This window comes from Castanea sativa, chromosome 3 (assembly GCF_040712315.1).
Source record: "Castanea sativa cultivar Marrone di Chiusa Pesio chromosome 3, ASM4071231v1".
Taxonomy (NCBI): Eukaryota; Viridiplantae; Streptophyta; class Magnoliopsida; order Fagales; family Fagaceae; genus Castanea; species Castanea sativa.
Genome location: NC_134015.1, coordinates 3,910,583 through 3,982,671, shown reverse-complemented (window position 1 = coordinate 3,982,671; position 72,089 = coordinate 3,910,583). Strand labels below are relative to the sequence as shown.

At 32.8% G+C, this 72,089-nt stretch overlaps 6 protein-coding genes and 3 long non-coding RNA genes across 16 annotated transcripts; all 9 read right to left on the bottom strand.

Moving 5' to 3' along the window:
- Nucleotides 1-380: 380 nt before the first annotated feature.
- Nucleotides 381-1,001, bottom strand: LOC142628354 (uncharacterized). The gene has a single exon (XM_075802468.1). It carries the CDS (start codon nt 999-1,001, stop codon nt 381-383), a length of 621 nt encoding a protein of 206 aa, XP_075658583.1.
- A 4,897-nt stretch (nt 1,002-5,898) lies between these two features.
- LOC142628141 (uncharacterized) lies at nt 5,899-7,573 on the bottom strand. Its single transcript, XM_075802146.1, has 2 exons — nt 7,406-7,573; nt 5,899-6,717 (listed from the first exon to the last, which is right to left on the bottom strand). Exon 2 carries the CDS (start codon nt 6,689-6,691, stop codon nt 6,050-6,052), a length of 642 nt encoding a protein of 213 aa, XP_075658261.1. The 5' UTR covers nt 6,692-6,717; nt 7,406-7,573; the 3' UTR covers nt 5,899-6,049.
- Nucleotides 7,574-11,114: 3,541 nt separating this feature from the next.
- LOC142628139 (uncharacterized) lies at nt 11,115-13,699 on the bottom strand. The gene is made up of 2 exons (XM_075802145.1): nt 13,517-13,699; nt 11,115-11,977 (listed from the first exon to the last, which is right to left on the bottom strand). The coding sequence occupies exon 2, from the start codon at nt 11,949-11,951 to the stop codon at nt 11,238-11,240; it is 714 nt and encodes a 237-aa protein (XP_075658260.1). The 5' UTR covers nt 11,952-11,977; nt 13,517-13,699; the 3' UTR covers nt 11,115-11,237.
- A 3,090-nt stretch (nt 13,700-16,789) lies between these two features.
- On the bottom strand, nt 16,790-18,846 carry LOC142626691 (uncharacterized). Its single transcript, XR_012842595.1, has 2 exons — nt 18,663-18,846; nt 16,790-17,725 (listed from the first exon to the last, which is right to left on the bottom strand). It is a non-coding gene; the product is annotated as an uncharacterized LOC142626691 (long non-coding RNA).
- A 9,292-nt stretch (nt 18,847-28,138) lies between these two features.
- LOC142629423 (uncharacterized) lies at nt 28,139-43,593 on the bottom strand. 8 transcript variants are annotated; one of them, XM_075803413.1, is made up of 6 exons: nt 41,548-43,593; nt 40,182-40,340; nt 40,021-40,087; nt 39,710-39,864; nt 39,476-39,574; nt 28,139-28,542 (listed from the first exon to the last, which is right to left on the bottom strand). In XM_075803413.1, exon 1 carries the CDS (start codon nt 43,411-43,413, stop codon nt 41,611-41,613), a length of 1,803 nt encoding a protein of 600 aa, XP_075659528.1. In that variant the 5' UTR covers nt 43,414-43,593; the 3' UTR covers nt 28,139-28,542; nt 39,476-39,574; nt 39,710-39,864; nt 40,021-40,087; nt 40,182-40,340; nt 41,548-41,610. The 8 variants fall into 8 exon arrangements, 6 of the variants coding, with proteins under 6 accessions (XP_075659528.1, XP_075659527.1, XP_075659526.1 ...); XM_075803412.1 differs by having other exon boundaries at nt 39,476-39,864; XR_012843055.1 differs by lacking the exon at nt 28,139-28,542 and having other exon boundaries at nt 39,271-39,574; nt 43,410-43,572.
- A 9,272-nt stretch (nt 43,594-52,865) lies between these two features.
- LOC142629422 (uncharacterized) lies at nt 52,866-54,416 on the bottom strand. The gene is made up of 3 exons (XR_012843053.1): nt 53,774-54,416; nt 53,616-53,682; nt 52,866-53,451 (listed from the first exon to the last, which is right to left on the bottom strand). It is a non-coding gene; the product is annotated as an uncharacterized LOC142629422 (long non-coding RNA).
- A 287-nt stretch (nt 54,417-54,703) lies between these two features.
- LOC142629421 (uncharacterized) lies at nt 54,704-58,328 on the bottom strand. Its single transcript, XR_012843052.1, has 2 exons — nt 57,492-58,328; nt 54,704-55,364 (listed from the first exon to the last, which is right to left on the bottom strand). It is a non-coding gene; the product is annotated as an uncharacterized LOC142629421 (long non-coding RNA).
- Nucleotides 58,329-59,129: 801 nt separating this feature from the next.
- On the bottom strand, nt 59,130-59,898 carry LOC142629420 (uncharacterized). Its single transcript, XM_075803409.1, has one exon. It carries the CDS (start codon nt 59,896-59,898, stop codon nt 59,242-59,244), a length of 657 nt encoding a protein of 218 aa, XP_075659524.1. The 3' UTR covers nt 59,130-59,241.
- On the bottom strand, nt 59,130-61,047 carry LOC142629419 (uncharacterized). Its single transcript, XM_075803408.1, has one exon. It carries the CDS (start codon nt 61,045-61,047, stop codon nt 59,965-59,967), a length of 1,083 nt encoding a protein of 360 aa, XP_075659523.1. The 3' UTR covers nt 59,130-59,964.
- Between the last annotated feature and the right edge of the window lie 11,042 nt (nt 61,048-72,089).

Sequence of the window (72,089 nt, the reverse complement as noted above, 5' to 3'; positions counted from 1 at the left end):
TTATTAAAAGAATAAGGAGTTTAACTCTCTCATCCTAATTGTAGTAACTAATATTATTTTCTCGTGTGTTCTAATAAGTATTATTGTTCACAAAAAAAAAAGAAAAAAAGAATTGTAGTAATTAGGAAGAGGGAGAAAAAAAAGGAAAAGAAAGAGGAAAAGAAGAAATCTATGTCCAGAGTTTAATTTATTGAATCAATTGTGCTAAAATTAGACATTTATTATAGTGAAAGTGTGAAACCACACCTAATACAAGGCTCTCGTATATAGAGTCCCACCAAACACAATCACTAATTTATTCAAAATATCTTGAAACCAAGAACCCAAGTACCATAAAAAAGCTGTAAAACCATTTATCAAGATGGCTTTAGATGCTTAGACTAGAGGCACATTTCGACCAACTTGTTCCCAATAACATAAGTACTATAGGCATTGTGGATTGTATACTTGATCTGTTCTTGTGAGAACGATCTAGCAGTCCAGTCAGGGCATTCACCAATTGGTTCCTTTATATCCATTCCAACTTCACCGGCCAACTCTGCTAATCCATACTCCTCAATGTTGGCTTTCTTTAGAATCCTTGAAGCAAAATAAGTGACTTCAACGCCTGAGCTACATTTTAAACCATATCGACCAAATAGAACATTATTAAGCTTTTCTTCAAAGTTTGTACTCAGAAAACAAATAGTCTCATCAGCCAGAAATTTCTTAAGAGTTGACGGAGTTGAGTATAAGTGGCATAATTGGATGATCAAGCAACGAGTCCCAACAAAAAGTAGCAGCATTTGGACTACATATGATTTAGTGGTTTTGATACTCTTAACGTCTAGTCCAACAACACGGTTTGGTAAAGTTTGTAATGTAGACTCTAACTCATCTATCTTAGCACTAACCACATCAAAATCATCGACTACAGTTACCTTAACCTTTGCACCATTAATTTCGATTTCATAGTCACCGATTTTTGAGAGGAGAGATGCTGGTATGCTGTTGTTTATCATGTTGAAATAATTCAAACTGCTATAAAGAAGGCTCATAAGAAATGCCCTTGCACATGGGGATGTTTATATACATATAGTCCGAGTCAAGATGAATTGGCTTGGAATTAATTGCTTCATGTCTAGGTGAATTTGATGGGAGTTATTTTTACATAGAGTTGAGTGACAAAATGAATCCAGACCATGTTAACATAATTTCCCATTGGGAAATGGAGAGCTAGCCTTGATTAACTAAGGCAATGGAAGATCAAAAGTTGCGTTTCTGTTTGTTGCTATAGGATCAAACGTTGCAGTTTTAGAATATACTCAAAGGGATAAAAAGTTTCTCTGGACAACAGCAATTCTTTAAGAAAAGAACTCTGAGCAATCCACGTAAACTGAGATAGCCAAAACGCACGGAGTAATGTAGCAAAAAAAAAAAGTGGAGTTGATTCCCAAATGACTCGGCCCATTTCAATTTGTGCTTAATATAGTTGTTAAACATACCTATCGAGTAACAACTTTCGATTTGATACAGATTTATTGGCTTGAACTGTTTATTCACTGCTGGTTTGGGAATATGATGATATTCACGTTTGTTCAAACGCTGAAACTAATGAGGTAGTATTGGCTTGCAAGATATTGTATGGAAAAGTACAATATATGTTTGGGCCAAGTGTATTGCATAACGAGTCAATGCAACAACTATATGGTAGATTGCAATTTATTTATTTATTTTTTTTTTTTTGTTAAAGTGATAGATAGCACTTGAAACATATTGTTTATATAATATTTAAAAGTTGAAGTGTAACACTTGTTGTTATTATATTTCTGTTGAACCACATCAGCAACGACCATGTCATCATTTAATCTATATATATATAATAATAATAATAATAATAATAATATGTAATAATAGGTGAAGCTAAGAGAAACTTAAATTAAAATTCCAAATTAGAGTTTTAATTTTGCGTCGTGTATCTTAAATTATTTATTCTTAAAAAGTTTTCACTACCATAATTTTACACATTCTTGAACCTAAATGTAATTTATAATAGAAAATACATATAATACAAATAGTTTGGGCGGAGACACTATTTATTCGTTTTTAGTTTATACTCACCCTAAAATAAATCATATTCCATAACTGTATTCATATCCGTATGCTAAAGTAATATTTAAGTCCAGGTTGAATGGTCCCATTCTAGTTCTACTTAGAGAATCGTATGTCATTTTCATAAACTTCAAGAAATAGAGATAATAAACACTCATTTCAGTCCATTTAGGTCCATTTGGTATAATTCGGTCTATTTTGATCCACTTCAGTCCAATTTGGTCCATTTCGGTCCAGTTTAGTTTAATTCAATACAAGTCAGTTCATCAGTTTATTCGGTCTACTTCAATCTAATGCGGTTCAATTCAGAAATCTTTATCCAATTTGGTCCATTCAATCCATTTCAAGTTAGTATGATTTGCTGGTTATGTTATATACACACTTAACGTCAAGACCTACAACACAGCTTCATGAATTTTGTAACAAATACCTTAATTCATAAATCTTCCAACTAACCACATGATAATCATTGTTTACACTTGCTTTATCCTTTGCACCATCTATTTCTATTTTATAGGTACTCATTTTTTATTGTAGAACTGTAAGTACCCAGTTTTTATAATGTTAAATAATTGAAACTACTGTGCATTTTGTTTACCAGAAATTATATAGTCTTCTAATGGACCATGTCACTTATCAACCAATCCACTAAAAAACTCTCATTTGTTTAAAATTGCTGAGTCAGTAATCAATTTCTATTTAAAAAAAAAATTATATCTCAGCAATTTAAACAAGTGGAAGCTTTTTAGTGAAATGGTGGACCACGTTGCTTATCCACCATGAAGACCTTATAATTTATCCTTGTTTACATGGGGAGGCTAAGTCTAGGTGGATTTTCTAGGAATTAAAAGCATCAAGTCTAGGTGAATTCGATGGAGTTTAATTTACATAGAGTTGAGTGATCATATGAATCAAGACCAAATTAACATTCCCAACATTGGAAAATGGAGAGACTTTATTAACTTAGGCAATGTATTTAAATTATTTCTTTACTATTATAATTTATATAATCTTGATACTGTTACAAAAATATGGTTCTAAAGTTTACACTTGATTATTCTAAAAAAAAGTTTTCTTTTGGCTCGTGTAACACCAAAAATGGGGTGCTAGCTGACTTAAGTTCCCAAAATGGAGACGTAATCTTCCTAGATTGTCTTTTTTATTGTGCGTGGTTGGTTCATTTGCCTTTTTTGTTTAGTTTTAATTATTGTTTTTGGACTTTAATTTTGTTGCCATGTCAATATATGTATGTGTATCTCATATGCGTAAGACTTACACATAAGGAATATAGTTCAGCTCGATATAATTTGAGATCTAATATGATAAATTTAAATAAAATATTTTATATTTAAATATCAATTAAATAAATTTATCTAATACTACTAAAATTAATATTATTTTGATGAATTAGAAACAGAAATTAATGAATTAAAACTAACCAAGGTTAATTTTATATAGAGCATCAAAATCATTGTTCAAGTATAAAATTTAACCCAAAAAATGTGTATTATATATATATATATAAAGAGGTCTACTTTATCTTGGATAAAACGAAATATGGTTAAGTAAAATTATAATCTTATTTTCAATTTTTATTTTAGAGTTAAGAGAGAGAGGGAGATTATTTGGTGTGTGGTCATATAAGAGATTATATAGGTAATTAATGTTGACAACTTACAAAGTATGATATTGGTGTACAAAAATTGAAGTCTCAAGCTATTAGGGAAAATATTTGTTATTGATGATTAGATATATGTACATGCTTTGTGTGTCTGCATGCGCTCGCTAAACTATTAGTTCTTATTGATCTTATATTTTGAAAAACTTTTTAGAGACCGAAAAAATGGTGTACAAACCCTTTTTCATTATATAAACCAATTGTCATCATAAAATTTTGTACTTTTTTATAACGAGGATGAAGTTTTTTTATGTAGGGAGTGCAGCCTTTTTGATGGGAGTCTTATGCCTAATCCTAGAGCTGACACTAATAGGATCCACACATGTTATAAGAGGATGGCTGATATGATTGTCTAATTTGATACCCTTTTGATCTAATGACTTTTGAATCTATGTATGGTATGCAGAGAAGCAAAATATAAACCATCCATGGATTCCATGCGCAGAGACAAGCATGACTTGGAGGCTGAGTGATTGTAATGAACAGATGCTATTACAAGTGATGGAAGTTCTGTACGAATATGGTATAGATTTTATCGGCAAAATATACAGCGAAATATCAGCAATTTTTACGAAAATCATGGTATAGATTGTATTTAATTGCTAAATATGGTAGGTAAAAGTATGAATTGGAGGGTGAGTGATTGTAATGAATTGATGCTATTACAAGTGATGGAAGTTCTGTAAGAATATGGTATACTGATTCTATCCCAACCCATGTAAAACTCATGTTCAATTGAGAATTCATAGAAGTTTTTTTTTTTTTTTTTTTTAGAGAGTTTCAACCTAAGGCGACCGCTTCTGATGATTGCTTTTTATTATCAGACCAAAACACCAATCAGTTTTTGGTGTAAGCGGGGATTGAACCCCAGGTCTCTTATACAACCATCAGAAATTTTACCAGTTAAGCTAACTGGAACCCACAAAATTCATAGAAGTTTAAGTTATCAGTGATTGCTTAAACTTGGTTTAAACTTAGTTTTTATTAAGAAAATATTTTATTAGCTTGAGCTCCTTAAAACTTCCGCCAATTTTTATTTTTGTTCATACCACAAATTGAAATATTATTTAATGAAACACTAAGCAGAATTTATCATGTCAATAGTTTATTGTTACTTTCTTCACTCACATTAAAGATAATAAATCTTGTAATTTAGCAACATTTTCCATTCGCAATTTAGTGAAATTTTGTAAGTGACATGCATTTAGAAAAAAAAATTAGAATGATTATATCAAAAGCCTAGATATCATTATGATTATTTTCATGGTGATCTTTTCATATTTCATTATTTTCTAAACATTTTATTTTTAATGAATTTTTGGAGCTTTCATATAAATTTAGGCTTATATTTTAATGTTCCAAGTAACAAGTTTATCATATATATTCAAATAGTTCTCTATTCTCTCTCTTCCTGCCCCACCCCCCCCCCCCCCAATTTATCATATTCAAATTGATATTTTCTAATGCACTTCTAATTAAAAAATATTTGCAAATAAAAAGAAACATTATCTACAAAATAAAAGTATAAATGGGGAAAAAATAATATAAAGTTTAATGCGTTTAACAATATACTCTAGTTTATCTTAAGTACTATTAATCCATTACAACTTTATTATAATCACCTATTAGTCTCAACTTGCTCAAATGAAGACAGATTCAAAGCATAACTCAATAAATCAATACTAACAAAATTAAAATTAATTTTGTACACAAAATCAAATATCATGGTTCATGTATTAAATATAACAAAAAGAGAAAAAAAATGAATTTAATTAACTTTGAGTAAATTGATACATGGTGAAGGCAAGTTGAAATATAATTTCCAAAATTGATTTTGGTATAGAGAGAGAAAGAGAGAGAGAAATAGTTTGGCGCATGTCCATATGAGAGATTAGAAGACAAACATTGAAAATCCATCATGTGCTAAACTAGCTTACAAAAGTTGAAAGTTCAAGTTGTCAAAATGATAATCAATGATGATTCGATAAACTCATTGAAGATTTCAATTGAGTTGGAATTTCTATTGTTCCACAATTTTGGAGATATCCCAAGATAAATAATTATTAACTCAGAAATTTTGAGACCTTTGTCTATGAGAAGATTGAAGCAGAATAAATTATTATATATGATTTAGGACAAACCAAACACAACCAGAAATTTCATTAAAGTAGTTTGAATTACACAAATCACATGTAACATTAGCATACATAGCTCTAATGTGGACACTAACAAGACAGAATTAAAGCAGTTAAACCCATAGACAAGATGGCCTTAAGAGGCTTAGAGCATATCCAAGGCCTTATTCCCAATAACATAAGAAGAATAGGCATTGTGCAGTGCATACTTGACATCTTCATGTGAGAACACCTTAGCATTCCAGTCAGGACATTCACTAACTGGTTCCTTTATATCCATTCCAACTTCACCAGCCAGCTCCGGTAATCCATACTGCTCAACATTGGGTTTCTTCAGAATTTTAGCAACCAAATAGCCTACTTCAACACCTGTGTTACAATTTACACGTTGCGTTCCTTCTTCATAATCGTAAAAATAAAGGCAGCCTAGTTCCGTAACTTTCTCGCTCATTCCGGTACCCAGAAAACAAATACTCTCATCAGACAGAAACTGCCTGAGGGTATCAGTTACGACCTTCGAGTCAGGTAATTGTATCATCAAGCAATGACTCCCAACACAAAGAAGCAAAAACTTGCCTTTATTTAAATTCCCATCAGTTTTAACAAACTTAATGTCGAGTCCAACAACTTGCCTTTCGGAAGTTTGTAATGAAGATCTGAACTCATCTATCTTAGCATCAACCAAAGCAAGATTTTCGACTAAGCTTACCTTAACGTTTGCACCGTGTATTTCAATGTCATACAAACCCATTTTTGACAGAAATGATAGTGGTATGATGTTGATCATGTTGAACTAATTCAAACCAGTGTTGCCTGTACATAAAAATAAAAGCCAGAATAAAGGGACAAGTTAACACAGCATTGTTTTAGAAACTACATTTTTTTTTAAAATTTATGGAAAAAAAAAACTAATTTTTTAAATATTTATTTATATTTATATATAATTAATTTTAAATGATTAATTAACAAATATTCTGATAAGACCTATTAACCAAGCCCAATAAGAATATCAGTTCAATGGGGGAAATTAAATTGACATAAAGTGTAAATCATTTTGGTGGCAACTATAATATCTATTTCAAGTCAACAGTAGCAAATTTGATAAGCCAATCAATCATAGAACTAAAACCAAATTTGATCTTTCTTCATTTCTAGCACTAAAAACTACTTCAATTATTTGGCAAGCTAGCGGTAGAGAGTGAAAGATTGAAATTTAGTGTTTACATTAGCTATTTTAAACCAATTACGTACACATCAAATAAAAGTATGAGCCCATATAGTATTAGTATAAACTAAATTTTGTAGCAGATATCAAACATGTTACTGGAAAGAGTAACGAATTCTTCCATGAGAGAGGTTTAATTGACTACATTAATGCATGCTTCAAATGAAACCTGATATGCAAAGTGAGCAACATACAGCTCTATTTTCAAACAATTCACAAGCTAAAATACTACACGAGAGAGAGAGAGAGAGAGAGAGAGATCACAGAGACACTCACTTCTTGGGATAAGAATGGAGAGAGATCTCTCTATCTTTCTCGATCGCTCCTGCAAGAACGTTTGGCTAGCTATAGAGTATAGTTATAGGGAGAGAGAGAGAGAGAGAGATGTACAGAGTACACACTAAAGAGAGAGAGAGGGCGTTGAAAGAAAAATATATTGAAAGAAGCATAAAGTTGCCTTTATCTTTGGAACCATTTAAAAAGAAGAGAAAAAAAAAAAAAAAGGAACAATCCCGTTTTAACTTTTAATTTTTTATAGTTTTTTTTAACCTCTTTTTTTCTCCTCCACATGTGCCCATGTCTTAACTTTAAGTCTTTCTCTGTTGCTTTATCAGATTGAAGACTATTCAATATTTACTTCAAGTCCGTAGTTACTCCAAGTGAGGGTCATCTATCCGTCATTCAGATCGTGTGCAGTTGAGAACAGCTCATATAACCTTTTGCTAAAAATATACTAAAATATTTTTATATCTTGAAAATTTTTGAAAAAAGTAAGTATACGTGGGAAAATTTGTTTTAAAATGTTGTACATAAAAACTAAAAGCTGAACTTATAAACTGATATTAAATGTAAATTTGCTAAAAAATCTAACTTTTAACAACTTAAAAAGTAAGTTTATCTAATTTAACAGCCTATTATTATTATTATTATTATTATTATTATTATTATATAAGAACACCCTACTTTATAATACACCAAAAATTAAATACTCTATTATTTTTCAACTTCACTTAAATATTCTTTTTTTATTCTTCCTTTTACCGCTCAAGTCTCTCAAAGGATAATGAGTAAAATATTAATTGTAATATTGTATAACAAATACTTTTTCTTTTCATTTATAAATTGATATCAAGTCAATGTATTTATTTATTTATTAGTTAAGAGCTCGCACTCATCGGAGAAAAATCATGCTCCACGAATATTTTCTAGGATGGTCATTAAAAAATTTAAATTATATAAAATTTGATAAAAATAGAACGTCATATATTGACAAAACACACACACACACACAAATACATAAATTCTTACAATTTTCTTGCTTTGAAATATTTGCATGATAGTCTCATTATCAATGTTTTAAGTTACATTTTTTTCAAAATTTTATTATGATAAAAATTTTCTTGGGCTTTTTCTTTTGTTTGTAAGGACATTTTATTTTTTTTTAAAAACTATTTGTTTGTAAAGACATAATACATTGGTAAGGGGATCAAAATTTAAGGAAAATTTTGGCTATATACGAAGTTGTAGCCTAAGGCTGCAACTCTTACTAAACAAATTAACAGTGCTAGATATTTTGAAAATCTAAATGTTGAATTGCATGTTCTTCTTATTCTTAGAACACATGTCAAATTTCATGTCAATCAAATGTTATTTACTATTTGATCCATAAACTTATTTTTTATGTAAAATTTTAGACGGTAAAAACTCGAAATTTTAAGATTTGACTAATGACATAACTATTGATACTTGATCTTCTTGAAATTTTGCAAGTATGAAAGGCATAAGAAGAAAATTTAATCCAATGATAGATTTGTCAAAATTCACATTTAGTAAATAAATAAATAAAATATTGAGTGGAGTTATAGCCTTAGTCAACAATCAAGTTTGTTGCCAAATTTTGTCCAAGGTATAATTATGTTGAGCCCAAAAAAATTTAGGGTAATCCCAAATATTTTTTAAGGCTGAAAATTCATAAAATTCATATACAATAATTATTTTGTTTTCCATGTCCGGTGGTCATGTCACCACCTAGACTCAACATGTAGCCGCTAGTGCAATGGATTTACCACTCCTGTCCTAAAGTAGGAATTAACCATCCCATGTCCAAATAGATTCTACACTTTACCCATGTCCAAATAGATTCTACACTTTACCCATGTCTAGCATAACAATTCGACTTAAAGTGAAAATTTTCAATTATTAATCATGGTAATTAATCACTAAGAAAGTGACACATGGGGAGCACTGATTGGAGCCTCAAGATCACACACACACACACACATAGTGCTGAATAAAAAAGGAGATCTCTAGTATGGGCTCATCGATCTCACGCCATGTGATGGCAATACGTAATACCACATGTACCATACGGGCCTTGTTGGTACTATCGCTTAAACCACTCCTCTCTGAGTGCTGATATAAAGACTCCTACCGTAAGCCACATCTTGTGTGGTAAGATCATGGATATGAAATTCTAACCTATCAATTCATACATATTAATTAAGTGGTCTATGTAACATACAAACTATATGCCACAATACCACTAACAATAATTCCCCAAGCTTTCTCGATTCATGTGACATAAATTATATTAAATCTCCCTCTCTCTCTCTTTCTCTCTCTCTCTCTCTCCTTTAAATAAAACAATTTGGTGTGTTTACCATCAAGCAACAATAAAGTGCCAAAGAAAAAGAATTTGATTTTTGGCACCTTTCATTTATAGTAGTGAGTTTTTTTTAGTGTTTTGTGTTTTAATTAGCTATTTTATCATCTTTGACACGATTCCTCTAAGAATATAATAAAAGAAAGGAATAGAAAACATTAAAGAGACAGTAAGAGAGAGATGGAGAACATGCAACGGTGCAATGCCGAAGACATATGCAAAGTTGGAAATTTGAAAAAGTAAAGCACAAACAAAGAAAAAGAAGCGGAGGAGAGAAAGGGGTCAGATACTAATGGGGGACATATTTGATATCAAGGTAAGAAAAAATACAAAGGAAAGTGTTTGTCTAATTTTGGCTGATATGCATTTACCGGCTGAAATTTGATATAATAATCTTCAGTACAGCCAAAACAAGTTTTGATACAGCTAGTATCTGAACTGGTATGAAACATTATTGTTATGTACTGATCTATCATCTCAATGGTCTATTGTTACTTCTTAACTCACATAAAAGATAATGAGTTTTGTAATTTAGCAATATTTTCCATTCGTAGTTTAGTGAAATTTTGTAAGTGACATGCATTTAGAAAAAAGAATTTAGAATGGTTATATCAAAAGCCTGGATATCATTATGATTATTTTCATTGTGATCTTTTCATATTTCATTATTTTAATGAATTCTTGAAGCTTTCATATAAATTTTATCTTATATTTTAATGTTCAAAGTAACAAATTTATCATATTAAAATGAGAACGGTTCTCTATTCTCTCTCTTCCTGCCCTCTAACAATATAATCTAATTTATCTTATGCACTATTAGTCCATTATAACTTTATTATTATTATCACCTATTAGTCTCAACTTGCTCAAATGACGACAGATTCAACGCATAATTCAATGAATTAGTACTAACAAAATTAAAATTAATTTTGTACCGAGAATCAAATATATGGTTCATGTATAAAATATAACAAAAAGAGATAATAATAGAAAGTGAATTTAATTAACCTTGAGTAAAGTGATACATGGTGAAGGCAAGTTGAAACATAATTTCCAAAATTGATTTTGGTATAGAGAAAGAGAGAAATTGTTTGGCGCATGTCCATATGAGAGATTAGGAGCCAAACATTGACAATCTACTGTGTGCTATAACTTACAAAAGTTGAAATTTCAAGTTGTCAAAATGATAATCAATGATGATTCGATACAATCATTGATGATTTCAATTGAGTTGGATTTCTATTGTTCCACAATTTTGGAGAAAACCCAAGACAAATAATTATTAACTTAGAAATTCTGAGACCTTCCACTACGAGAAGATTGGAGCAGAATAAATTATTATATATGATTTAGGACAAACCAACCACAACCAGTAATTTCATTAAAGTAGTTCGAATTACACAGAGTTAAAGCAGTCAAACCCATAGACAAGATGGCCTCAGAGGCTTAGAGCATATCAAAGAGCTTATTCCCAATAACATAAGAAGTATAGGCATTGTGCACTGCATACTTGACCTCTTCATTTGAGAACACCTTAGCATTCCAGTCAGGACATTCACCAATTGGTTCCTTTATATCCATTCCAACTTCACCTGCCAACTCCGCTAATCCATGATTCTCAACATTCGGTTTCTTCAAAATTTTAGCAGCCAAAAAGCCTACTTCAACCCCTGTTTTAAAATTTACAGATTGCCTTGCTTGTGCAAATGTACCGCTTGATATTATTCCTGCTGTAGAGCCTGTAAGGTTTTGTCCGTGCTGTGGATAATAATATACTAGCTCCGAAACTATTTTGCTCATTCCGATACCCAGAAAACAAATAGTCTCATCAGACAGAAACTGCCCAAGGGTGTTAGATATGATGGTCTCCGGGTTGGGTAGTTGGATCATCAAGCAATGACTCCCAACACAAAGAAGCAAAAACTTGCCTTTATCATGCAGTGGTGGGATCATCAAATTCCCAACATCAGTTTTGACAAACTTAACATCGAGTCCAACAACTTGCCTTTCTGAAGTTTGTAATGAAGATCTTAATTCATCCATCTTAGCACCAAGCAAAGCAGGATTATCGACTACGCTTACCTTAACGTTTGCACCTCCTATTTCAATGTCATAGATACCCATTTTTGACAGGAATGATAGTGGTATGAGGTTCATCATGTTGAATTAATTCAAACCAGTGTTGCCTGTGCATAAAAAGAAACTCATATAATAAAGGAAAAATCTAACAAATGCGCTAAGCATTATAGCATTGGTGGGGGGTTGTTTACACCCCCAGTTACTCAGTTGCTATTTTGCCCACCAACCAGCCAAAAACACAGCTCCATCCGGGTATGTATTTCTAAAAAAATTTACAACCCAAAACAGTCAGTTCTTAAATATAGAACTTACTGTAGCAATGAATGTAAAACCAAAAAAAATATTTTATTCTCTCTCTCCATATAAATTAAAAAAATACATTCTCTCTCCTCATTCTCTATCTCATCTCTCTCTCTTGCCAACCGTTCCCTCTCTCCCTTTCTATGACCTTGCTCTCTCTTCTCTCTCTTAGACCTTGCTCTCTCCCTCAGATAGGTGTAGATCAGCGGTGGCTGAGCGTGAGGTGGGTCCGTGGGCTGAGCAAGGTTTGGGTCTGTTGGTTGAGCGTGGTTGGGTCGGTGTAGATTGGTTTTGTGGGTTTTTGTAGATTGGTGTAGATTTTCTGAGCATGGTTTGGTCAGTTTTGTGGGTTTTTGTGTATTGTAGGTGGTGGTGGGGACCGTGGGGTTGATGGGTTTTTTTTTTTTTGGTGGTTGCGGTGGGGTGGTGGTTGTTTGAGTGGGTTTCGGTGATGGTTGGTTTGGTGGGGGGTTTCGGTGTTGGCTAGGTTTAGCAGCAGTGGTTGTTGACGTCTCTCTCTGTCTCGTTTGGGTCTCCCTCTCTGTGATTTTGGTTGTCGTTGATGGTGGTGGTGGTTGTGGCCTGTTGGGATAGTGGCTGCCGTGGTTGTTTGGTTGATGGGTTTTTTTTTTTTTTTTTTTTGCTGTTGGGTTTGATTTTGGGATGGGTATTAATTGTGGTGGTGGTGGAATTTTTTTTTTTTTTTTTGGGGATAATTTGGTGGTGAAGAATTGGTGTTTGTGGCTGAGTTTTGGTGGAAGGTGGTTGTGTGGCTTTATCGGAGAGAGACAGGAAAAGGAAGAGGAAAGAGATGAAAGTGAATTGTTTATATTGTTTAATGTTGAATTTTATATTATTTTAATGAATTATATGTAAAAATAAAAATTAAGGTGTTAGGAGATTTGTAAAATAAGGCAGGAAAATAGATAAAATAAATTTTAAAATTGTAAAATAGAATTTGTTTTTAATCTTGGATGGGAATATTCTGAGGCAATGTTTTAGAAACGGTGGGCCATTTGGTACAGTAATTTAAGCAATAATTTTCAGTTTTTAAACTAATTCAATTCTTTGGCAAGTTAGCTGTAGAGAGTGAAAGATTGAAATTTAGTGTATGTACAAGCTATTCTAAAAGCATTAAGTACACATCAAATAAAAGTACGTGCCCATTATATAAACAAAATTTTGTAGCAGATATCAAACATGTTACTAGAAAGAGTAATGACCCCTTTCATGAGAGAGGTTTAACTGACTACATATGCATGCTTCAAGTGAAACCTGATATTCAAACAATTCACAAGCTAAAATACTACACAAAATAGAGAGAGAGAGATCACAGAGACACTCACTTCTTGCGATAAGAATGGAGGGAGATCTCTCTATTTTTCTCGATCGCTCCTGCAAAAGCGTTTGGCTATGGAGTAAAGTTATAAGGAAAGCAAGAGAGCTAGAGATGTACAGAGAATAGAGTACAGACTAAAGAAGCATGAAATGGCCTTCTCTTTGGGCCGATTTAAAAAGAAGAGAAACATGGAACAGTTTCCTTTAAATTTTTTAATTAAAAAAAGGCGAGAGTTTTGGGGTGTTTGGTAAATGCATTTAAGAACCGAAAATATATATTTAAAAATATGTGCGAATAAAAATGTAAAAATATGTGTAATATTTTTTTAAAACTCAAAACATTTATTTGAGTGAATATACCAAATGGACCTTAATCTTTTAACTTTTTTTTTTTACCTCTTTTTTTCTCCCCCACATGTTCACGCCTTAGCTCTCAAGTCTTTCCCATGCCTTAACTCTTAAGTTTTTCTCTCCTGCTTTATCAGATTGAAGAGAATTCAATACTAACTTGAAGTCCGTAGTCACACCAAGTGAGAGTCATCTGTCAATCATTCACAATAATGTGTGTTTGGAAAAGCTCATTGAATTTAATTTAATTTTTTTTTTGAAAATATGTTAAAATATATTTATATCTTAAAAATTATTGTAAAAAAATATGAGAAAAAAATAAGATTTTAAAAGGTTATACATAAAAACTAAAAGTTAAGTTTATAAACAGATATCAAACGTAAATGTGCTAAAAAGTTTAATTTTTAACAACTTAAAATGTTACTTTATTTATTTTTACATCTTATATTATTTTTATTTTTGTTGTGAGAATACCTTGCGTATTTTATAATACACCTAATATTAAATACTTTATTATTTTACAACTTTATTTAAATAATTTTTTTTATTCTTTCTTTTACTGTTTAGGTCTCTCACAAGATAATGAGTAAAATATTAATTATAATATTGTATAACAAATACTTTTTTTTTCATTTATAAGTCGATATCAATTCGATGTATTTATTAATTTATTAGTTAAGAGCTCGCACTCATTGGAGAAAAATCATGCTCCAAGAATATTTTCTAGGATGGTCATTAAAAACTTAAATTATAAAAAATTTAATAAAAATAGAAAACTTCATATATTAACCAAAAAAAAACACATGCACACACATGCATACAAATACATAAAGTCTAATAATTTCCTTTTCAAATTTTCTTATTTTGAAATATTTGCATGATGGTTCCATTATCAATGTTTCAAGTTACATCTTTTTCAAAATTTTAGTGTGATAAAAATTTTCTTGGGCTTTTTCTTCTATTTGTAAGGACCTTTTTTTTTTGGAGAAACTTTTTGTCTATAATGGCCTAATGTTTTTTTAGAGGGTTTCGAATCTATGGCGTCTGCTTTTGATGATAGCTCTTTATCATCAGACTAATATACCAATTTTTTATGATAGCTCTTTATCATCAGACCAAGACATCAATCAGTTTTTGATGTATAAAAATTGAAATTTCAAGCTGTATTAGGAAAAATATTCGTTATTGATGATTAAACACATTTACATGTCCTGTGTGTGCGCGTGCTCTCTACACTATTTAGGATTTTTATTGATCTTATATTTTGAAAAACTTTTTAGAAACGGAAAAATAGTAAAGAAACCCTTTTTATTTTATAAACCAATTGTTATCATAAAATTTTTGGCTTTTTTATAAGGAGGATGAAGCTTTTTTATAAAGAGAGTGTAGCCTTTTTTTTTTATGGGAATCTTAGGCCTAGTCCTAGAGCCGACACTAACAGGATCCACACATATTATGTGATGATGGCTCATAGATCTAATGACTTTTGAATCTATGTATGGTATGCAAAGCAGCAAAATATGCACCATCCATGAGCAGACAAGTATCGGCAAGCTTTTAGAAAATCATGGTATAGATTGTATTTAATTGCTAAATATGGTAGGTAAAAGTATGACTTGGAGGGTGAGTGATGTAATGAATTGATGCTATTACAAGTGATGGAAGTTCTGTAAGAATATGGTAGACTGATTCTATACCAAGTAAAACTCATGTTCAATTGAGAATTCGTAGAAGATTCTGTTATCAGTGATTGCTTAAACTCGAATTTTATCAAAAAAATATTTTATCAGCTTGAGCTCCTTAAAACTTCCGCCAATGTTTATTTTTGTTCATACCACAAATTGAAATTTTGTTTAATGAAACACTAAATTGAAGCATAATTTTGATAAATTAAGGAAAATAATTTTGTTTAATGAAATTTTGATAAATTGAAGCATAATTTATCATGTCAATGGTCTATTGTTACTTTCTTAACTCACATGAAAGATAATGAGTCTTGTAATTTAGTGACATTTTTCATTTGTGGTTTAGTGAAATTTTATGAGTGGCATGCATTTAGAAAAAAAAAAAAAATTAGAATGTTTACATCAAAAGCCTGAATATAATTATGATTATTTTCATTGTGATCTATTCATATTTCATTATTTTTTAAATTTATTATTTTAGTGAATTCTTGGAGCTTTCATATAAATTTATCTTATAATTTAATGTTTCAAGTAACAAATATATCATTAAATCTTTTGTGAGATTAAAATAGTTCTCTATTCTCTCTCTTCCTCCCCCCCCCCTTATTTATCATATTCAAACTGATTTTTTTTTAATACAATTCTAACTAAAACCTATTTACAAATAAAAGAAACATTATCTACAAAATAAAATTAAAATGGGGCCATAATATAAAGTTTAAAGCGTTTAACAATATGCTCTAATTTATCTTAATTACTATTAGTCCATTGCAACTGTATTATAATCAACTATTAGTCTCAACTTGCTCAAATGAAGACATATTCAATGCAATAATTCAATGAATTAGTACTAACAAAATTTAATTTAATTTTGTACAGAGAATCAAATATATGGTTCATGTATAAAATATAACAAAAAGAGATAATAAAAAAATGAATTTAATTAACCTTGAGTGAAGTGATACATGGCGAAAGCATATTGAAATATAATTTCCAATTTTAAAATAGATTTTGGTATAGAAAAAGAGAGAAAATTGTTTTGCGCATGTCCATTTGAGAGATTAGGAGACAAACATTGCTAAACCAGTTTTAAAAAGCTCAAATTTCATGTTGTCAAAATGATAATCAATGATGATTCCATACACTCACTAACGATTTCAATTGAGTTGGATTTCTATTGTTCCATAATTTTGGAGAAATCCCGAGACAAATAATTATTAACTTAGCAAAATAAATTATTTTATATGATTTAGGACAAACCAAACACAACCAGAAATTTCATTAAACTAGTTCGAATTACACAAATTACATGCAACATTAGCATATACAGCATATATAACAACACATAATTAAAGCAGTCAAACCCATAGACAAGATGGCCATAGAGGCTTAGAGCATATCAAAGAGCTTATTCCCAATAACACAAGAAGTATAGGCATTGTGCACTGCATGCTTGACATCTTCATCTGAGAACACCTTAGCATTCCAGTCAGGAGATTCACTACTTGGTTCCTCTATATCCATTCCAACTTCACCTGCCAACTCCGTTAATCCATAATTCTCAACATTGGGTTTCTTCAGAATTTTAGCAGCCAAAAAGCCTACTTCAACACCTGTCTTTAAATTTACAGTTTGCTTATTTTCCCTAAATATTACGCTTCCGTTCGATATAATACCTATTCCAGAGTTCGGTCCTTTTGGATAAAAATAAAAGCTGCCTAGCTCTGAAACTATGTTGCTCATTCCGGTACCCAAAAAACAAATAATCTCAGCAGACAGAAACCGCCCAAGGGTATCAGATATGAACTCCGAGTTGGGTAATTGGATCATCAAGCAATCACTCCCAACACAAAGAATCAAAAACTTGCCTTTATTTAAATTCCCATCAGTTTTGACAAACTTAATGTCGACTCCAACAACTAGCCTTTCTGAAGGTTTTTTTTTCTTTTTTTTGAGAAACGCCATTCTGAAGTTTGTAATGAAGGTCTTTTTCTTTTTCTTTTTTGGATATAGTAATGAAGATCTTAACTCATCCATCTTGGTATCAACGAAAGCAGGATTATCGACTATGCTTACCTTAACGTTTGCACCTTCTATTTCAATGTCATACACACCCATTTTTGACTGGACTGATTGTGGTATGAGGTTCGTCATGTTGAACTAATTCAAACCAGTACGTGTTCCCTATACATAAAAAGAAACTCATATAATAAAGGAAAATTTTAACAGATGCAATAAGACAATGTTTTGGAAATACATGTTGACAAAAAATTGTATGAAAATATATGTAACGTTGTTTAAAAATTGAAAATATATATTTAAACATATATACCAAACCAATCCTATATTTTTAAAAATTTTATAAATAAAATAAAATTAATTTTTTAACAATTTTTTATATCAATATTTTTTAAATGGCCAATTAACAAATTCTCTAAACTAAGCTCAATAAGAATAGCAATTCAATGGGGGAAATTAAGTTATAGTCTTTCTAGTGTCACATCAAGTAACACAATAAATGCAACAACTTGCCTATATGGTTGGTAGAGAGGTGTCTCCCCATGAACCCACCACCATCACCTCTACTAACTACAATTTATCACATGAGCAAGTTATGGTATTTATTGTACCACTTTATATAGCACAAGACTTACCCGTAAAGTTAACATGAAGTAGCTTCTCAAAAAAATAAAAAAGTTAACATGAAGTATAAATCATTTTGGTGGCAGCTATAATATCTTTTACAAGTCAACAGTAGCAAATTTGATAAGCCAATCAATCATAGAACTAAAACCAAATTTGATCTCTCTTCATTTCAAGCACTAAAAACTAATTCAATTCTTTAGCAATCTAGCTGTAGAGAGTGAAAGATTGAAATTTAGTGTTTACACTAACTCTTTTAAAACAATTACGTACACATCAAATAAAAGTACGTGCCCATACTGTAAATAAAATTTTGTAGCAGATATCAAACATGTTACTGGAAAGAGTAACGAACCCTTCCATGAGAGAGGTTTAACTGACTACATATGCATGCTTCAAGTGAAACCTGATATTCAAACAAATTCACAAGCTAAAATACTACACAAAATTGAGAGAGAGAGATTACAGAGACACTCACTTCTTGCGATAAGAATGGAGAGAGGTCTCTCTATCTTTCTCGATCGCTCCTGCAAAAGCGTTTGGTTGTGGAGTAAAGTTATAGGGAAAGCAAGAGAGCTAGAGATGTACAGAGCATAGAGTACAGACTAAAGAAGCATGAAGTGGCCTTATCTTTGGGCCTATTTAAAAAAGAAGAGAAACATGGAACAGTCCTATTTAACTTTTTAATTCAAAAAAGAAAGAAAGTTCACACCTTAACTCCTAAGTCTTTCTCTGCCGCTTTATCAGATTGAAGACAATTCAATATTTACTTGAAGTCCGTTTTCACACTAAGTGAGTCATCCGTCAATCACTCACAATGACGTGTGTGTTTGGACAGGCTTGTTTAATTTTAGGTAAATTATAAAGTTAGTTACTATCTTTTACACTATATTTTAATTTAGTCTCTAACCTTTTAATTGTGTCAATTCAGTCATTAACCTTTTAGTGCTGTGACAATTTAGTCCTTACTATTATTTTTTGGATGAAAATTATTGACGTGGCAAATGGCTCAAATAAATTTTTTTTTTCCACATCAATGAATACTTGTACCGCCACATCAGCTTTAAAAGAACCCAAATTAAAAAATCTGGAACATGTATTTTTCTAAAATCCAAAATCTCTAATAACTCATCTTCGTCTCTTCTTCATTCTTCCTCTCTCTCATTCACCACCCAAGAAGCATGATTATATTTATATTATTGTTGGTATGGTTGGAAGACGTAAAAAGATTTATGTAGCCAATCTCAATTCCTCGGGATTAAGGCTTAGTTTCCAAAGAATTGGATTTGAAAATGATACGCTAACATTTGCCAAGATGGGGAAAGTAGAGTTGTTTTATGAATTTTTTCTTCCATAATGCAAATAGTATATTTTTTGAATGTATTATATAAATTAACCACTCCAAGATATAGTGTATCTTACTTGATTTCTTTTTGGAGGCCGCCATAAGATCACCCACACTAGTTTCTTTTTTGTTAATGATGTGAAACTTATTTCCAAGATTTACCGGCATTATATAGAGAAGCAACTATGTACAGATGCAGCAGCAAACGAAAAATGGAAAAAGATAAAGGTCAGTAGCAGTCTGAGATAGAGATGAGTGGAGACTAAGAAGAAAGAGAGAGGGAGAAGAGTGGAGAAAGTCAGGGATTTTGGAATTTAGGGAAATAATTCAGATTTAATTTGGTTTTTTTTTAATTGACGTGGCAATACAGGTGTCATTGTCAAAAAATAATTTTTATTTGAGTGTTTGTCATGTCATCAATTTTCATCTACGAGATAACGGTGAGGACTAAATAGACATGGTACTGAAAGGTTAAGGACCAAATTGACACAATTTAAAAGTTAGAGACTAAATTAAAATATGATATAAAGGATAGGAATCAAATTTATAATTTACCTTTTAATTTTTTACTGAAAAAATGTTAAAATATATTTATATCTTAAAATTTGTTAAAATAAAATAAGAGAAAAAAAAAAGCAAGACTTTAAAAAGTGGTACATAAAACTTAAAAACTAAGTCTATAAATGGATATTAAACGTAAATGTGCTAAAAAGTTTAACTTTTAATAACATAAAATGTTACTTTATATATTTTTACACATTATTATTATTTTTGTTATGAGAATAACCTACCTACTTTATAATACATCTAGTATTAAATACTCTATTATCTTACAACTTCATTTAAAATATTTATATATTACTCTTTCTATTACTGCTTAGGTCTCTCACATGATAATGAGTAAAATATTAATTATAATATAGTATAACAATTTTTTTTTTTACAGAAATACTATTTTTGTCCTTAAATTTTTACCTTATTTTCACTTTGGTCTTTACTTTTTATTTTTATTAGTTTTAGTCCTTATTTTGAAAAACGCGTTTCATTCTGATCCTTACCGTCATCTTAGTAACGGAAATACCTTACGTGGCAAATGGATTGCTATGTTGGCATACTAAATGATGACATGACTAATAAAATAATAATAAAATTTTTTAATTAAAATTAAAAAAATTAATTAAGATTAAAAAATCCATGTCAGCATTTAAAATCAAAACCATTTTCTTTTTAAATTTTAAAAATAAAATAATTTTAAAAATATGAACAGATTTTCTTGCAACTTTCTCTCTAATCTCAGTTCTCAGATGACCTCTAATCTCAAACTTCCTCCTTCTCACTCTTCAACATCTCTTCACCCTAGCTCGGTAGCTCCCATGGTCGCTCATCGCCACCATCAATACCACCGCTAGCGGTGTTTCTTGATCTCACCACCCCACCGTTCCTCTCCTTCGTTCACCGCCACCACCGCAACTTGGTAAGATCCTCCTAGTCAATGGGTTCCACAAGTCGGCCCTGCAGTGTCAAGGAAGAATGTGTTACAGGTGGTGGGTTAGTTTTTTGGTCGGGTGTGGTGGGTCAGTTTTCCTCTCCTCCTCACTTTCTCATCTCACTCTCTCTATCTTGGGATTGACTTAGAAGCTGATCTTGAGTTTGTTCTATTTGTTTTGGATTTTTGACAAATTTGAACAACTCATTTGCCGTATGTGTTGAGAAGGGATAGTTTGGGTTTGTGGGTTTGTGAAAGGACTATTTGCTGTGTGTGTTGGGATTGGGAAGGGATATTCTAGGTTTGTGAAAGGGAGTTTTTTGGGTTTATGAATGAGAATTTGTGGGGTTTGTGAAAAAGGGATTTTCTGGATTACCAATTAGGAGAGAAAAATGTTCAGATCTTGAGATTGACGTTGCCAAGAAATGCTTAGTTAAATGTTATTTTGTTTAACTGTTATTGATCGGAGTTTTGATGTGTTTGGCTTTAGAGAAAGTACAAGAAAGACAGAGAAATGAAAAGAAACTAAGAATTTAATTCGCTAAGAACATGAATATGAATAGTCATGTGTTGGGAATAACACAAAAAACATACATGAATATGTTCTTCTGAAGAAAATAATGGAAGGAAAAGAAAATTTTATTTTAATTACTTATTTGATTTTATTTTAAACATCATTAGTTTAGAATTTTGTTTTAATTGTTTTCTGACGTGGCTTTTTTTTAATATTTAAAATGCTGATGTAGCATTATTTAGATGCTAATTAAATTATTATTATTATTATTTTATTGGTCACGTCATTATTTAGTGTGCCAACACAACAATCCGTTTGCTACGTAGCATATTTTCGTTATTGAGACAACGGTAGGGATCAAAACGGAACACATTTTTCAAAAAATAGACTAAAAGCGGTAAAAATAAAAGGTAGAGACCAAAATGGAAATACGATGAAAATGTAGAGATGAAAATAATATTTTCACCTTTTTTTTCATTTATAAATTGATATCAATTCAATGTATTTATTAATTTATTTGTTAACAGCTCGCACTCATGGTAGAAAAATCATGCTTTATGAATATTTTCTAGGATGGTCATTAAAAAATTTAAATTAAAAAAAATTAATAAAAATAGAAAACTTCATATACTGACCAAAAAAAAAAATAAATAAATAAAAGAACACACATGCATACATACAAATACATAAAGTCTAACAATTTCCTTTTCAAATTTTCTTATTTTGAAATATTTGCATAATAGTTTCATTATCAATGTTTTAAGTTACATCTTTTTCAAAATTTTAGTGTGATAAAAATTTTCTTGGGCTTTATCTTTTGTTTGTAAGGACTTTTTTTTTTTTTTTTTTTTGAGAAACGTTTTTGTCTATAAAAACTTAATATATTGTTAAGGGGAACAAAATTTAAGGAAAAATCTGGCTATATACTAAGTTGTAGCCTAAGGCTACAACTCTCACTTAACAAATTAATATTGCTACATATTTTGAAAATGACAAAATTTAGTTACAAAATTGGTTGTAACCTATGGAGACAACCTTACTTAATATCATTAACATTTTTACATATTTTAAAAATCTAACCGTTAGATTGTATATTTTTTACGCTCTTAATACATATGTCAAATTTTGTGTCAATCAAGTATTATTTACTATATGATTTGTATGATTATATTTTATACATAATTTTGAACTACAAAAACTTACAATTTAAACAATTTATTAATGACATAGCTATTGATCTTTAATTTTTGAGAAATTTTGCAAGTATGAAGGATATGAGAAGAAAATGTAATCTAATAGTAGATTTGTCAAAATTCACCTCCAATAAATAAATATTGAGTAAAGTTATAGCCTTAGGTAACTACCAATTTTGTAACTAAACTTTGTCATTTTCAAAATCTAAATGTTAAATTGCATGTTTTTTTTTTTTTGTTCTTAAACTACATGTTAAATTTCATGTCAATCAGAAGTTATTTAATATTTGATCCATAAACTTATTATTTATTTATAATTTTAGACCTACAAAAACTCGAAATTCAAAAATTTGATTGATGATATAGCTATTGATATTTGATTTTCTTGAAATTCTGCAAGTATGAAAGATATAAAAATAAAAATAAAATGTTCTCTAATGATGGATTTGTCAAAATTCATATAAAAAAAATGAGTGAAGTTGTAACCTTAATTTACAATCAAGTTTATTGTCAAATTTTGTCCAAAGTGTAATTATGTTGAGCCTAAAAAAATTTAGGGTGATCCCAAATATTTTTTAAGGATAAAAAAAAACAAAAAATTTATAAGATTTATATATAATAATTATTTTTTTTCCAAGTTAGGGTGATCATGACCACCCTAGACTCAACGTGGAGCCGCTAGTGATATGGATTGAGCACTCATGTCCTAAAGTAGGAATTAACCATCCCATGTCCAAACAAATTCTATACTTTACCCCTTTCTAGCCTAACAATTCGACTTAAAACGAAAATTTTCAATAATTAATCATGGTAACTTATCACTAGGAAAGTGACACTAAGAGCACTGATTGGTGCCTCAAGATCATGGATATGAAATGCTAGCCTATCCATTCATCCATATTGAGCAGTTCATGTAACATGCACACTATATGCCATAGTGCCACAAACAATAATTCCCCAAGCTTTCTCGATTTATGTGACATAAATATATATGTTTGTTCGTTTAGATCCCTTAAACTAAATTATTTAACCTAATTAATTAACCAAGTTGATTATTAGGTTTATTATTCAAATCTAAGTTAAACAAGCATATATTATATCATGCATAAAAGAGGAAAAGTAAATAACATCACGATATGATTATCTAGGAAAATCGATGAAACGAACCGTTTCAAGGTAAAAACTTGGAGAGGATTTGACATAACTATCCTCAAGGTAAAGTAAATCCACTATAAGAGAATTGAAATTTTTACAATCAGATTTAATCCTAAATCTATTGCTACCTCATGTAGTATCTTACTGACATGATCATGTGCAAGTTCCGAATCCACGGACTCATTCTCTTCTTGGAATTATATTAACACAAGCACCCTTGCTTGTGATTTTGAGATCCCACTCAAAGATTTCAGATCACTATCAGTAATGATCTTGATGTAGTAATTATGTTCTATCGATGCTTGATTGTAGCTCTTACTTTGGTAGATTCTTGTGTAGTTATTGTGTAGTTAGAAGGTACAGAACCTTTCAGATCTCACAAAGAGTAACACACAAGTTTTCCAAAAAGTTTGAAAAACGTAGATAAGGTTTCTTTTTTATATGTGGAGAAGTTTGAATGAAACCCTCAACGTTTTCGTGGGTTTAGGCCTGGTTTAAAAATTCTGCAGAATTTTGTTCCTACGATTTTCGATCAGTCGAGCCTAATTTCTCGATCAGTCGAGCAAGGCAGAAACACACTTCCTTTTTTTGCAGTCAGCTAAACTTAAACCATAAAACAAACACTTTTTAACATTGCCTAACACCTAGACTAGACACGTTTTGTCCTCGGTTTGCCAACACAATAAAAACATGATTCTAAACATTTAAGTCTAAATCTTTAGAACCTAACAAAATATATATATATATATATATATATATATATATATATATATATATATATATATATATTTGTGTTTACCATCCAGGATCCAGCTACAATAAAGTGTGAAAGGGAAATAATTTGATTTTTGGCTCCTTTAATATAGTGGGTTTTTAGTGCTTTGTGTGCTAAAATGCATTTTAGCTATTTTAGCATCTTTGTCGTGAATCCTCTAAAAAAATAATAAAAGAAAGGAAAAGAAAACATTAAAGAGATAGTGAGAGAGAGAGATGGAGAACATGCAATCTTGCAATGCGGAAGAAACATGCAGAGTTGGAAATTTGAAAAACTAAAGAACAAACAAAGAAAAAGAAAATGAGAGAAAGGGATTAGATCCTGATAATGGGGGACAAATTTGATATCAAGGTAAGAAAAATACAAAGGAAAGTGTTTGTCTAATTTTGGCCAGTATGCATTTATCGACCGAAATCTGATATATTTTTCGATATAGCCAAATTGAGTCCGATACAGCCTATATATGAACCGGTACAAAACATTAGTATTATATACTGATCTTTGTATTGGAACTATAAAAACCAACTGCACTGGCTGGTATGGTACGAAATTGTCATCCTTGGCCTCTATATATGGTTTTGCAACGAAGACTTCAACTCATTTAATTACCTTAGCAACAACCACAGCAAAATTATTGAATAAACTTACCTTTAAATTTGCACCATGTATTGCAAATACACATACACCGATATACATATTTTTAAAAGATAGTGCCGTAATTTGTGGAAGTTAAACATCTTCAAACCAATGCTTCTTGTACTTGCAAGAGTTATAGTAAGAAAAGCACTTGCATAGTTGCATGGGGATTTATATATTGAGGCAAAGGCAAGGTATTGATTTGTGATTCTTCTTAACCTCCAAAGATCATAATTTTAATATATACACTAAAACTTTTGATATCTAGTTATACAAGTGTGGTACTAAAGTTTAGTTTTCTCGTGTAACACGTGCATTTCATCAAGTTTTAATGGCATACTTGATGACAATCATATAAACAGCTGCATAGGCAACAGCAGGGGCATACTTCTTTTTTGTTTTGATAAATCAATAATTGGAGCAAGAAGAATTTATAATCTAGATGTCTTAATTAGAAATATTAAGAAGTGCAAACCAATTGAGCTACAAGCTAGTCTCTTGCAGTAGTGATATACTTAAATACTTAATTGCTCAATGGTCAATACCTGGTACCACAAATTTAGCAAGCCAACATCGTGGGCTTCTTGAAAAAAAAGTCTTTCTCAGAGAGAGAATTGAATTTTCCAGTCTGATTTGTTAAACAAGCTCTACAGTGTTGATAATTGGAATGAGATAAAGAGGAAGAATTATGGAATTACAAACCCGATTGAAGGCTTACTGCGTTATATTCAAGCCCTACCCTGTTAGTCTTCATTCTAGAGGTAACATACAAATCTGGTAAATCACTAATCCAATAGTTGATGGACCAATGTCATCTAGATATACTCTATAAGGCAACATCAATATAATGAAAATTTCATAGTTGAAAGAGATGTTAAACTGGCTATTTACACATGTTTATGTACAAAGTGCTTGAGTTAGGAGGAAAGAGTTCGAGACGTAAAGTTAGTAGCATATTACAACTATCACAAAAATAAAAAATAATGAATAATAATAATCCTTAGAAATAGTTCCTCTTGAACCTTGGCATTAATAAATGTATCTATCACAAGTGCATGCCTCTTGTAATTGACGGCATAGCTGGGATTCAAGTCTTCAGGAAGGAGTTTCATACACATACACTTAGATTAGGCTAAAGTAGAAATTCTATCTTGTATAAAAAAAAATTATAAGAGTGAATAATCTGAACTTTTGAATATTTTTTTGCAGATATGTAAGGTGAATTAATATTTTTTTCAAGTAAAATTTAGTGTTTAGCATATATAAAAGGACTGTAATTATGTTACGAAGGCACATTTTTAAAGCATTACCCTATATATATTTTGATTCCTTACCAAAACTAATTAAATTGTATGCCATTAAATTTTTTATTTCAGCAAAAAAAAAAAAAAATCAAGTTCTTGCAACCATATCAATATAATTTCGTTTCTTAAAAAAAATAAATATAATTTCTATTGTTTCCCTGTTACAAATTTATTTATAATTATAATATCAATGGGTCATTCAAATCTCTAAAACAAATGGGGTCAATTTTTATAACAAAGAAAAGGGCCATTTGAAGTTATTCATGCTAGAATACGTTAAATATGCTCCACTTTTTTATTATTTTAGTTAATTTTATATTTTTATGAAATGAAGTGGTGTTTCATCTTTTAGCCAAACTATTTTACTTCTTGTCTAAAAGACATTCAAAAACTCTCGTAGGCCTATAGTGTGGTAGGTGAAACTTGATATCTCATGTGCTCTACTTTAGTGCGTGCATGATATTATTTGATTTAGTGTCCATTTAGCAGGAAACTAAATTATTTTTTTGTCTCATCTTTTACCAAATAAACAACAAAAGTATTATTATTTATTTAATAAATTGACTTTTATCTTATTGTCTCACCTTTAGCAAATAAGTTGCCCAAATTATAGGATGTAGAACGGACACTAATGTGGCGTTTGGTATGGGGAATCCACATTATTCCTGGCATCTAGATTCCCAAGAATGTGATTCCTAGGAATCACATTCCTAGGAATGTAGCTATTCCTATGTTTGGTTTCATTGGGAGATTCCTAGGAATGTGAGATGATAATGTTTGGTGTATTCTCAGGAATCTTAAATGAATTATTTGTTTTTTCCATTTTGTCCTTAGATTTGAATGTGAAGTACCAAGCCCATTAAAAAAAAATCTTCCTTTAAATAAATAATGAAAAAATATATATAAATTATTAATTAGTCCTCTAAAAAATATCTTACTCTAAATAGATAGATAAAAAACATTATATAAACTATCAATTAGCAACACATTCATTAAAACTGTGATCTAACATTTCAAAATGACAAGAATAATACAAAAATAACTATTAGCAGAGTTATTTATCCTGTTTATGTTGTTTTGGCGGGAAAAGATTAAGACAAGAGAGAAGATATTGATAATTTGTTTTATAGTTTATCTTAATTGCTTAAATGATAAGGAAAAAGGGTTAAAATTGTCAATTTATAAAAAATACAATTTCTTTTAAGTTTAGGAATCTGGATTCCCACCTGTTTTAAAGGGAATCCACATTCCTACTGAGAGGGGTTTAAGGATTCCCTTGGCATCTGATTCCCTAGCGTAATTTGCAACCAAACATGAGAATCTTTAAACATTCCTGGGAATCCTAAAATATTACCCCATACCAAACACCACCTAAGTGTCAATGGTGTATTGCAACAATATTTTTAACTCACACAAAAGATCAAGAGTTTTGTAGTTTAGTAAGATTATTCCAATCTTTTCTATATAAAGAATAAGGAGTTCAACCCTCGTACCGAATTGTAGTAACTAGTAAAGGAAAAAAAAGAAAAAAGAAATGTGTCTGGAGTTTAATTTATCAAATCAATCGAGCTAAAATTAGACATTTATTATAGTGAAAGTGTGTATATATATAGAGTCCCACCAAACACAATCACTAATTTATTCAAAATATTTTGAAACCAAGAACCCAAGTACCTTAAAAAGGCTGTAAAACCCTTTATCAAGATGGCTTTAGATGCTTAGACTAGAGGCACATTTCCACCAACTTGTTCTCAATAACATAAGTAGTATAGGCATTGTGGATTGTATACTTGATCTGTTCTTGTGAGAACGATCTAGCAGTCCAGTCAGGGCATTCACCAATTGGTTCCTTTATATCCATTCAAACTTCACCGGCCAACTCTGCTAATCCATACTTCTCAATGTTGGCTTTCTTTAGAATCCTTCAAGCAAAATAAATGACTTCAACGCCTAAGCTACATTTTAAACCATATCGACCAAATAGAATATTATTAACCTTTTCTTCAAATTCTGTACTCAGGAAACAAATAGTCTCGTCAGCAAGAAATTTTTGAGAGTTGATGGAGTTGAGTATAATAAGTGGCATAATTGGATGATCAAGCAACGAGTCCCAACAAAAAGTAGCAGCATTTGGACTACATATGATTTAGTGGTTTTGATACTCTTAACGTCGAGTCCTACAACACGGTTTGGTAAAGTTTGTAGTGTAGACTCTAATAAATCATATGTCGAGTCCATACTTCCAAGAGCGTTTGGCTAGCTATATAGTTATAGGGAGAGAGAGAGAGAGATGTACAGAGTACAGACTAAAGAGAACCTTAAAGAAAAGAGATTGAAAGATGCATAAAGGGGCCTTTATGTTGGGGCCATTAAAAAGAAAAGAAAAAAAAAAAAAGGAGCAATCCCATTTAACTTTTTAATTAAAAAAATTAGAAGGTTTAATCTTTTAATTTTTTATAATTTTTTTTACCACTTTTTTAACTCTTAAGTCTTTCCCATGCCTTTACTCTTAAGTCTTTCTCTGCTGCTTTATCAGATTGAGGAGTATTCAATATTTACTTCAAGTCCGTAGTCACACAAGTGAGAGTCATCTATCAGTCATCCACAACCATGTCATCTGAGGACTGCTCATTTAGCTTTTGCTAAAAACTTTTATTGAAAATGTGCTAAAATATATTTGTATATTAAAAATTTTTGAAAAAAAAAAGTAAGATAATGTGAGAAAAAATAAGGTTTTAAAAAGCTATGCATAAAAGTTTGAATCTGGCATATAAATTGATGTCATACGTAAATGTGCTAAAAATTTTTACTTTTAGCAATTTAAAAAGTCACTTTATCTATTTTAACACCCTATATTATTATTATTATTATTATTTATAAAAACACATACTTTATAATACACGTGTATCAAATACTCTATTATTTTACAACTTCATTTAAATATATTTTTTTTTTCTTTGTTTTACCGCTTAGGTGTTTCACAGGATAATGAGTAAAATATTAATTGTAATACAGTATAACAAATAATTCTTTTTTTCATTTATAAATTGATATCAAGTCCATGTATTTATTAATTTATTAGTTAAGAGCTTGCACTCATCAGAGAAAAATCATTCTCCACAAATATTTTCTAGGGAGGTTATTAAAAAACTTAAATTATATAAAATTTAATAAAAATAGAACTTCATATATTGACAAAACACACACACACACACACACATACATACAAATACATAAAGTCTTAAAATTTCCTTTTCGAATTTTCTTATTTTGAAATATTTGCATGATAGTCTTATTATCAATGCTTCAAGGTACATATTTTTCAAAATTTTAGTTTGAAAAAAGTTTTCCTGGGTTTTTTCTTTTGTTTGTAATGACTTTTTTTTTTTTTTGTTGAGAAACTGTTTGTTTGTAAGGACCTAATATATTGTTAAGAGGATCAAAGCTTAAGGAAAAGTTTGGCTACATACTAACTTGTAGCCAAAGTCTACAACTCTCACTAAACAAATTAACATTGTAACATATTTTGAAAGTCTAAATGTTGAATTGCATGTTCTTTTTGTTCTTAAAATACATGTCAAATTTTATGTCAAATGGATGTTATTTACTATTTGATCTATAAACTTATTTTTTATGTATAATTTTAGACAACAAAAACTCGAAATTTAAAGATTTGATTGATGACATAGCTATTGATATTTGATTTTGAAATTTTACAAGTATGAAGGATATAAGAAAAAAATGTAATCCGATGGTGGATTTGTCAAAATTCACATCCAATAAAAAAAATATTAAGTGGAGTTGTAGTCTTAGTTTACAACTAAGTTTGTTGCCAAATTTAATCCAAAGTGTAATTATGTTAAGCCTAAAAAAATTTAGCGTGATCCCAAATATTTTTTAAGGATAAAAGAACAAAAAAATTTTAAAATTTATATATAATAATTATTTTGTTTTCCAAGACAGGTGGTTATGACCACCCTAGACTCAATGTGAAGCCGCTAGTGCTATGGATTGAGCACTCCTGTCCTAAAGTAGGAATTAACCATCCCACGTCCAAAAAAATTCTATACTTTACCCATGTCTAGCCTAGCAATTCGACATAAAATGAAAATTTTCAATTATTAATCATGGTAACCTATCATTAGGAAAGTGACACTAAGAATACCGATTGGTGTCTCAAGATAATGGATATGAAATGATAACCTATCCATTCATCCATATTGAGGGGCCCATGTAACAAACACGCTATATGCCACAATGCCACTAACAATAATTCCCCAAATTTTCTCGATTTACGTGACATATATTATATTAAATCTCTCACGCACATTTATATATATATATATATATATATATATATATATATATATTCTTTTATCGTTTTTTGTTTACCATCTAGCAACAATAACGTGTGAAAGGAACATAATTTGATTTTTAGCTGTAAGGTTGAAATTTATCAACCATTTTGTTAGCTTTATTCCATACAAATTTGCTTGTAATTCAGCACTTAGAAACCCTGTATTTAGGTGGGATTCATGTAAGGGTAGTGTGTGAGAAAGTGTCAAGAAATGCTCAAGACTGTGTAGTGAAGCAGGAACTCGCGGCTGGATCTCACGGATGACTCGCGACTTGCAAGCTGCCAGATGATACACACGAGTGAAGCATGCAGAGAAGATGAACAGTCACGCCAACTGGAGCACTACAGGACAAAAAGTCCAGACTGGCCAGTCTGTTTGCTCACGACTTGAACTCGCGACTCAGTCAAGTCGCGAGGCCAAGTCGCCAGTCAGCTCTGTTTTGAAAAATTGAGTCTTCGCATTCCTTTCTCTCTCCAGTATAAATATCCCTTATACCCACGAAATGTAGAGAGCTTCCAGAGAGAATTTTTGAGAGAAAAACCCTAGAGAAAAATAAGATTGACTCATCCACAATCTTCACATAGAGACTCTTCAAATTCCTCTACCCTTTTCCTCTCCATTGTTACATCCTTGAGAAGAACATTACCAAAACCTTTTCTCACCATACCCATATCTGTGAGAAGGTTGTTTGGTACTTTGGAAAGCAGTTAAGAAGGGACCAATTTCATATTAGTTAATGTTATGGGCTATAGCGGAATCCGGTAAGCTAAAGAAGAAATAGGTTCGACGCAACCTCGTTAGAGTAGGAGAATGGAGGGCTTACGTACACTGGGTAGATTAGGCTTGGAGGGTCTTCTGCTGTCCATGTATCCCAACTACATTCTTTAGTGGATTATTGACTGCTTGTAGGGCGGCGGAGAGGTTTTACACCGAGAGTTTCGGTTTCCTCTTTGATAACACATCGTTGTGTTGTCCTTGTGTTTGCATCTCTCTTCCCTTAATCTTCGCCATTTAATTTCTGCTGTGGATGTGATTTTATTTGATTTAGATTATGTTATCAATTCTGTTTTAGCTTATTTATATTTTCCGCACGTACATTATTTGTTAATAAGCTTGAATTGGTAATTTGTAATTTGGGGGTCTAAACGTTCAAAGGTGTTTTACACACATATTGAACTTTCATTGGCACCCTTAAAGTAGTGGATTTTTTAGTGTGTCAACTGCTAAAAATGCATTTTAGCTATTTTGGAATCTTTGTCGTGAGTCCCCTAAGAAAATAATAGAAGAAAGGAAAAGAAAACATTAAGGAAATAGTGAGAGAGAGATGAAGAACATGCAACAGTGCAACCCAAAAGACATACGCAGAGTTGGAAATTTGGAAAAGTAAAGAACAAACAAAGAAAATAAGATGATGAGAGAAAGAAATTAGATCCTAATAATGGGGGACAAATTTCATATCAAGGTAAGAAAAATACAAAGAAATTTATTTGTCTAATTTTGGCCGGTATGCATTTACTGGCCGAAATTTGATATATTCTTCGATACAGCCAAAATGAGTCCGATATGGTTGGTATTTGAACCGACACGAAACATCAATGTTATGTACTGATCTATCTATTGGAACAACAAATACCAGTCGTACCTTAGCAATGAATACTTCAACTCATTCTATCTCATTTCTATTTAAAAAAAAAAACAGGCCGTGCAAGCGTCTTTTATGGCTGAGGAATGGGTCGACCACAATTTCTCAAAGTCCCGAGAAGCAGAGAGTAAATTGGCCCACTCAGAGAAGGCTCTGGCTGAGACAAAGAGGAAGTACAAGGACTCACTCTTCCACTTAGCTGAGGTCGAGAGGGGGCGCAAGAACACCGAAGCTGCCTTGGGAGGGGCTAAAAAGAATGCCGAGGAGATGTGGATCTCATTGAAGAAGTCTAAAACGCAACTAGCTTCGGCTAAAGAGCAAATCAAGCTCCAACTAAAGGAGCTAAAGGGCAAAGGTGCTAAGAAGGCGAAGGCTGAACAAGCCGCTTATGATGTTGGTATGACCAAGATCGCCCAAAGCCTAACCGCCTAACTCAAAAATGTTGCTCGGGCCTTCTGCCTTGAGGTATGAGGTGAAGCCCTTAACGCTACTGGAATTCGTGCTGACTCTAACCTCAGGGGGGCTGACAAGGTTTACTACCCCCAGCTCTGCGTATTACTCCTAGCTCTACCCTTCCAACTCTAGATCCAAGCTTTACCTCCTCGGTAGCCCCAACTCCTGAGCCTTCTACAGAGAAAGAAAAACATACTCCAGCCCTAGTGGTGGAACTGGAGTCAAAAGAAGTTGAAGAAGTTGAACAACTGAAGAAGAAAAAGAAAAAAGAGAAAGAGAAGAATGTTGCATCATAGCTCTGTTTAAGTCTAGTACTTAGGCAAATTTTGTAATGAGCTAAGTTTAGCAGACGCTATTTTTCTCTTCTTCTTCTTTTTTTTTTTTTTTTTTTGTTCAATTGCTCTTTTTGTAAACATTTTTCCGAGCTTTGAATGAATATATATCAGAGTTTTATTGCATTCTTATTTTGCTTAACTACTCGTTTTCTCATTATTCCAAAAAATACAATACATACTCTCCTTATTAAAATGTATAGCCTCAAGTATGTTAAGTCACCATACTCTAGATTCAAACCTAACAATATGATTCAAGAATCTGAATAGAATTATGGTCATGTTTTTGGATTTAATCATATTCATCTAAGGGTTAATTTACTCAATGCCTATGACCCGAGGAGTCAAACAAGACCGAGGTTTTGTTTAACATTTAACCAAATTCACACGAGTTAATTTACCCAAGGCTTGTGACCCAAGGAGTCTAACAAGGCCGAGATTCTGTTTAACACTTAACCAAATTCACAGAAGAGTTAATTAACCCAAGGCTTGTGACCCGAGGAGTCTAACAAGGCCGAGGTTCTATTTAACAATTAACCAAATTCACGTAAGAGTTAATCTTAATGGATAACTTTAGAAAACTAAGCACCAAACAACAAGCGCAAGAATTGAGCGGAATCCAAAGTATTATCAATAATAATATTTACAAAATTTTTTTATATTCCAGGGATGTGGAATGACATTCTCGTCCAAATCTTCTAAATAATAAGCCCCAATCCCAATTGTTGATGTGATACGATACAGACTTTCCCAGTTAGGTCCAAATTTTCCCCATGATGGATTTCTCACAGTTCCTACTACTTTCCTTAAGACCAGGTCTCTAGAAGCCAATGGCTTTGCCTTGACTCCTTTGTCATACCCTTGCCTAAGCTTCTACTGATAATGTGTTATTTTGACCATGGCCACTTCTCTTCTTTCATCAACTAAATCCAAGCTTGCTGAAAGAAAACAGTTGTTTTCCTCCATACTGAACTAACTAGTCCTTGATGTCAGTAATCCTGTCTCGAGACGTATAACCGCTTCGAATCCATAGGTCATTGAGAACGAAGTTTCCCCAGTTGATCTTTGGGGTGTGGTGCGATATGTCCACAATACATAAGGTAACTCGTCCGCCTATTTCCCCTTTGTTTCATCCAACCTCTTCTTTAACCTACTAATTATGACTTTATTGACAACTTTTGCTTACCTGTTTCCCTGTGGGTAGGCAGGAGTGGAATATCTATTTCTAATACCTAATTCTCCATAATATCTTCTAAAAGCCTTACTATCGAATTGGAGCCCGTTGTCCAAGATCAATGTATAGGGAATCCCAAATCTGGCAACAAAATTCTTTCAAACAAACTTCTTAGCATCTACATCCCTAATATTAGACAGTAGCTCAGCTTCAACCCACTTTGTGAAATAGTTGGTCCCGATGAGAAGCCATCTTCGGTTCTCTACTACCCTTAGGAAGGTCCCACTATATCCAAGCCTTACTAAGGAAAAGGCCAAGAATTGGAAAGTGGATTCAAGGCTCATCCAGGTTGCTGGATATATGGAGTGTATTTCTGACTTTTGTCACACTTCTTAATATAATCTTGAGCGGCCCTTTGCATACTAGACCACCAATATCCTTGGGTGAGAGTTCTATGTGATAAGGACCCCCCCCCAGTATGACTGTCACAAACTCTTTCATGCAACTCCTCCAATAAGGGTTCTACAACCTCGGGATGAACGCGTAGTAAATATGGTCTCGAGTAGGAGTGTTTATATAACTTCTGTTCCTCGGAAAGCCAATATCGAGCGAGCTTTTCTTTGTATCTTCTCGGCCTCACCTTTGTCTTTGGGTAGCATCCCATCCCTTAAGAACAAAATTAACAAGTCCATACAACTTGGACCAACTTGTATGCTATGTATCTTGTTTGGTGCTTGGTCACTATGGCCGGAACCACCGGATCCTCAACAATTATAACTCGAGGGAGGCCTGATCTCGAAAAGGTGGCTAACATAGCCAATGAATCAACATGAGAGTCCTGGCCTCTCGAGATTTGCCTTAGGGAGAAATTTTCAAAGCTGGACTGGGCATGTCTGACTTTGATGAGATATCCTTGCATTCATTGATCCCTGGCCTCAAATTCTCCATTGACTTGCCCGACTACTAGTCTTGAATCTGAGAAAACCTCTATAGCCTTTCCTCCTAGCTTGCCAACCATGTGTATGTAAAACATTCTAAAATTAAAAATTAAAAGAGAGAGAGAGAGAGAGAGAGAGAGAGAGAGCAAAACTCATCTATGACTTAAAAAATGTCTAACTCTTAAACTAGGTATAATTTGAATCCATATATGTGTGTGTGTATATATCTATATAATAACTAATAATCGAAATATTTGACTTTTTATTGATTGCGTCTAATTGCGTCATGTGGCTGCACAAACTTATGACATGTTTACTTTTAAAAACACCACATAATTGTGCCTTTTTTTCTTGCTTATTAATTAAGTTTTGGTATCTATTCACAGTTTCATGTAAGATAAATATTAAAACAAAATAATTGAAATTAAGAAGAAATCATCTGTAAGGCGTAGCCTGGAGGGAGAGAGAGAGAATGAGAAATCTGAGGGCCCTACCACTGTTAAGCAAGCGAGCACCCACATTCAAGCCGGCATCCCACAACCACAACTGGTAAAGACATTTTAAATAAACCAAAATTTAGATTTGGTTGTTTTGGTTTGATAGATCTGATGGTGTCTGTGATGAAGGTTGGATCGGCTCCACAAGAATCATATGCTGGCATAGGTATATTTCTTTGAATAGAAAAACCAAAGCTTCCCTTCTTTCTTCTCCCTCTCTTTGAATATGTATAATAGTCTTCTCTAGAATAACCCCAATTCCCAAATCCAATTGTATTATTCTAATTCAATTCGGTTCTCTCACTCTACTCCAGTTCTCAATAATTTGCTTTAATATTTTGTTGTTGACGTAACTAACAAAAAATTTTGTTACTTGCATGCAAATTTTTTGATAAAATACCCGACTGTCCATTTTGCAAGTCTAATAAGTAGATATGTATTCTTCTTGCTATAGTATATACATGGTCTGACTAGAGTCAATAAATTAGCAAGAGGTTTTCTTCCTTTTTCACGTTCATATAAATTTGTTTTAGATTTTCTTTTGATTTATGTGTAATGAACTTCATATGGCAGAGTTGTTTTCTTGGTTTTAATGTTATGTGAAATTAGGAGTGAGGGAAACAAAAGTTGAATAGTTTATTTTGTGGTGAGGCTTGGAAGTTTGAGATTTAATTATTGATTGAGTAGAGTGATGGGGATGCTGAGTCTTTTATATTTGTGATTGGCATTTGGGAATGGATTGGTAAATTGGATTTGTTATCATTATCATTGTGGTTCAGGATATTTTAAGTTCAAATATTGTTGTTTATCAGATGCATCTAACACACATATATGTGGCTGCAAATAATCTCCTCAACAGTTTCTAAGAAGCCTGCATAATCAAAATTGGGGGCTAACAGGAGTGTATAAGCAGAGATATCTAGACTATTTGTCTGCTATTTCGAAGTTTTGAATTTTGTGTTTGAGTTGCTTCTTATGAGAGAGAGTGGCATAGTCCCTCATGTGTTTAGGTGGCATATTATTCCGTGGCAGCAAATGCATGGTCTTGCTATTTTGTCCTGAGATTGTCTACACATTTGTATATTCAATTTATCAATAAAGTTTTATCTTTTATCCTTAAAAAAAAAAGTGCATCTTGGGAGTAGAAAATTTAGCAAAGCAGGAAGATCAAATTTATTAGTTTGAATATTTTAAAGTGCTACAAATGTTCTTTTTCTATTTGTAGGGTCTTCAAAATTGTCGACAGGTTGCAATATGGCTGTACATGCATAATTGTTTTGTTAATGACTGCTTCACAGCTTTAAGTTTTACAAGTCATTGAAAACTTGTGTACATGGCCAGATCATCAAATTCCCCAATTCAAAGATATATAAACATTCCAGAATGCTCAAAAGGTTTAGTATCAGATTAAGACTTCGAAGGTATTTCAAGTTTCCAAGACTTCTGGGCATTGGTCCAGAGAATAAGTTTATTGCAAAATCTACTAGGGCGAGATTGGAACAATTTGAAATATCTGATTGGATATGACTACTAAGTTTGTTGCTACCCAAATACATAGTTTCAAGATTAGGACAAGAAAGCCCAGTATCTAATGGAAGATTTCCGTACAAAGAATTTTCCATTAAGGAGATCTCTCGAAGAGAGGAAATGTTTGTTGACTAATTCCTTTCCTGCAAAATTGTTGACCCTTATATTGTAAGTAAAATAGCTAAACCAACCATGGTTGTAATCAGTGACCGCTTCCACCTTTTTCTGGGTCCAGAATAAGCTTGGTTTATAATAAAACTTTTCATGGATGAAGAAGAAGAAGAAGGAGAAGATTGATCTATGAGAACTCTCAAACCCTCAATATGCATGGAATAATAGAGCAAAAGGGTGAAGGTGATGATGAAAATGATATTGAAAGCCCATGTAAGAGAATGTCCCTTCATTATTTTTAGTAATCTTGGAGGCTTAAAGGTTTTTGGTGTGGTACAGACTATAGAGTGAAAGGAGAGTCTAATATATAAGGTGATAGAGAGAAGAGAGGTGAGGTGAATTGTTAAAAGGTGTGTTTTTGTTTTTTTGACTTTGGCTATCGTAGGAGATAGTTAGCTGTGGAGATGGGTTGTGTTTTTTTTATTTGATGTTTTGAGTTTGAAAACGTATAGCCCACGGTTTGACTATTGAAATGCATGCTTGGCTAGCGATGTGGAGGATGAAAGATATGAAATCAATTTGTGGGACAAAAGATGCATAAAATTTGGTGGGCTAAAAATTTTTAAGGAAACGGCATTTCCTTTACTTTTTGATGTATAATCTCTCTCTCTCTCTCTCTCTCTCTCAAAAACAAATATATTTTAGTACCCCTTTTCTCTGATTGATTGCTTTTATGACCGAATAAATGTTTCCAACTTCCTTCTCACATTAAGAGATTTGTCAAACAAGTGTAACCCTTAAATGAGCATTTTAATGTTTTGACAACCGTCTAGTCACTAAAATGGGACAAATAATTCAGTGTACATAGACATACTTTGCGTTTTATATAGGATTTATGTCCACCTAGATAAAAAATTGACTTTGTTTTACCATTCACCATAAAACATTAGTAATGATATAAAATATAAAAATTTTATTTAAAAAAAAAAAAAGAAAAAAGAAAAATCTGAGTTGATGGTATTGATTTCTTGTCTCCGTCTTTCCTTTCAATTTTAAAACATATTTTTCAATATAATGTTGCTAGAATTAATTTGACCCTCCTCAGTCCTCACCATGATCTAAGTTGCTAAATCTTTGCCTGAAATCATGTAACTTAAGAAGCCAGAGAATGTCACCACCACCTTTAAGCCAAGAATTTGGTGAGGCAGAATCATAGGTGTCTATCAGCAAAATGACCACAAACACGTGGACACTCTTATTTGTGTAAAGTAACGAACACATGGGCGAAAACAAAGAAATGTTTGCACAAAGTCAAAGGCCAAAGCCACACTAACCAGTATTCACACAAGTAAAGATCGAAAAGGTCAAGACACATATTGTAAGTCGTAACTTGCATGCAATGTTTTGGCATTGAAACTGAATCCATAATGGAACAAAAGAGTCTACATTTCAACAATATGACGCCTGCTATTTCATTCCATAATGGAACAAATGTCAAAGTATGTTAAAATTTGAGACAATGGTGTTTGGTACATGATTTCAAACAACAATTTTCAGTTTTTAAACAACATTACACATATTTCTACACACTTCTTCACTCACATATTTTCAAAAAAACCTTTTAAATTTGAAAGTTATTGTTTAAACACACGTACCAAACGGGTTCTAAAACTGAATCCTTCAGTCAAATTATGTCGATACATCTAATTTTTACATGCATCATAACACTTGAGTCAAACTAATACAAGTAATATACATTATGGGATTTCAAAATCTAACAAAATAATCATATCATGCCCGAGTCAAATACAAGATATATATTTACAAGTAATTGAGCAAGGGAAAACCTACCTTTATCCTTTTTACTACAGAGCCTTCTGGCCCTATTGGCAATCCTACAATCCGAAGTGCCTGCTCTTTTCTTTTCTTTTTTTTGATAATTTGAAGTGCCTGCAATCACCCAATTAAGGAGAGCAAGTGGATATGAGGAAACTAATGAGTAGCTAACTTCACCTCTAGTTTACGACCTGTGCAATACTATACAAAATATTAAACCCAACAAAACCAAATAGAACAAGAGCTCACAATTTCAGACAGGACTTTCATGCATTAAACACACAGATTTCCAAACTTCAACACAAGGTGCAGATTCGGAGCAGGAGAGGCAGGGGCAATTCACAAGTTACTACAATCAAGTATTTCCAATAACTAAACTGCAATGCACTACAACACCAACAGAACTGTAAGCAAAAAAAATTTCAAGTAATTCAGAACATGTCTTTACTCGAATGCACTTTATGAATGAGATGATCTTGGATATCACATAGTATCCAGCATTTTGAGTAATTTAGAACATGTCTTTACTCAAATACTCACAATTAAGCCTAATGACGAACCTTGTAAATTTTTCCAAGATCTGGGTGTAAGAATCTTATCAGGGAGGTCCCATCTCTGTCACAGGAACTTCAACAGGACAAAAAATATATATATAATTAAGGTCTCTAATTTTACCTACAAATATAATAATCTTAATTTATTCATAAGTTGGAATGTGAACCTGTTATGTTTGGATTGGGGTCGGTTATGAAGTTAACGAAGTTGAAGCTTGGGCCTAATATAGCTTGTTTTGAAAATGAGCTCAATGCTTGAACTGTCTTGTCTGGCTCATAGGTTCGCAAGCATAATACTTTCATACAGACCTCCAATTTATGGTTTTCTGTCATCCAAAATTTTATAAGATTTATAGAAACAAAAAGCCCTGAATAGGGTAAAAGTCTGTGTGTGTGTGTGTGTGTGTGAACAAAAAAGGCCTAAAGGACATGTATTTCAAATTGACAGGTTATGTCATCAAAGATAGAGTACAATCAACTATATTCTAAGATCTTTTGAATTTTAAATACATAGTAATAAAAAATTGACAAAATCTATGAGTGACTGATTTTAACAAACCGAGCAGATCTGGCTATCTTATCAAACTTTAACAAACTGAATTAAGCATTGATTGTGGGCAACAGTTTAGCTCAAGTTCTCTGAATTATAAATAGTCAACTGGTACCATTCAACTTGGCTCATTTGCATCTCTAAAGCTAATGTTTTTTTATTATATTTTATATTGGTAAGTTAGACATACTTAGTGGGTCTAGAACCCACAACCTCACCCTCCAACCAATTATTATGGGAGAAGGAAGTGCCAGTTGAGCAATTGCTAATTGATCATCCCTAAAGCTAAAAGTTAAAAGATTTTGATGGCTAAAATCACATTACCACAGATGAGTTCAGTGGTAATTGATCATCCCTACACACCCTCATATGAATAAAGGTTCAAGAATCTCTAGTAACACTGAAATCATAGTAAGCGCAAACAGGACATCAGAATTATGATGGTTGGACACAAAATAGATCCTACCTTTTGGCAAAAGAGAACTAAAAGGTATGAAAGTGAAAGAGTAACTTAATCTTTTTTTTTATAGGTAATAAGAGTATTATTAAACAAACTGAAAAACAGAAGAAAACAAATACAAGGTGTTCATGATGGTGAAAGAGTAACTTAATCTAACTAATACTTCAGAAGTCTGACAAGCTCAATCTATTGTGGTTTTAAAACAATAGTTTAACTTACAAGCACCCATAACCTGCTTTAAAACTAATTTGATAAGCAAATTACAACCAGACTACTTTTGTAAAACTGAAACTGATTCAAGAACTAACTTGGTGCAGACCTAATCACTAAGGGTTTAATAATTTTGGGGCTGGTTTAGGGAGTGCATACCTATACAAGGGGTATGATATTTCGCATTAACTTTACATTAGAAAAATTTTGAAACACCCACCCATGAGAAAGGGTTTAATGCAACAAAATGAGTGCACAAAAAAATCACAACAAAAGTATTAAATTTTACTGGAAACAAATATACATCACTCACATAATGACTAGTGATAGGTTAAAATATAAAAGTTGTCCTTGATCTTGAGAAACTAAATAACCTTCACTCAAACTTTGGAAGCAACTCTTGAATATTTTCATCTACTTGATTAGACAACAGCAAATCAATAAACAAGGCAGCAATTGTTGCGTTTGCTGAAAATCCCTTGTCAACCATCATTTTGAGATATTTCATTGCCTTTGATGTCTCTCTATGTTGCAAAAACCCTTGGATTATTGCGTTATATGTGTGCTCATTAGGTGAACAACCACTACCATCCATTTTCTCAAGCAGCTCACTCGCTTCATCAACTAGTCCATTCTTGCAAAATCCTTTGATCATTATAGTGTAAGTCCAAACATCAGGTTTCAATCCTTTTACAGGAAGGGCACTAAAGATTTCTCTTGCAGTCGTAAGTTCCCCAACATTGCAGAAACCATCAATCAAGATGCCGTAAATAACAATATCACAGTCCAGCCTTTTATCTTCCATCTCCTGAATCAATGCCATTGCCTCAGCAATTTGTCTATTCTTAAAAAAACCATCTAACAAGATGGCATAGGTTTGGGGATCTGGATGTTGGCCACAAGCTTGCATTGTATTGAATAGCTCTAGTGCAGCCTGGACTCTCTCCACTCGACAAAACCCACCTATAAGAGTGTTGTAAGTCACTACATTAGGAATCATTCCCTTGTTGGACATTTCATGAAACAAACGCATTGCCTCATCAATTCTTTTACTTTTGCAATATCTATTGATCAATATGTTATAGCTAAACACATTGGGTGAACAACCCTTCTCAACCATCATATTAAACGTCTTAACTGCCTCGTCCAGTCTGTTTTGCAAACAATAACCATCAATCAAAGAATTGTAAGTGACTTCGTTAGGATCAATGCCTCTCTGAATCATCACATCAAAAACTTCTTTTGCCTCAGTCAACATCCCTTCCTTGCAAAGTGTGTCCACCAATATGCTAAATGTTTGTACATCTGGCATGATCTTCCTTTGAACCATCTCATTCAACAAGGTAGCAGTCTCCCTCCACCGACCAGAATTGCATAGTCCTTGAATTACGCAACTGTAAGTGACAATGTCTGGGTGAATGCCTTTACTTGTCATTTCAGATAAAAGGTTCAAAGCCTCAGTCACCAATCTGTCCTTACATAAACTGTCAATGACTGTGCTATAGAGCACCACATTTTGTTCAAAATTCCCTTTTTCAAGCTTCCTGAGCAACCTAATAGCCACACCAGTCTGGCCAATCTTACACAGACCGTTTAGTATTGTTCCACAAGTAATTGTATCAGGTTGGTACCCTTTGTTCTCCATTTCCTCTACCAACCTCACAGCTCCAGAAATATTACCTCTAAGACAAAGCCCCTTGACAAGAGTGGTTAGAGTTATACGGTTTGGTTGATATCCAAGTTTCAAAATTGTTGCTAAGACAGAGAACCCAAAATCGACCCGGTTCAAATGGCAGTAGCAATTAATCAAAACATTGAGAGTATAATCATTGGGAGAGATTCCGAATGATTCCATTCGTTGAATTAGAGTAACGACTACAGAGTAATGCTTCATTTTTGAAACCGCACCCAACAATTGAGTAAAATCGACAATGGAAGGCAAAGGGTGCATGTGAAGCATTGTATCAAACAGGCCTAAGGCATGATCAAGATTCTTAAAGGTTCGAGATTTGCAGTGATTTCTCACAGATTTCAAAAACTGATTCGGAATCTGAAATGGGGTTTTCGCATTTTCTCTAATAGTAGAACAATAATGAGAAGTAAAAGCACGAAATGGAAGGCTTACTCTAATAATCAAACGATTGCATATAGAAAGAAGAGAGGATGTTGATTTACCCATTTCACAAAGACGACAGTCAGTCTCAGCTACCAACTCGGCTTTGCTGCGGAACTTCAAAAATCGAAAGGAGGAGAAGTCATGGTGATCGGAGAGTGAAGCAGTGAGTTCGAAGGTAAGAGTGAGAATGATTTGTATTTCTGAGAGAAATACAAAAAACAAAGAGGTATGTTGGCGTTTGAAGTCGGGAATTTTACACATAGTTTTTAGTTTTAGTTGGCATTGTTTAACTTAGCTACCACTTTTGTGGAAACAAACAAACACCGTTGGCATTGTTTTGCTGATCCCTTTGACACCTTTCGATGCTAACTCAATACGCTGTCGTCTCTTCTTTCTTTTTCTTTCTTTCTTTTTTATTTATTATTATTATTATTATTGTTATTAGGCTAAATTTCAATTTAATTCCTTTTATTTTTTAAATTGTCCAATTAATTTCTTAACCATATATGTGTAATTGTAATCTATATATATAATTAAAGTTAAAATTGAGAGAAAATCTAATTTATTTTAAATTAGATTTCAATTGTTGTTTAATTTTGCTTTAGTGTCTTATCTAACTTTTTAAAATTTTTATTATAGGTGAGTTAATGTTGTGCAGAGGACGAATAGTCTAAGTGCCCGTTTGGTTGGGCTTTTAGGACCCAAAACGTAGCTTTTTCATAAAGTTGGCAGCCACTGGGCGTTTGGTGAAGCCTAAACGCAGATTTTAGATAAAAGCTGCGTTTTAAGGCAAAGGCAAAACTCAACTTTTTTGAAATGGTGGTCTGAGGTCCATATCTCAAACACGCATCAACGTTTTCAGCTCAACGGATAGCTGAGACCGAAAATTACCGAATCACCCTCATCTCTTCTCTGCTGATTCCTCTCAGACGCTGATTCCTCTCATCTCTTCTCTGCTCTGCCTTCTCCGTGCTGCTACCGATCTCCCTGTGGTAAGTCATCTGTTCTTCTTCTTCTTCCTCTTCTGCTTTCTTCTTCCTCTTCTTCTTCGTCCTCTTCTTCTTCTTCCTCTTCTTCTTCGTCCTCTTCTTCTTCTTCCTCTTCTGCTTTCTTCGTTTTCTCTGATTTGTAATGTTTTTTGTTTTAATTTTTTTTTTCTGATCTGAGACAGGAATCTTGAAGGTACGCATTTGATCAAAAAGGCACCAAGCAAAATACACAAACAGATACAATCCTTCTGATTAAATTAAGGTACACCCTTTTTCTTCTTATTCTTATTATTTTCTCTGTGTTTATACTTTGTTGAAAACTAGGATGTGTAATCAAGTTGTTTCATTTTCTGTTTCTGGAACCCGAAAAGAAAAGGAGGTTAGTTGGTATGAGTTAGTTATTAGTTCAATTTTATAAGGATTATGGTAAAATGTAATATTGGGGAGTAAATATTAGTGGGTGTTTGGGAAGTAGAGCTATAGCCATGTTTGTGATTCAGTTCAATATGTGTGTGGTTGTGGTGTAAGTTTTAAGTTTTTTTTTTTTTTTTTTAACCAATTCTTCAAATTTTCGATTTGTAGGCAAATTTACTTTATAGATTGGTTCAATATTAGTGGGTATTTGAGAAGTAGAGCTATAGCCGTGTTTGTGTTGCAGTTCAATATGTGTTTGGTTGTGGTGTAAGTTTTAACTTTTAAGTGTTTTTTTTTTTTTTTTTACCCAATTCTTCAAATTCCAATTTAGAGGCAAACATTGAGCTGATGGGTCAAACGTTAAGGGCAAACATTGAGCATTTGAGCTGCTATCACATTGTAAATGCTGCTATTGCTTTATCTACCACTTATTTAGCTTTTTATTGCCTAGTTAAACATAGTATTCTTAAGATGTCATATTGTAGACTAATTCTGTTTTGCATTTGAATGTGAAAGTTGCCTATGGATGAGGAATGGCACTAGAATCTTTCATATTACATTGTAGTTGGTCTTTAGGCTGTTTTTGAAAGAAATCTCAAGTTAAAAGAACTTCAAACAATTATTGTTAATTGAACTTTTCTAATGAGAGTGTGAGGAGAAAGCCATAGTTTCAAGCGACACAAATATATGACGGGGCCCTAAAGCTCAAAACTGAAGGCAACATCAAAGTTGCATAGTGAAGTCTTCTCCCATAAGGTTGATTGGAAACGATGTGTGGGGTGGTATGGTAAAAGGCATGTGTTAGAAAGTTTTTTTTACACTTGTTACGAAAAGGTATGTCCAGGATCCTGAAGATAGTGAAACTACGGTTTAAGACTCCTTATAAGGCATATCTAGGTTCAAAAGATACTCTTAAGTAATCCATTTGTAATTTTATATTTAAGTTGCTTCCAAAGTCGAAGTTAAATGTTCCTCTGATTTTATTGCAAGGTGAAGAGAACCTTTACATCTCGATGCACCACACCTTGCTCTCTAAGCTCTCCAAGTTCGGGCATATGATGGGGCAACATAAGCACGTATGTATATAGATTTGTACGTTTTCATTTGTTGAAGTGACACGTGCAATTGTTTTCGTGACTACCGGCCACAGCTAGGCAGTGATGCTACGCTCCTTCCGATGGGTCATGCCCAACGGTCATTCTTCTTCTGGGGCGTGCCCGGCACACGCATCAGTATGGATTTGAGTATATTAGTTGTTTAAAGAATGAAAGAAATTACACAGTGTATAAGAAATCATCTAATGAAAATCTTATGAAAAAAAGAGGGGGGGGAGAGAGAGCGCTAGCGACGACGGCGGCGGCGATGCCGGCTCGTGTGATGGGTCATGCCCGCGCGGCCGGCCGATGCTTTGCATCCGAGTCTGGGCATGACCCATGACGGCGGTGATGCCCGGCTGCTTCTTGGGCACGCCCACGAGCGGGCGATGCGTGTCGCTGGCTTGATGGGTCATGCCCGGCGATGCGTGCATCAGCTCTGGGCATGACCCATCATCAGCGGCGGCAAGCTCGTCTATCGGGGCGTGCCCGCCAGCATCATCACTGGCTGTGGGCAGAGGCTGGAACCAAGGCTGCAGCTTCTAAAAAAATTTTTCCCACATTTTTTTTCCCACATATTTTTTTTCCCACATATTAATAAGAAGTCATTAATGGTAATAACAAATAATTATGCCACTAAAAAAGAATAATTGCCCAAACATTATTAAAATAATACCAATAATAAAAATTTATTATTATTATTATTATTATTTAGTAAGTATATGAAGTAGTTGAATTATAAGTATGAAATAAACTCCCTTATATATACATTGTCTTTTTTGGTAATTTGTCCCTCAAACTGCAACTTTTATAGTTTTAGCCAAACACTCAGCTTTTTCAAAAAGCACTTTTTAACAGCTTTTACCAAACACTCAGCTTTTTGAAAAATCACTTTTTCATTATGCACTTTTTCAAAACTCAACTTTTTCATTATGCACTTTTTTAAAAAGCCCAACCAAACTCACCCTAATATGAATAAATCATCAAAAACCCAATAAAAATAAAAATAAAAAGAATAAACTCAAGTGCATATACAAGCATAATTATAAAATAAAAAATTAGAGAGAGAGTAAACTCAGCAATGACTATATAAATAACTAGCATTATGTCCGTGCGACGCACGGTTTAATCAAAATTCATAGGTAAATAATTTTTTTTATTAATTTACTTAAAAATAAATAATAAAAATAAATGAACTTTTACTTTTAAGTTATATAATAAATGCATATTGTGTGTGACTAAGGTATCATAAAATAGACGCGCGAGTGCGCGCACACACACACTGTGTGTATATAAATTGAGTGGAAGATGGTAGAAATACCTAAATATATATATAAAATGATTTTCAATAATACATTGAACTTTAAGACTCAATTAATCACATGTATTTAAATGGATAAACCTTGAATTTAATAATTAAAAACTATCAAAAATAACAATTGAAATCATATTAAAGTGGAAACCTCAATTCAATAATTAAGAACAATCTAAATTACTAAACATTTAAATTTTTGAAGTAGAGAGACTTACATGAGAATTTAATTTTTGTCCTTGAAAGTATGAGAGAAGACACTGAAACTTAAAGTTTAAGTCCCGTGAGTATAAACTCATAAAACGTATAAAATTTTTAAAAAAAAAATAGCTAAATGAATTACAATTATATAATCAAAAGTAAAAAATTGAAAGTAAAAATCATGCTTCATGTTTGTGTATATGCATGAAAAAAAAAACTAAATTCAACATTTATTGTAAAAAAGAGGTAGTGTAGTCTTACCCTTGTCTAGCTAATTATTATTAAAATCCATTTGTTTTGCAGGGAGAGAGAAAAAAGAACGCTTCTTTTGACACAAAAAAAGCGTTTTTTACTATGTTTTTTTTACTTTATTCAAAAACAGTTTTGGTAAATTGGCACGAACAAATAACTTGCTATCTTTTCTTTTTTTATGGAATATAAATAAAGATTAGATGGATTAGATGAAGAACTTGAGAATGATTAGATTACACTACGTTGCTTTATATATATAAATATATATATATATATATATATAATTTTTATAATACACACCGCTATTTTTTTTTTCCCCTTATATCAGGATTAGATAGATTAGATGAGGAATTAGAGAATGATTAGATTACACTATGTTACTTTTTTTTTTTTTTATAATACATGTCGCATTTTTTATTTATTTATAATACATGTGCTACCTTCTTTTATATATAAATGTTTTCTTTTAACTAAGGATTAGATGGATCAAATAAAGAATTTGAATTTGAATTAAATTAAGATATTTATCAACTTAGAAATATAGGAGAAGAAAAATTATATATATTTTTAAAAAATATAAAAATCTAAAAACAAAATTTTGCAATATGGTGCAGCCATTTGGCGTAACCATGACTTCTAAGCCTAACTTTTATTATATAGTATACAAAAAATTTGTCAAACAATTTCAGATACTGCAAACAAATTACTCAAAAATTCAGATTTTAAAACTTCTGAAAGACCAAAAAATATTAAAGAAAAATTATCAACATTTGAGTTTGGGTTTAAGTTGGACTTGTTAGAAAGATAGAGTTTCACTCTTTGTTAAATTTGGATTAAACAAAAATAATTTTTTTTAAAAAAAATGATGAGTTTGAGTTTAAGTTGGACTTGTTAGAGAGATGAAGTTTCACTCCTTGTTAAGTTTGGCTTAAACAAAAATAATTTCATTTTAAAAAAATGATATTTAAATATTGTGCTGATGTGAAAAATTGTGAGAGCTTCAAAGATTTCGGTTATATATATATATAGATTAAAAAATCCAATTAGATTCTAAATCGGATTCCGATTGTTATCTAATTTTACGCCACGTGTCCTTTCTAAGTTTTTAAAATTTTTGTTCTGAGTGAGTTATAATGCTGTGCAAAAGACGAAGATTATAATATAAATAAACCATCAAAAACTTAACAAAGAAAGGACAAAAAAAAGAGAGTAAAATCATGTGTATATAAAAAATTCTAAAATTAAGAATTAAAAGAGAGAGAGAGAGAGAGAGAGTAAAACTCATCTATGACTTAAAAAATGTCAAACTTTTAAACTAGGTATAATTTGAATCCATATATATGTGTAATTAATATATATATATATATATATATATATATATATATATATATTAAAAGTCAAAGCTTAGAGAAAATCCAATTAGATTATCAATTTTGTGTCATGTGTCTTATCTAATTTTTAATTATTATGTCAAGTGAATTATTGAGTTTAAATATCAAAGAGGCCAAATTCAATTGAAGTCCAATTTTGTGCCGCATGTCCATCTAAATTTTTAAATTTTGTAGCAAGGGAATTATTGAGTACAAAAACCAAAAAGTCTTAATTTAATTAAATTCTAAATTTTACACACACACACACACACACACACACACACACACACACATATAATGAGAAACTATTACATATTTTAAAAGTGTATGGTTTAAAAAATGTGTAAGCTAATACTATGTATAATTTGAAATGAATCGTGTAATTGCGATTGTTTTTAATTGTAACTAGTTAATACTAGTGTGTAACCCATGCTTACGCACGGAAATTATCAATTGTAGTAGTGTTATTGGTTATTAAACATATATGATATTAGTTAATGTAATTTAATTATGACATTGATATGTTCAAGATTTTATCATTTTAGAACTACTTAAACATATTTTGCTTTTTCCGAATTGAATTAGATTGTTGCAAGAGGGAACATGGAAAATGGTTTAAGTAGCAAAACTTGGATGACCAAGCAACTAGTCCCAACAAAAAGAATCAAAATGCTTTTGATTGATTTTGTACAATGTCCATTTTGCAGTCTAATAAGTAGACATGTATTCTTCTTGCTATAGTATATACATGGTCTCACTAGAGTCAATAAATTAGCAAGAGGTTTTCTTCCTTCTTCACATTCGTATCAATTTATTTTAGATTTTCTTTTGATTTATGTGTAATGAACTTCATATGGCAGAGTTGTTTTCTTGGTTTGAATGTTATGTGAAATTAGGAGTGAGGGCAAGAAAACAAAAGTTGAATAGTTTATTTTGTGGTAAGGCTTGGAAGTTTGAGATTTAATTATTGATTGAGTAGAGTGATGGGGATACTGGGTCTTTTATATTTGTGATTGGCATTTGGGAATGGATTGATAAATTGGATTTGTTATCATTATCATTGTGGTTTAGGATATTTTAAGTTCAAATATTGTTATTTATCAGATGCATCTAACACAGATATATGTGGCTGCAAATAATCTCCTCAATAGTTTCCAAGAAGCCTGCTTAATCAAAATTGGGGCTAACAGGAGTACATAAGCAGAGAAATCTAGACTATTTGTCTGCTATTTCGAAGTTTTGAATTTTGTGTTTGAGTTGCTTCTTATGAGAGAGAGTGGCATAGCGCCTCATGTGTTTAGGTGGCATATTATTCCTTGGCAGCAAATGCATGGTCTTGCTATGCTGTCATGAGATTATCTACACATTTGTATATTCAATTTATCAATAAAGTTTTATCTTTTATCCTTAAAAAAAAAAATAGTGCATCTTAGGAGTAGAACAAATTAGCAAAGCAGGAAGATCAAATTTATTAGTTTGAATATTTTAAAGTGCTACAAATGTTCTTTTCTATTTGTAGGGTCTTCAAAATTTTCGACAGCTTGCAATATGGCTGTACATGCATAATTGTTTTGTTAATGACTGCTTCACAGTTTTAAGTTTTACATGGCCAAATCATCAAATTCCCCAATTCAAAGATATATAAAACATTCCAGAATGCTCAAAAGGTTTAGTATCAGATTAAGACTTCGAAGGTATTTCAAGTTTCCAAGACTTCTGGGTATTGGTCCAGAGAGTAATTGCAAAATCTACTAGGGCGAGATTGGAACAATTTGAAATATCCGATTGGATATGACCACTAAGTTTGTAGCTACCCAAATACAGAGTTTCAAGATTAGGACAAGAAAGCCCAATATCTAATGGAAGATTTCCGTACAAAGAATTTTCCATTAAGGAGATCCCTTGTAGAGAGGAAATGTTTGTTGACTAATTCCTTTCTTGCAAAGTTGTTAAAATAGCTAAACCAACAGCGGTTGTGATCAGTGACCGCTTCCACCTTTGCTGGGGCCAGAATAAGCTTGGTTTATAATAAAACTTTTCCTGGATGAAAAAGAAAATTGATCTTTGAGAATCTCAAACCCTCAATATGCATGGAATAAGAGAGCAAGAGGGTGAAGATGATGATGAAAATGATATTGAAAGCCCAAGAAAGAGAATGTTCCTTCATTATTTTTAGTTATCTTGGAGGCTTAAAGGTTTTTGGTGTGGTATAGACTAGAGTGACAGGAGAGTCTAATATATAAGGTGATAGAGAGAAGAGAGGTGAGGTGAGTTGTTAAAAGGTGTGTTTTTGTTTTTTGACTTTGGCTATGGTAGGATATAGTTAGCGGTGGAGATGGGTTGTGTTTTTTTTCTTTGATGTTTTGAGTTTGACCATTGAAATGCATGCTTGGCCAGCGATGTGGAGGATGAAAGGTATGAAGTCAATTTGTGGGACAAAAGATGCATAAAATTTGGTGGGCGAAAATAGCCCACTACCACTAATTAGCAAAAAAATTAACAATTTACCACTGTTTTAGAAATATGTAAGAATCAATCACGTTTTTGAAACTTGAGTATATGAAACTCGAGTTTGCCGTGAAACTCGAGTTCCAAAAACTCAAATTCTTCGAAAAAATATACTTCAAATTTTCTGGAAAATTTTTCCATGAACTCGAGTACCATGGGAAACTCGATTTCACCAACTCGAGAACCCAAAAAGTAGTAGACCTCTACATAGTTTTGAAATAGTGGTAGATTGCAACACAATTTGCAAGAAGATGCTATTTTCGCCAAATTTGGTGGGCTAAAAAATTGTTAGGATACGGCATTTCCTTTACTTTTTAATGTATAATCTCTCTCTCTCTCTCTCTCAAAAACAAATATATTTTGGTATCCCTTTTCTCCGACTGATTGCTTTTATGACCGAATAAGTGTGTTCTCTTTTCCCCCAATGGACCGCCCAACGCTCAACCTACTCTCAGATATCCAACCTCCTATGAGCATTTTAATGTTTTGACAACCGACTAGTCACTAAAATGGGACAAATAATTCAGTATACATAGACATACTTTGCGTTTCACATAGAATTTATGTCCACCTAGCTAAAAAATTGACATGCTTTACCATTCACCATGAAACATTAGCAATGATATAAAACATAAAAAATTTATTAAAAAAAAAAAAGAAAAAGAAAAATCTGAGTTGATGGTATTGATTTCTTGTCTATGTCTGTCCTTCCAATTTTTTTCTTCTTTTCAATTCATTAATTAAAAAAATATCACATATTTTTCAATATAATTATTTTAAAATATAATGTTGCTAGTATTAATTTGACCCTCCTCAGTCCTTACCATGATCTAAGTTGCTAAATCTTTGCCTGAAAACATGTTACTTAAGAAGCCAGAGAATGTCACCACCACCTTTAAGCCAAGAATTTGGTGAGAGAGAATCATAGGTGTCTATTAATCAGCAGAATGACCACAAACACATGGACACTTTTATTTGTGTAAAGTAACGAACACGTGGGTGAAAACAAAGAAATGTTTGCACAAAGTCAGAGCCCAAAGCCACACTAACCAGTATTCACACAAGTAAAGATCGAAAAGGTCAAGACACGTATTGTAAGTCGTAACTTGCATGCAATGTTTTGGCATTGAAACTGAATCCATAATGGAACAAAAGAGTACATTTCAACAATATGACGCCTGCTATTTCGTTCCATAATGGAACAAATGTCAAAGTACGTTAAAATTTGAGACAATGGTGTTTAGTACATGATTTCAAACAACAATTTTTAGTGTTTAAACAACATTACACGTCTACACTTTTTCATCCACACGTATTTTTTAAAAAAAACCTTTTAAACTTAAAAACTATTATTTAAACACACGTACCAAATAGACTCTAAAATTGAATCCCTTAGTCAAATTATGTCGATACATCTAATTTTTACATGCTTCATAACACTTTGAGTCAAACTAATACAAGTAATATACATTATGGGATTTCAAAATCTAACAACAATATTCTCATCATGCCCGAGTCAAATACAAGATTTATATTTACAAGTAATTGAGCAAGGGAAAACCTACCTTTATCTTTTTTACTGCAGATCCTTCTGGCCCTATTGGCAATCCTACAATCCGAAATGCCTGCTCTTTTCTTCTTCTTTTTTTTTTTTTTTTGATAACTTGAAGCCTGCAATCACCCAATTAAGGAGAGCAAGTGGATATGAGGAAACTAATGAGTAACTAACTTCACTTCTAGTTTACGACCTGTGCAATACTATACAAAATATTAAACCCAACAAAACCAAATAGAACAAGAGGTCACAATTTCAGACAGGGCTTTCATGTATTAAATACACAGATTTCCAAACTTCAACACAAGATGCAGATTCAGAGCAAGAGAGGCAGCGGCAATTCACAAGTTACTACAATCAAGTATTTCCAGTAACTAAACTGCCATGCACTTCAACACCAACAGAACTGTAAGCAAAAAAAAATTTCAAGTAATTCAGAACATGTCTTTAGTCTTTACTTAAACGCACTTTATGAATGAGATGATCTTGGATATCACATAGTATCCAGCATTTTGAGTAATTTAGAACATGCCTTTACTCAAATACTCACAATTAAGCCTCATGACAAACCTTGTAAATGTTTCCAAGATCTGGGTGTAAGAGTCTTATCAGGGAGGTCCCATCTCTTTCTCAGGAACTTCAACAGGACAAAAAAAAATTTAATTAAGGTCTCTAATTTTACCTACAAATATAATAAACTTAATTTATTCATGAGTTGGAATGTGAACCTGTTATGCTTGGATTGGGCCCGGTTATGAAGTTAACAAAGCTGAAGCTTGGGCCTAATATAGCTTGTTTTGAAAACGAGCTCAATGCTTGAATTGTCTTGTCTGGCTCATAGGCTCGCAAGCATAACACTTTCATACAGACCTCCAATTTATGGTTTTCTGTCATCCAAAATTTTATAAGATTTATAGAAACAAAAGGCCCTAAATAGGGTAAAAGTCCCTGTGTGCGTGTGTGTGTGTGTGAACAAAAAAGGCCTAAAGGACATTCAAATTGACAGGTTATGTCATCAAAAAGATAGGGTCACTATTTTAAAAACCGGACCAGACCGGTTCAACCGGGAAAACCGGTGCAGTCCGGTCCGGTTAAATACCTCAAAACCGGTCAAAAACCGGAAATTTTGAAAAAAACGGTTTGATTCTCGGTTCGGTTTTTAAAACCATGGATAGAGTACAATCAACTCTATTCTAAGATCTTTTGAATTTTAAATACATAGTAATAAAAAATTGACACAAGCTATGAGTTATTGATACAAACCGAGCAGATCCGACTATCTTATCAGACTTTAACAAACTGAATTAAGCATTGATTGTTGGCAACAGTTTAGCTCAAGGTCTCTGAATTATAAATAGTCAACTGGTACTATTCAACTTGGCTCATTTGCATCTCTAAAGCTTTTTTTTTTTTTTTTTTAAATATATTGGTAAGTTACACGTACTAAGTGGGTCCAGAATCCACAACCTCACCCTCCAACCAATTGTTATGGGAGAAGGAAGTGCCAGGTGAGCAATTGCTAATTGATCATCCCTAAAGCTAAAAGTTAAAAGATTTTGATGGCTAAAATCACATTATCACAGATGAGTCAGTGATTTATCTAACAAAGAGGGGGGAAATGATAAAAATTTGATGCATAGCAGGGGAAAAAATCACAATTCTTTTTTTTAATATAAAAATACAAATCACAACTCTATAAATTACATAATGATGTAAAGGTTACATGTAACTAAACATCCATGTTTAGTTTCTTTTAATGCTTCTCCACTTGAATCTGAAAATAAAAGTAAATGATTACATTTTAAAACAAAAGAAAACATACATGAGTAAAGAATAAAATATTATGGGGTAGGACATGAAGATTTCAATATAATAAAAATGTTGGTCAGAAATAAAGTGGAGAGACAAAGAGATTCATAAAATTTGCGTAGCCAACCCCAAGTACATAGAATGGACATAATCCTCTGTAAATCTTGGCATGTATTTCCGCCACAAAAGCGCAGTCCTCAATGATTGCAACATAAAATTTCAAGTTTCAACATTGAGAATGATTAGAAAACCGACCAAGGGAATGCATTGGTAACTCATATATCTATATATTTAAATCATTAAGAAAATTGGTAAGTATATTTCTCAAGAAATCTTAACACTCCCCAAATTTTGCATTGTGGTTTAAAGGTAATTATCCCTCATGAATTGCACAGTGCACTGCTTGCACACTAGAACAAGGTTAATCAAGCAGAGAATCACACAATAAGTGCAGCATTAATTTTTCAATGACATATGCAAGTTTCCTCCATAGTTTTCTCCAACCAATGCCTGCAGGGTTGAGTTCCAGAAGGAAAAAAGAAAATCAGAATCTTTAAATATCATCTCTTAATAGAATAGGAAATAAATGTTAGGCACATTAATACTGTGGGTGTGGGTGTATGTGAGAGAGAGATTATGGAGAAACTAAGCTTCAAATCCAACACTAAAAAATGAATGCAGATGATACAAAAGCATACTGAAATCAAAATTTAAGACTCACTCCAGCTATACTACATTTGTAGTCTCGATTAAAATGTATATTTAGCAATAGATGGGTTATCAGGCATTAATATATGCTCCAAAGGGTCCTGAGCATGATTTACAGTAATGGTATAACCCCTCTACCAGTTAATAATTAAGACAATATGAACACCTGAGGACATAGATTTATCATATCAAGAAAGCAGTTCAGTGTTTACTCCCCTTGTTCACTCCCTGTGTACTAGGGTGCTTCCTTTTTGGTATCAATATATCTTATTACTTATCCAAAAAAAAAAGCAGTTCAGTGTTTACCTAATAGCAAGAGAGCAACTTAGGCAGTTACAAATTTATACCTGTTTTTATTCAAACCAAAATGTAGACAGTATTCAACTTGTATGAACCTTTTTACAGAAGTACAATAGATTTCTTCAGAAAAAGATTTCTTTAAAACATACACTAAGTCCAAATATGGATAGTATTTCCGAGGTGACACAATTGTAAGATAAATCTAGGAACTATTAAGCCTGTAACAACCCGGAGAAACCACAAAACACTGATGCCGTTAACAACCTAGTCCACTTCTGTCTTACAACATACTTAGTTTTTACCACAAATTTGTACAAAAATATTACCCGGTTTTTTCTATTTATTATTTATAAATATAAGTCAAGGCCACAAATTAGCAAACAGAAAACTTACGGCATAGGAAATACTTTTGGAAGTGAGTATAAGGCAGTGATCCTAGCAGCTAAAGACACAAAAGTGTTTTACATGTATGCAAGTAGATGCTTGGGGACAGCCTCAACATTGACAAGCATTCACTAAAAATCAGAATTGTTCCTGAAATGCCACAATTTTTACAACTTCCCCTGCAAAAATGAATGAAAAATCAAGATATTCCTTACGATTATCATTACCCCCAGTAATCAGTTTTATCCTCCACTGCTGTAGGGATGGAGGTGACATACAATATTTACGATATTAATCTCCAAGCCAAACCACAAGACTCTACAAGGGTCAAGAGTTTCATTTTTCACTACCACAAAAAGGACAATAGGTATTAATTTAATTTTTCCTTCTTGAGAGTTCAGATCTAATAAGTAGTACCTTCTCTACAAATATTCCAAACAAAATAATAGATTTCACTTGGAATGCTAGATGCTTTGAGGATTGTGAACGATCTATTTTTGACATTAAATCTTTCTTTTTCCGTACTCTCCTTGATTTGAGTGTAGTTTTGCCTTTTTATTCTTGTTTTTCTTTCTCCGATCTTATTGATCATTGTAATCTGGGCTTTTCATTTGTGCCACTCTAGTACACTTCCTGTGTACTTGCTTGGTTTTTTCTAATAAAATTTCTTATGTTACTTATAAATAAAAAATAAAACAATAGTTTAACTTGCAAGCACCCATGATCTGCTTTAAAACTAAATTTGATGAGCTAATTACAACCAGATTAGATTCAAGATCTAATTTGGTCCAAAACCTAATCTCTAAGGATTTAAGAATTTTAGGGCTGGCTTGGGGAGAGAAGCATCCTATAGAAGGTTTCATATTTAGGCTATATTTGAATTGGAATACTAGTTTTCTATGATTGGAAAACTTTGAATAATGGTTGGAACATAGTAAAGGTAACTAGTACAAGAAAGAAGATCTATGAATCTAGTCTCAAACTAGGACTCTCGTGTATCCACCTAAGAGGGCAGTATAATGCACCCAATGGCTAGTGTGACTATAATTCTTAGCAATAGTTTCATTATGAGAAATACTAAATTACAGCCTTATATAGAAAAATTGAGGAATTACTTAAATGGCTAAGTAACCTACTACAATACATAAGCTATTGTCCTTACCATTTTTCCATAAATTTAAATATTACTAAATGTCTCATTTGTGCCACAAAATAATAAACTAAGATTAGTAAATATGATTATACCACTAGTCAAGTGCTGTCAGCCCCTCTTCCATTCTATGCAAAATATAAATAAATTTTCTTCATTTATACACTTGTTAAAGCATCCTGCATCCACAACATTCATAATTCATAAAAACATTGGATTGCATGATCAACAAATCATCAGGTTACCATTATACCATAATTCTACCAAAGTTTCTTATCTTCTAGTCAATGAACAAAGAAGTAACTTCATTTCTATATTGGTTCCAACTTCTAAGTCCAGTGCCAATACATAATGATATTTAGCATTAAGTTTACATCAAAAAATATTTTGAAATGCCTACCTATGTTTTATTCTAAAATGTGTATAAACTATAATGACAAATTTAGTGAGAAAAGAAAGCTCTACATATGAGGCAAGTAATAGTAACAGGGGGATTGTAGGTCTACCAAATCCATCAAAGGTCAGAATATTAGTGGTAGTAGAAAGAAGATGATCTCTAATATTAACTACTAAGTAAGGAAAATCAACTAGAATCAATGGTCTTTGGCTGATATTCAATTGACCTATCACAAGCACCATGAGCATAACCAATTGCAAACAAATTATTAAGTCATTTCACAAATACATAAAACTAATTGCATGTTCACAATGTTGCATCAATTGAAGTTCAAGATAATTTTCACAAAAATAAGTTCAAATTTACAATGCTAGTGTTCAACATAGTTCCAAGGAAAGATAACAAAACTAGAATAGCAACAAACAACCTAGTGCCAATACAAGAAAATAAATATCACCATGTACAAGAATAACTTGCAATGAAAATACCTAGTCCTTAATCGTTAGTCAATATGTAGATACGATTACATACATTACAAGTAAAACAATAAGTTTCCTCCAATATAGAGATAGCTTTATCTAATGGGAGGGAGTCATGAAGCAACCAAAGTGCCAATCGAACTATACTATTTGTCTCACTGGCATCCCTGTGTTATATAAAAATAACTAAATTTACTACCTAGGGGTGGGTCCAAAGGGCCCTGCCTTAGTGAGGTTCCACGTCATGAAAATAAATAAATAAAATGTACTAATAATGGAACTCTTACTTTAAAACAGCTATCCTACACAACCTCATATGAATAAAGGTTCAAGAATCTCTAGTAACACTCAAATCGTAGTAAGCGCAAACAGGACATCAGAATTATAAAGGTTGGACACAAACTAGATCCTACCTTTTGGCAAAAAGATAACTAAAAGGTATGAAAGTGAAAGAGACAGTAACTTAAACTAATTGATATTTTAGAAGTCCGACAGCTCAATCTATTGTGGTTGTAAAACATTAGTTTAATTTACAAGCACCCATAACCTGCTTTAAAACTAAATTTTATAAGCAAATTATAACCAGACTACTTTTGTAAAACTGAAACTGATTCAAGAACTAATTTGATGCAGACCTAATCACCAAGGGTTTAAGAATTTTGGGTCTGGTTTAGGGAGTGCATACCTATACAAGGGGTATGATATTTTGCATTAACATTACATTAGAAAAAATTTGAAACACCTATCCATGAGAAAGGGTTTGATGCAACAAAATGAGTGCACAACAAAATCGCAACAAAAGATCGGATAGTAAAAGGAACAAACAATCTAGTGCACAGAATTGGAAAGAAATACCATCTCATAAAAAGTCTTAAATTTTATTAGAATCAAATATACATCACTCACATAATGACTAGTAATGGGTTAAAATATAAAAGTTGTCCTTGATCTTGAGAAACTAAATAACCTTCACTCAAACTTTGGAAGCAGCTCTTGAATATTTTCATCCACTTGGTTAGACAACAGCAAGTCAATAAATAAGGCAGTAGTTGTTGCGTTTGCTGAAAATCCCTTGTCAACCATCATTTTAAGATATTCCATTGCCTTTGTTGTCTCACCATGTTGCAAAAACCCATGAATTATTGTGTTATATGTGTGCTCATTAGGTGAACAACCATTGCCTTCCATTTTCTCAAGCAGCTCAATTGCTTCATCAATTAGATCCTCTTTGCAAAACCCTTTGACCATAATAGTGTAAGTCCGAACATTAGGTTGCAATCCTTTTGCAAGAAGACTACTAAAGATTTCTCTTGCAGTTGTAAGCTCCCCAACATTGCACATACTGTCAATCAAGATGTTGTAAAACACAATATTGTGGTCCAACTTTTTTTCTACGATCTCCTGAAACAATGCCATTGCCTCAACAATTCGTTTATTCTTACAAAGTCCATCTAACAGGATGGCATAGGTTTGGGGATCTGGATGTTGGCCACAAGCTAGCATTGTATTGAATAGCTCTATTGCAGCCAGGACTCTCTTCACTCGACAAAACCTAGCTATAAGAGTGGTGTAAGACACTACATTGGGAATCATTCCTTTTTTGGACATTTCATGAAAGAGATGCATTGCCTCATCAAATTTTTTACTTCTACAATATCCATTTATCAATATGTTATAGCTAAACACATTGGGTTAACAACCCTTCTCAACCATCATATTAAATGCCTTAACTGCCTTATCCATTTGGTTTTGCAAACAATAACCATCAATCAAAGAATTGTAAATGACTTTGTCAGGCTCAATGCCTCTTTGAATCATCACTTCAAAAACCTCTTTTGCCTCACTCAACATCCCTTCCTTGCAAAGTGTGTCCACCAGTATGCTGAAGGTTCGCAAATTTGGCATGATCTTCCTTTGTCCCATCTCATTCAACAAGGTAGTAGCCTCCCTCCACCGGCCAGAATTGCATAGTCCTTGAACTAAGCAATTGTAAGTGACAACATTTGGCTGAATGCCTTTACTCATCATTTCAGATAAAAGGTTCAAAGCGTCATTTACCAATCTGTCCTTACATAAACTGTCAATGATCATGCTATAGAGCACCACATCGGGTTCAAAACCCCCTTTCTCCATCTTCCTGAGCAACCTAATAGCCACACCAGTCTGGCCAATCTTACACAGACCGTTCACTAATGTTTTACTAGTAATTACATTAGGTTCAAACCCTTTATTCTCCATTTCTTCTACCAGCCTAATAGCTCCACCAATGTTACCTCGAAGACACAGCCCATTAACAAGTGTGGTTAGAGTTATATGATTTGGTTGATAACCAAGTTTCAAAATTGTGGCAAAGATAGAGAACCCAAAATCAACCCGGTTCAAATGGCAGTAGCAATTAATCAAAACAGTGAGAGTATAAACATTGGGAGTAATTCCAACGGATTCCATATCTCTAATTAGAGTAACGACTACGGAGTAATGCTTCATTCTTGCAATGGCACCCAACAATTGAGTAAAATCAACAATGGAAGGCAAATTGTACATGTGAAGCATTGTATTAAACAGGCCTAAGGCATGATCAAGATTCTTAAAGGTTCCAGATTGGCAGTGATCTCTCACAGATTTCAACAACTGATTCTGATTCTGATATGGGGTTTTCGCATTTTCTCTAATAGTAGAACAATAATGATGAGAAGTAAAAGCACGAAATGGAAGGCATACTCTAATAATCAAACGATTGCATATAAAAAGAAGAGAGGATGTTGATTTACCCATTTCACAATGACGACAGTCAGTCTCAGCTACCAACTCGGGTCGGGTTTGGTTTAGGCTTAGCTTCGAAAGGAGAAATCATGGTGGTGGAGTGGCAGATCGGAGAGCGAAGCAGTGAGTTCGAAGGTAAGAGTAAAGAATGAGAATGATTTATATTTCTTAATTTTCAATTGGGAACTCGTTCAGAGCCCTTTTTCTCTTTTGACGAGAAAGTATTTGAGGTTTCACCTAGTTGGTTATTCTAAGACCAATAAAAAAGTGAAATCTGTCTAAAAAAATGATGTGTTAAGGTCACCGATAAATTTTCTTCATCGTAAAGGACCAAAATAGACTGAAGTGATCCGGATTGGGCCAAATATATCAAAGAAGACTGAATTAGATCAAAATGGACCGATATGAACCGAAGTGGACTAAATAGACCGAGGTGAACCAAATGGACCGTAAAGGACTGAATTTGATAATAATAGACCAAAGTAGATTAGACTAAATTTATGTAGACGGACCAAAATGGATGAAAGTGGACTGAATATCCGGAAATAGACCGAAGAAAACTTAATTGGACCGAATTGGATCGAAATGGACCAAAGTGATTTGAATTAGACCAAATAGACCAAGATGGACCGAACTAGAAAAAACTTGACCAAAGTGGACCGAATCATGAGCCACCCTACCAGTTTTTTATTTAGTGATTTGTTATTCTAATTTTTTGATAATATTAAATAGGATAAATTGCAAATAACACTCCTAAAATTTGGGGTTGATTAGATTTTACACCCTAAAGTTTTAGAATGTGAATTATATCTCTTGAAGTTTGGTGATGTTTGGATTTGACACCTCGAAGTTACAAAATTTGGATTGACAACTTAGCAAGCCAATATGATGGGCTTCTCAATGGTGAGTTGAAAACTTCACTGGTCAATTGCTGCAATCCTTAATTCAAGAAGCTCGGAAGCAACCGTGCCCAGCTCAAAAACACTCCCACGTACAAGTCCATAATTCCACTTAACTTAAGCTTAGCAAATGGTTCCTCTTGTAAAATGTAAGGAGTTCAAGACGAAGTGCAAGGTCATTTTTCTAAGAATAAAATTCATCTTCTCAACAAAAAAAAAAAATTCATAATTAAATTCTAATATATGTAAAAAGTTAAGTAGGAAAATGACTAGTTTGATCAATTTAAAGGGGGTAACTTTTTGGTGCAATATATTAGGTTTCCTAATTAATCCAAACACATTGATATATTGAATATAATTATCCTGAAAAAAGATAAACCTGTTTATGTTTTATTGAATAACGCAACCATGTGCTCAAATTCAATTGGAGAACTTAATATACCGCACATAAAGAATTGTAACTAAATTTTGTGAAACTCTCAAAAAAAATTTGTTTAAAGGAAAAAAATAATCATTTGGAAAAAAGTCAATAGTAAATCAATGCCAATCAATTGTTGGTCAACTGTTGATCTGTGGGAAGAGCAAAGGTGAAGAGAGAAAAGCTACTATTAAGAGAGTTATTTAAGGTCATCTATTGGATATGTAATGTTATTTTTTGAAAAATATATAATTTTTTTTTTATGAACAAGGGTATCTAAACCTTTTCAAGTATCTCGACTATCTACTTGAGTGTGTATGTACATTTCTTCCGCCTCACATACACCAGGTTATTATAGAGAGGAATCTCTTGAAGATGACCCCAAGATAATGGCAAGAGATTTCAAAAATAATTTTTATTCTAACGACTTGTTGACAGCATAAAATATTTGCAATCCTATCAAAGACAGTAAAAATTTAAGATACATTTTCACTCTTTTTTTTTAGGAACAAATACAATAATACACACACAAGAGAGAGAATGAGGTTTTGATACAAAAGTACAATACAAACTCCAATCAAAAGCTACACTAAATATGTTTTTCACTTAAACAGATGGAATGGCAATATATAGGTTTTTCTTTTAGCCAACATAGTGCACTTCTAAATTGTTTTCCCACAAACATATATCACGAACCAATTTTTGTAATTCAAAGGGTGAGTAGCCAAATTTTAAAGTCATGGACATTTTATGGAATCGCCAATAGGTAAAAAATATTAATTTAACAAGCAAAACAAGAACTTGTCTTGGAAAAGGTATTTGGTATCACTGGGATTGATCACAGCCCACAACATCCATGTGTTATGGGTGTAGTGTGTGTTTATATATATATATATAGAGAGAGAGGTTGGGCTCAAGTTACACATTATATAACTTTAAGCAATATTACACTACCCAATAACTTGTTATTAAATTCATTTTTTTAAAATTCAACCGTTGAATTACATGTTTTATTTGTTCTTAACATGTATGCCAATTTCATACCAATTGGATGTAATTTACCATTCGATCCATAAACTCATCTTTTATGTATTATTTTAAATTACAAAAACTTAAATTTAAATAATTGATTGATGACATGGCTATTAATCTTTGATCATCTTTAAATTTTGTAAGCATGAAGAATATGCGAACATAATTTAATTCAGCGGTAAATTTATCAAAATTCACATTTGATTAAAAAATATTGGGTGGTGTAACACGGCAAGAATGAAAACTAAATTTGAATACACAAACACACTTGACAGAGCAAAAATGAAAATTAAATTCCTAGTTATTGAATGTGCAAATTATATTAGGAAATAAATCAAGGCTTACAGAGTGTCTAAAAGCATATTTCCCACAAAACCAATACTAGCAATCCCTTGGATTGAGCCTTGCAATCTCGTTGTGCCTGTACTCACAATAAAATAAAATTAAAAAAAAAAACTCAATCAAGATTTGTATGAAAACTGTAAAGGAAATAGAGATTATGATTTGAACTCAAATAATGAAATCGCAAAAGTCAAACAATCAAAAATCGAAATAGGGAAGTCGATGATGAGCTCAGTTTTCTGAGAAATGTGAAACGAAAATCATAGGGAAATCGATGAAAAGTGTGGGTAAACCAAAAAACAAAAAAATCAAAGATGAAATTAGGGTTTGTGATTCGTATCCAATTGGAGCTGAGTACACAATGCCAAGAGAGACGAAGAGTCACAAAATTGAGATCAATTCGTACTTGTGCGATTTCCATGACTGTCGAGCTCTATGAGATTTCCATGATCGTCGAGCTCTATGAGATTTCCATGAACTCTATGAGATTTCCATGAGTTTTATGCTTTCTTAGTTTCAGGCTTTCTATGGCTCGATCAGTTCCATTAACCCTCTAGGCTTTATGTTTCATCTCATTGGGGATGTAGGTCAAGACTCAACAGGGCTTTGTTGGAAATGCCTAGTATAAAATCTGGAACTTTCTCTCTAAAGTAGAACAACAGAACTTTATTGATTCAGAAAATGAATGTGATACAAGCAACTAATCCCAATACATTAAGGTTATTTTATATATATATATACACGTGTCTCAGATAACCAATTCCCTAATTTTCAGCCAAATTAGTTTCTAACAATCCTAAACTATACAAGAATTATAGCATTTACAAGACAGACCAATTCCTACAAGCCACGTGTATTACAATCTCCAAAACTATGTATGAACACTTCATGATAAGGCACAACTTCAATGGTCTCTAGCACATCCTTGCAAGCCCACTGATTCTCTGTTTTTGATGCCTTTGTTTTGCATTGCTTGTAGCTGAAATTGTGTGCAAGTGGTGCTGCTCCACTCTTGCATTGTTGTCCTGCATTAATCTCAGCAGATGCATCCTCAAGCATTGAGCAAAGGGCATTAGTATTAACACCCAGCTAATAACATGATATCATTTTGTGAATATGATATTAGTAGCTCTATAGAATTTGTGTACAATACGAAAATTCTAAGACCACGTGATAAACCACAACTCTTGTCACAACTGTTTATGTCAGACTGTGAGTAGTAGAGAAAAAGTAGTGGGTCCATATGAAAGTGACATGCAGCTAGTTAGAATCTGTCACAAAAGATAATTGTGGCAAAAATTGTGACTTTTTATATGGTAGTAAGATTACTTGTGTCTAATATTAAAGACATTAACATGGAGTGAAATATGAAATAGACCTAAAACTGTGTCAATTATATTGATTAAACTTCAAGCCTAGTTGGTGATAATGCACCATTATGTTGAATGGGGCTTGGACTGGACTGACGGATCATATGGTTGGAGGTGTGAATTCTAGAGATTTGCCATGCTGGTGAAGAATGTTAGGCAATCAGCTGTCTCAGCACCTTCTCGGACGTAATCAGTAATGTGAAAAAATATGGGCGACAATTGAATGTTGAAATATTGATCTTTCAAAGCAATATCAGCAATAAAATCCTTCCATAAGATGCAAAAATGTCCTAATATATGTGGAGAAGAAATTTCAGAATGGGATATACTCATAATTCTTCTTTTTTTTTTTTTAAGGTAAGAAAAGAAAATAGAAAGAAAAAGGTCATATACACCAATGTGTTGATCCATTGGCAAATTTTGGCGCTAATTAATCTAAACTCTGCTTTTGTAACTTTTGATCACCTACTGGATGTGGTGGAGAACTCCTTTTGTCCTAGATAAGGTAGCAAAAGTTTGTAATAGATTTATTTCTATTTTTGTTTAGTAATATATATTAGCCCTTTTAATAAAAAATAAAACCTATACGATTGTTTAAGGGCCATTTTGTATTCCATGCAACTCCTAGTGGGCTTCTGACCCACATCCAAGAAGAACAGGAGATGGGTTTGCTTGATCCCATTTGTTCATACGTTGCCTAGCGCTAGCTAGCTGGTGCATAGATGGGCAAGTCAGATTCAACTCATTGTACCAAAATAATTTTCACTCCCAGGCTTTCTTTTTTGGTGGAAAAAAAAAAGGGTAGAGGGAGGCAATTAGTTTGGCTTCTTTACGTAACGGTGACTATAGTAACACTCTACCTGCTCTCGAGCAAAACCTCATACTTCTGGTCTGTGAGAAACTCATTTATTATTATTGGAACCGCTTGAAATGGAGATGAGATATAATGAGCACCAACACACAGTTAATTGTTGAGGCTCAAACTCAAGTTCTAAGACTTGTTGGTTCGGTATCTAACCAACTAGGCCACCCGAATGTTGGCCACTCCCAGGCTTTCATTTCTAGCATTTTTGCCATATGTTATCACCACGTCACTCAACACCCACTCACACATTCCAAAAAAAATAAAAATAAATAAATATATAAACTTTCATGGATAAAAAATGATCAAATCTTCCAAGAATTGCATTCACAAGATAAACATCTCACAGGGCCATATCTAAAAAGAAGTCAAGATTACTTATCTTATACATATTATCAAGAAAGAAAGCATTTATAAGCATTTACAAAATTAATTTAATAAAAAATTAAATTTGAGTCCTATATAATTTTAGCAAGTGCTCTTCGCAGTATAGATATTGCTCTTCACAATGTCTTTGTAAAAACATCAAGAATTAATGCAAATGTAGATTTTTATTAGTTGTTGCCTAGTTAGTTGGATTTTCTTGCCGAAAAAAAGAAATTATTGCAAAGATAGAAAGAATGATAATACGTAGACATATTAAGCATATCATAAAATAACTATGATGAAAGATATGTCATGTTTTTTTTTTTTTATTTTTTTTTTTTAAATTTCTATTAACTATATATAAAAGTGGCAATGCCGCTACAGTGACATTGGTTTAGCTAGTCACTTTTTTTTTTTTTTTTTCCAAGTTTTGAATAGTTGCTACGGTGTCACTTTGGTTTGTTGAAGAGGCACTGTAGTTACAGTAACTAGAGCGTTTTTCTCCAGCCTTCCGTTTATACTTTTTTTTTTTCTTTTAAATATTTATAAGAACTTGCATATATATAGTTATACTTGTAAGTGCACAATTGCACCTGGCCCCAAGAACAGTTACGGGCTCAGGCTCAATGAGCCTTAAACAATATGATTTGTAGAGCGTGGGTTTGAAACCCAGGTTAGAAGTGTTTGAGGATTAAATGACAAGCCAAAGATTGTAAACACTTGAAAACAACAAGGAATACTGTAAATCAACCTGCTCGGACGTAAGCCGAGAAAAGATGTTATATTCTTTCTCTCAGTTTTTTCTCTTTCTTTTTTTGATTACCAAGAAGGGATCCCCATTTCTGTTCCAAGTTGCTCCTTAAATACTCCTCTTTTTGATACTTTGTACACGTGTTGCCCCAACTCCCCCTTAGCCTAGATATTTCTTTTCTCAGTGCCTTTGAATAGTAACCAGAAGTTTCTCTTCCACTGTTCAGGTGTCACTTCCCCATTAATGCGGCCAGGGTGGTAGGTGCAGGGTCTTTAATGTGGAGGTGACAGCCTTTATCCTTGGTGTTTCTCTAACATCGGTGCTTCTAGGACATTCAAGGGTTTACCCCTTTTAACCATTGGTTTTGACCATGTCATTGCCTAACGTTTATCATGAAGTTCCGGGTTCTTCGGTGTCCGTCCGAAGAGAAATTCACAAGTATTAACAAGTTCTCGGATTCTCGGCGTATGGGCCGACCCGTAGTATTAACAAGTTCTAAACCCAAGAGCAGGTCGGCCTTCCCTAGCATGGCCCAAAGGCCCATATACCCATCAGGGTCTTTTTACTCCCCACAATACTGATACAACAAATTTTATAATATTTTCATAATTATTGAGATATCAATTTTTTATAAGTCAAAATAAAATAATAAAATATGAAACTGTGACTAACCATATCTAAAAATAAATGTTTTGTAAAAATGTTGGGGAAAAATGACAAAAGACCCCTTAAACTGTTGAGTAATGGTCATTACACCCCCTTGAACTTTTATTTTGGTTAATTTACTCCTTAAACTTTACAAATGGGCCAAATTAATGCATCTGTTAAGGATGGGTTTGGATTGGGCTGAAACGCAGTGCGTCTGCATTTCAGCCATTTTTTTTTTCCCTAGACGCACACCTGTCACTGTTCATTGGTCATCAACCGTGATTTTATGCCAATGAATAGTGATTTTAGGCATGAACAGTGTTTTTCACACATTAAAAAAATTATTTTACTACAGCATTTTTCAATTTTCAGTTTCAGTTTTCAACTGTATCCAAATAGACGCAAGTCTTCTGTTCAAATTAATGACACTCACGTTGACACGCACGTGCAATAGCCAAACACCCAAACCAACTAAGAGAAAGAGAAAGAGAAAGAGAAAGACAAAGCTAGAGTTCAAGCTCAGAGGGAAGCTAAGAGGAAAGAGACACCATGATATTGTTGGAGTTCATGATCCTGCCGCCGATCTCGTTGTTCCCACTGTCGATCTCGCCATCCTTGGCTCCTCTAAACTTGCTTACTATGGTCTCTTCAGTGGATTCTTAATCCTTTCTTGGATTCTTCGTGAAGTTGCTGTCGGTTTCAATCTTTTCAAAGCTTATTTTTTTTTTTTTGTTTTTTTGAGGTAAAAGATAGAAAAAAAATGTTATTATTAAAACGTATTTTTGCTTAGTTTTCAACGTTTTTAAAATCGTGTTTTGTCAGTTTGGGTTAATTTGCTTAGTTTATGCGTTCTTTATTTGGGATTATTTAGTTTGATTTTGATCTGGTGTGCTAGTTCTTGTATATTGGGGATTGATGGTTCTTATGATGGGACTCATAAATTATCCGTTGAAATTAGTGGCTTAATCTATGATTTGAAACAATGACGGGTGGTGGAAGCCATGGATAGTGAGACAAGCGGCGGTAATGAGTAATGACAAGCTGTGGTGGGAGGACGAAGTTTGGCAATGTCGCAGCCCCTCCGTCCCTTGAGCTTCTCTGTGTGTAGACTCCCAAACACACTATTTCTATCAGAGTTGAACTCTAGCTTGCGGGGGTTGGACCACGAAGGGCGGCTGTCACTCTCTCATTTGAGCTTCTCTTTCTAGTTTCTATCAGAGTTGAACTCAGTTTTAATGGTTGATTTAAAAAAACACCTTTAGTAATTTAATTGCACGTGTGTGTCGTTACTTTGAACAGAAGACTTAACAGGTGCATTAATTTGGTAATATGTAAAGTTTAAGGGGGTGAATTGACTAAAATAAAAGTTAAGGGGGTGTAATGGCCACTATTCAATAGTTCAAGGGGTCTCTTGGCATTTTTCTCAAAATGTTGTGACACTTGTTGGGTGAATATGTAAAAGATACCGTATTTTTAATTTTTTCAATTTGTACTGTTCATCATTTTTTTTCAGTCATCAATTTGTGCTCTTTTTTCTATATATAAAAAGAGTGAATAGGCTCATGAATAATGTTATGAACAGTATTTTTGGTTTAGTGACTTGCCTTTCCTCCCTCTTTTTTTTTCCAAGTTCACTGATTTAGTTTGAGCTTTTAAAAAAAATAATAATCTTTATATGTGTACTTTGTACTTGTAATGTAAGTTTACATTGTATACATAGAAAAAGTAGCAAATATTATATATATTTAATAAGCTCATGAACAGTATTATGAATAATATTTTTGGTTTATTGAGTTGTCTCTTTCCCTTTTTTTTATTTATTTATTTCTTCAAGTTCACCAACTTGGTTTGAGCTTTTTTTTTTTTTTTTTTTAAAGGATCTTTATATGTTTACTTTCTACTTGTAATGTAAGCTTATATTGTATACACACAAAAAGTAGCAAATATTATATACATTTGCAAAAAAAAAAAAAAAAAAATTTGTACAAATCTTGTAAATGTGTACAACATTTGCCAATTTTTATGTGTTTACAATATATATTTACATTATAAGTGCAATGTATATTTTTATATATAAAAAGAGTAAATGAAAAAAGTTACAGTAATTTCGCTACAGTAGTCTTTGGTTTGTTCAACTTTCACTGTTTTGCTAGTCACTTTTTTTTGTGAATGCATAAAGTTATAGTATATTTGCTATATTAATCCACTGATATGGTTACATTAATCCAATGAGTTCTTTCCCAGGGGAGATCCAGTTGGAGGTGCCAATACTTCCACAAGAATCACAAGTCCTCAATCTCATTAACTATGAAAATTGTTCCTGAATGCCACCCTAGTGCCAATGTTTATAAAGGAGAAGCTAAAATTTAATGCTACTTACTGAATCAAAAGATTGCAGGGGAAGGCTTTCTAAATGAAGCCGTATTACAGCATTTCCCTCGCGATGAACCAAGGATATATTCACCAATCAGTTTATGTCAAGTCCACCATCAGTAAGCTTCTTCTCCCTCTCCTTTCCAAGAACATCATTGAACATCCAAAGCTCTGAACCAGGTGCTAGAAACGCATCCAATACCTTAAAACATTGATGAATAAATGAAAAGTTGAGAATTTCAATTGTTCTACTGTATCGCCAAAGCAGATATAGCAAGTGAAGACAGGGAAAGCTAGTAATAACTAATTTACAAGTGTCCTGGTTATGAAGATTAAAATAAATAAAAAATTAAAAAAAAAGTTTTTGACATGATTACCACATTTCGTTTATACCAAGAACTGCGCCCAAGAAGTATTAGGAGCATGATTGCAGATTGTGTTACATTACCATAATCATATCCTCCATATCTCATCACCAACCACATAAAAGTATATTTTCTATAGATTTTGGAACAAAAAAATCTTTGGGTAGACTTCCTCTCCAAACCTACAGCATTCAGGCCAAAAGAAGATGGAATTAGGGGCTTCAGTAGAAAGGACTTACCACAAAATCATATCATCAATGTCACTCCTCCATCCACAAAGTAGAATCTTCTGTGACTTTCTTGCTGGTCGGGCAATGTTTTTGAATGATGCTTCTTTGACCTGAACGATCAGATTGATCATACTTTTGTAAGTTTTAATTATGGTATGCCTCATTCACTTAAACTCCATGGTAGGCATCATTCCAATGTGCGCAAATTAGAAGATCTTTTATTTATTGTTTATTTTATATTTATTTATATTAGTTTGATTGGCCTAACTAGTTAATATGTCACAGTACTGTGACATATTAACTTTAATTTAACAGGAAAACACAAATCATGCTCAGGTACGAGAGAGATGTCATTTGGTCCCAAAAACATTACATTTATTCTATTTCCTCCTGTATTTAGTTTGTCAAATCATATTTAGTACAATGGAATTGACTACCTTTGCATTAACAATGGGCACCATCGTCAAAGTACAGTTATGTATACAATACACAATCAAGGCATACATAGGTTGACAGATCCGACAGCATTGCACACCACTTAAGACTTAAGAGATCAAGTAGGGACAACCCACATGATTATAAAATTTAATTGGTCTAGTAGATGGGTTTGTTTAAAACTTCAAGTGCATTTAACAGCTCTTTATTTCCTATTAGGTGGTAGACCTATCTAATTTGATTAGGTTATTGTGATGGTATAAGCATTGGCACCTCAATTTTATGGAATATAACAACAAAAATGGACAATTTTTTTTTTTAATTGATAAGTTACACCCACGTCCCTTAGTCAACTCTTGCAAAAAGAAGAAATGTCATTTGAATTAGAGCTCATTGGCAACCAAGGATGGACCCAGTGTGGACCTAAGGGGCCCGGGCCCATGGGCCCAAAAAAAAATTGTAGTATGAAAAATTTTCAAAAAATAAAATAAAAAGGGGCTTGGGCCCCCTTGATTTTTAGCTCGGCTCCTTGGATTTTAGCTCAGCCCCCCTCACATTATCCATTTCTATCCCAGCCGGCTCCAAAGGCAAGAGCCCATTAAAACCTTAAAAAAAATGTAAAAAAGAAAAAAGAAAAAAAAAAAGAAAACCCAGTAGTTCAGTCACTGCAAAACCAAACGGAAATATACACCCACGCAAAGGAAAAAAAGAAAAAAGAACAAAAAAGAAAGGGAGAGGCGAGAGAGACCCACTACGCCGTGACCGTGTGACGCCGCCGCCCACGCCGTGACGCTGCTACCCAGTACCCAAGCCGCCAACAGCTGTCGCATACCCAAACTGGAAACGGCCACACCAATGCCGCCACCGCGCCACGCGAGACCCATCTTGCCGCCGCCGCCGGTTGCTCAATCTGCCTAGTTCAGCTTCGTTGCTCCACTGCTCCAGCCTTCACAGTTCACAAAT

Bases quoted from the DNA above. Each gene is read 5' to 3' on its own strand.
- LOC142628139 (XM_075802145.1), bottom strand. From the start codon at position 11,951: ATGATGAACCTCATACCACTATCATTCCTGTCAAAAATGGGTATCTAT.
- LOC142629419 (XM_075803408.1), bottom strand. From the start codon at position 61,047: ATGGGTAAATCAACATCCTCTCTTCTTTTTATATGCAATCGTTTGATT.
- LOC142628354 (XM_075802468.1), bottom strand. From the start codon at position 1,001: ATGATAAACAACAGCATACCAGCATCTCTCCTCTCAAAAATCGGTGAC.
- LOC142628141 (XM_075802146.1), bottom strand. From the start codon at position 6,691: ATGATCAACATCATACCACTATCATTTCTGTCAAAAATGGGTTTGTAT.
- LOC142629423 (XM_075803412.1), bottom strand. From the start codon at position 43,413: ATGGGTAAATCAACATCCTCTCTTCTTTCTATATGCAATCGTTTGATT.
- LOC142629420 (XM_075803409.1), bottom strand. From the start codon at position 59,898: ATGCATCTCTTTCATGAAATGTCCAAAAAAGGAATGATTCCCAATGTA.